This window comes from Lynx rufus, unplaced genomic scaffold (genome assembly GCF_022079265.1).
Source record: "Lynx rufus isolate CCGP_SWC_20201006 ecotype Redwood Valley unplaced genomic scaffold, mLynRuf1.p SCAF_4, whole genome shotgun sequence".
Taxonomy (NCBI): Eukaryota; Metazoa; Chordata; class Mammalia; order Carnivora; family Felidae; genus Lynx; species Lynx rufus.
Window position 1 is genome coordinate 6,384,873 of NW_025814856.1, and position 71,104 is coordinate 6,455,976.

General features: G+C 41.3%; 3 protein-coding genes and 1 pseudogene across 6 annotated transcripts; 3 read left to right on the plus strand and 1 right to left on the minus strand.

Annotated features, from left to right (window-relative positions):
* The first annotated feature begins 15,650 nt into the window (after positions 1-15,650).
* Positions 15,651-48,998, plus strand: LOC124523297 (zinc finger protein 426-like). 2 transcript variants are annotated; one of them, XM_047095159.1, is made up of 4 exons: positions 15,651-15,813; positions 16,438-16,526; positions 17,181-17,307; positions 48,948-48,998. In XM_047095159.1, the coding sequence occupies exons 1-4, from the start codon at positions 15,651-15,653 to the stop codon at positions 48,986-48,988; spliced, it is 420 nt and encodes a 139-aa protein (XP_046951115.1). In that variant the 3' UTR covers positions 48,989-48,998. The 2 variants fall into 2 exon arrangements, with proteins under 2 accessions (XP_046951115.1, XP_046951116.1); XM_047095160.1 differs by lacking the exon at positions 48,948-48,998 and adding an exon at positions 46,224-46,300.
* LOC124524976 (zinc finger protein 559-like) lies at positions 18,585-20,984 on the plus strand (annotated as a pseudogene).
* Positions 46,227-50,983, plus strand: LOC124523273 (zinc finger protein 177-like). Of its 3 annotated transcripts, none has more exons than XM_047095135.1 (5): positions 46,227-46,309; positions 46,940-47,066; positions 47,515-47,607; positions 48,312-48,394; positions 48,948-50,983. In XM_047095135.1, exons 1-5 carry the CDS (start codon positions 46,277-46,279, stop codon positions 50,049-50,051), a joined length of 1,440 nt encoding a protein of 479 aa, XP_046951091.1. In that variant the 5' UTR covers positions 46,227-46,276; the 3' UTR covers positions 50,052-50,983. The 3 variants fall into 3 exon arrangements, with proteins under 3 accessions (XP_046951091.1, XP_046951092.1, XP_046951093.1); XM_047095136.1 differs by having other exon boundaries at positions 48,951-50,983; XM_047095137.1 differs by lacking the exons at positions 46,227-46,309; positions 46,940-47,066 and adding an exon at positions 47,098-47,265.
* Positions 50,984-62,654: 11,671 nt separating this feature from the next.
* LOC124522860 (zinc finger protein 501-like) lies at positions 62,655-67,805 on the minus strand. Its single transcript, XM_047094532.1, has 5 exons — positions 67,781-67,805; positions 65,990-66,127; positions 65,107-65,187; positions 64,512-64,525; positions 62,655-63,894 (listed from the first exon to the last, which is right to left on the minus strand). The coding sequence occupies exons 1-5, from the start codon at positions 67,803-67,805 to the stop codon at positions 62,710-62,712; spliced, it is 1,443 nt and encodes a 480-aa protein (XP_046950488.1). The 3' UTR covers positions 62,655-62,709.
* Positions 67,806-71,104: the final 3,299 nt, after the last annotated feature.

The window sequence follows — 71,104 nt, forward strand, 5'->3', positions numbered from 1 at the left end:
AGGTGGAAGGGCGAGACTTGGTTGGCAGTTCTTGGGGAGCTGAGGTCTAGGGGGCGGGGATGCGGGGATAGGGTTAGGGGCTCCCATTCAGGCTCCGAAGCCAGACTTCTGGATGCTCAATTGCGTTTTTTTGAATTTATACCCTTCTCCACTTTGTTATGCACAGGACACGATAGTTATAACTTTAAGCCTATACCACTTCCTAAGATCTCTCTTCCATTAATTCAGTCCTTTCTTAGGTCTTTAGTTTTCCCTTTCATTGTTTTATTGATTACTGCTCTTGTAGAGAAAGGCTATTGATAATTGTTTATGCAAGTCCAGTTACCTGGAAACCTGGCTCTCCTCTAATAGTTGTCATTACGTTATTTGATTTTCCGTATAAATACAATTTTCTGTCCCTGTTTTTTTCTTGTTCTAATACTACCTCGTTTCTTTGTGCAGGACCTCTCAAACTGTTGTAAAGTCAGAAAGAAACCAAGCATTCTTGTCTTGGTCGGTAATGATTGTCAAGGATGCTAGGTAAGCTATTTGCTGTAGATTGTGTTTGGTTTTGTTTTTTTTTTTTTTACACACTTATACATCGAGATGTATTCATTCATCCATCATTCTATTTAAAATAGATTTTATAGGGGCGCCTGGGTGGCGCAGTCGGTTAAGCATCCGACTTCAGCCAGGTCACGATCTCGTGGTCTGTGAGTTCGAGCCCCGCGTCAGGCTCTGGGCTGATGGCTCAGAGCCTGGAGCCTGTTTCCGATTCTGTGTCTCCCTCTCTCTCTGCCCCTCCCCCGTTCATGCTCTGTCTCTCTCTGTCCCAAAAATAAATAAAAAACGTTGAAAAAAATTAAAAAATAAAATAGATTTTACATAAAATTGACAAATTTTGAAACTTACAACAAACTGAAGCTGTGAAAAGAAGTTGAAGAGCTACATAGTCCTGAATCTATTAAAGGAAGTATATTTACAGTTTCCCTTGACTTTACAATGGGGCTATGCCCTGACAAACCCATCCCAGGTAGAAAATACCATTAAGTCTAGAATGCATTTAATATACCTAACCTAGCTAACATCATAGCTTAGCCTAGCCTACTTGGAGTGTGCCTAGAATACCTACATTAGCCTACAGTTGGGCAAAATTATCTAACACAAAGCTTATTTTATCTTTTATAAAGTGTTAAGTATCTCATGCAACTTATTAAGCAGTGTACTGAACTTGAAAAACAGAAAGGGTATATGGACATAGAATGGTTTTAAGTGTACTGGTGGTTTATTCTCATGATCTCATGGCTAACTGGGGTTGCAGCTGGCTTCCCCCGCCCAGCATCAAAAGAGAGTATCATACCACCTATCAGTAGCCTGAGATGTGATCAAAATTAAAAATTCAAAGTATGGTTTCTACTGAATGCATATTACTTTCACACCATCATAAAGTCAAAAAATTTTAAGTCTAACATCTTAAGCCAGGAACCATCTGTATCCCTGCTGGATTCTGTGGTTCAGGTTGTGCAGATTGTTGTGTTAATCCTCAGATCAGTTTTCTAGGTGTGCAGGATGGTTTAGTATTGGTCTGGCTGTACTTCATGGACATGAGACACAAAAAACTCAGATTGTGTTCTTTATGAAGTTAATGAAGTACCTTTTAAAATCTGGTTTATGAAGATGTATTATCAGTTTTTGATCAATGTAATCAAATGTTCATGCATCTATTAACTGATAACTTTGCTTCTTTAACTTTATGATGTCATATCTGTATACAATATTTAATACTTTTTTTTTAATGTTTATTTATTTTTTGAGAGAGACAGAGTACAAGTGGGGAGGGGCAGGGAGAGAGGGAGACCCAGAATCTGAAGCAGGCTCCAGGCTCTGAGCCCTGACTTGGGGCTCAAACCCACAACCATGAGATCATGACCAGAGCCAAAGTCCGATGTTTAACTGACTGAGCCACTCAGGCGCCCCGAGTCTGTACGTTTTTTTTTTTTTAATGTTTATTTAATTTTGAGAGAGAGAGAGAGAATGAGCAGTAATGAGGGAGCATAAGGCAAGCTGACAGGCTGCAAACACTCCACGTAGGATATGTGTGATATTCCTCCGACACTCCTGGCTGCCCAAGAACAAAGGAAAAGGAAAAACAAATGGTTATCTGATAGAGATCATAGTCCTGCAGGACCTAAGTCTCCATCACTCCTCCATAGTAAAGTGGTAAACAAAGGCAGAAGGAAATGGCAGATAGAAATAAATTTCCCTATAACCTCCAGCCCATTGACAAATACTTGAGGCCGGCAGATTAAAATGTTTCTACAGGAACTCCTTATGGTCTTAATGCTAATGCTTTGCTAGAGGGAAAAACAACCCTAGCTTGACAATGGCTGGGCCTCCACTATTCTGTGAGTCTTCTTTAGCCTATGAAAATCTCACTGAAAACTTCCCCTGGACTTTACCTCTCCCAACCCCATAGTATATAACCAGTCTCTCCTCATGGTCCCTGGGCAGCTCTTCCTGCCCATGGGTCCTGTCCCCGTGCTTCAATAAAATCACCTTTTTGCACCAAAAACGTCTTCAAAATTTCTTTCTTGGTCGTCAAACCTGGACCCCACAAGCCCCACTATCACCCCCAAAAAACCTCATGAAGCGGGAGAGGGCAGAGAGAAAGTGAGAATCCCAAGCAGGCTCCACTCTGACAGTGCAGAGCCTGATGTAGGGCTCAAACTCATGAACTATGAGATCATGACCTGAGCCAAAATCAGGAATCTGGCGCTTAACCTACTGAGCCACTCAGGCGCCCAAGCGTATACTTTTTAAAGAATGTTTTCTGGGTTTCCTAGGTTGCTTTTTTTTTTTTTTTTTTTTTTTAAGCAGGGGGGCCTTGAACTCACAACCCTGAGATCAAGACCTGAGCTGAGATCAAGAGTCAGAGGCTTAACCAACTGGCCCGCCCAGGTGCCCCTCCTAGCTTGCTTTTAAATCTTCCTAAACTCTAGAGTATAAAAGTTATTTTCCTAATTTTCTTCCACATTTTATTATTTTTAAAACTTCTCAATGTTTACTCCTCAAGGAATTCATTTTAGTGTGTAGTGTGAGATAAAGGTCTGTTATGCTAATAAGCCACTCTGTGTATTGGCCTTTGGGTTGTTTATTTCTTCACTACAGGCTGTGACCCATTAACTCAAAAGCCCTCTGGGGCCAAACTCAAACTTTTGCATATCCAACTTTTAAAATAGCCCAACAAGCATATTTTAGCCATTCAGAGCCTCCCTGCTTTGGCTACTGTGAAAATGTCACCCAGCATCTACTGAACACTGATAAGACATAGAGCCTAGTAAAACACCAAGCTGCTGTGGCCTTTCAGAGCTCTCTGACTCCTCCATTGTGCTGAGCAAAGTCACCTAGACAGTAAGACCACTCCCAGATGCCCTTTTCCCCCAGGGGTTCCCTTGCCCTCCTCCCCTTCTGGATGGTGGCTTCTGTGCCATAAGCCTTTGGATGGTCTCATGTTGGGACTTCCCCTGTCACACAACCCTATCCAAGAGCCACCCTGTTGAAGGAAAAACAGTGGTGGACTTAAAGTGGTAAAACCAATTTTATTCAGCACTATCACAACAGGGGAAAAGAGACCTTAGTATAAAAGCAGGTTCAAATCCAAGTATCTTATGGGTAAATGAGAATTTATAGGCAAGAGGTACGGTGGAGGTCAATGGATGGTAAATCTTTGTCAACCCAGTAAAGGTCATTGGATTTTCTACCTCTTGTGGTCCTGTCTTCTCCCTAGATCAGTCCTCAGATCTCCCAAATTCCCTACAGGTGATCAGGATGCGACTGAGGTAATCAGGAAATAGATAATAGGGACCACCAGTCAACAGGACAATCGATTGACAAAACTATACTGGACAGTTTCAAGTGGTTGAAACTCTAAAATACCTGTGTAAAATACCTGGGGCGCTCAGTCAGTTAAGTGTCCAACTTAGCTCAGGTCATGATCTCATGATTCATGAGTTCCATCCCCGTGTCAGGCTCTGTGCTGACGGCTCAGTGCCTGGAGCCTACTTTGGATTCTGTGTCTCCCTCTCTCTCTGCCCCTCCCCCACTCGTGCTCTCCCTCTCAAAAATAAAAACATTTTTAAACATTTATAAATATAAATAAATAAAATGGAGTCCCTTCAGCTTCCCTACCTCATAGGTATTTGAGTGAACATCATTGGAACTGACTTTTGGGGTCAGAGGTGCAGCAGCTTGGGGAGAGAGGTAAGTAAGCCTGCCTGCTTGGTCCCCCACTAAGCAGCTCTGGACCCTGTAAGACTTCCGGGCCCAAGCAGGAAAAGGGGAGAAGTGCCTAAGTCTGGCCCAAGGGTGGGCTGCCTCTGACCCCATCATGGGCTGTAGCGAGAGGAGGTCCCCATGGCCAACTGGCGTTTTGGGATACCCTGAGACTAGACAAGTCCCTAGGAATTGCTACAACAGGTTCATAAGCCCATAAGGCAGGGATGGCAGGTCTCCTAAGCACAGTTGGGGGAGGTGCCTTTGTCCACAGCCAGCAGGCTTTAGCTGTAGTCCCACTCAGATCTACTGTCTAGGATGGCATTCCAGCCCCTCCCCAGAGGGCCATTGAGACCCCCAACTCTTGGGCCCAGCCAGCCAAAACATTAAAGTAACTAAAGTCAAAGAAGTTTATATCCTTGCCTTTCCCAGGAGCCCAAAGAAGGTGGCTGTTTTACTGAAAAAATGTTCTGAACCACGAGATGGGTGTTGCGTCCTGCTTACCACAACTTCATACCACCCAGAGGAGGAAAGAGCCCAAGCTCCTGGGGGAGATGAGACAGGACAGAGTGAAGGATCCTGGGGGGGGGGGGGGGGGGGAAATGACCGACATTCTCTGCTAGAAAAAAAATGCAGTGTCACCACTGTAAGAACGAAGACATTTTATCCTCCACTTTGCCAGTGACCATCCAAAAACTTGTAAAAGACCAAAAGGCAAAAGGGGAAGGCAAAAAAAAAAAAAAAAAAAAGGGTTGACTCTTGGAGGAAGTAATACACATCATTTCTCTCCTTAAGGGCCTAACCCTTTCCCCAGCCCCAGGAAATGAATACCTTGGGAGGAGGATTAACAAAAAGGGCAGGAACCAGCTTAACTGTTAAAATCGGGCACTTTGGCTACAAGATTCTGTCCTGGGTGTTCCGGACAATCACCTTTTCCCATGATTAGAATGGGACCTGCTGAGCCACCCTCATGAAATGAGCCTAAAGCTTTTTGCTGTTGGTGGGCACCAGCTGTTAAGAACCAGTTAACCAGTGGAGGTTGGTGGTCAATATGCTGCAGTAATTACTGGCCAAGCAAAGGCGCTGAAAGGGTACAGATTCCTGCCATTTCACCTTTTAATTCCCTGGTCAGCCTGTGCTTAGAGCCACTAAGCATCAATGAGGCTGACGGTAGACTATAGTTAAACATGATTATTCCCTTCATTAGAGCACCCCTCCCAGATATCACGGCCTAGATGGATGACATTTGATTTGAAGTTCTACATTTGGCCAAAATGTTCTGTTGTGTAAAAGTTTCACAGGAGAGACAGGCAAGTACCCGGGAAGTAGAACTCATGCCTTCAGACTACACAGATAACATCATTTTGGCATACTCCCCGGGGGCAGGGTGGGGAGGTTCCTCTACTGGCGGACACAAAGACCATCAACTTTAACCTGTACTCTTTGTGCCACTTCCCCATAGCTGAAGAGCCCAACCTAGACTGCGACCAAGCAGTTTTACGTTCTGCACTTCTGTTCTGAATGGGGCAGGGCAAAAAACTCCCTTACCTCCTCAGAACCTAAGAGGCAATGAGAAACTGTCCTCTGACAGTTTCCCAGGGGAGGTAAGTGGGAGGTGTCCTCATAGTAGCTCCTTACTTCCAGGCCTCCCATCCCTCATGTTCTGGGAAGATCGCAGGGCGTTCTGCCAACACTCACATTTGCCACAGTCAGGCCCTTTGCCTGCATGGCCTATGTGGATAGATACAAAGTCTCAAGGGCACTGTGGCAGAGCCATTTCTCTACAACTCTGGCCCCTGATTTTTCATGTATCTAGCCAAGAATTCTTTGCAGATGCTTTGTGCGGTAGGCAGAATAATGCCCCTGCCAAAGATGTCCATGCCCTAATCCCCAGAACCTGTGAATATATTCCTTTGTATGCCAAAGGGGACTATGCAGGTGTGGCTAAATTAAGGTTCTTGAGATGGGGGGGACACCCCAGGTTATTAAGGTGGGCTGAGTGTAATCACAGGGACCTTTCTAAGCAAGAGTGGGAGGCAGTAGGGTCAGAGTCAGAGGAAGAGATGTGAGAATGGAAGCAGTGATCAGAGTGATTTATGGCCACAAGCCAGGGAATGGAGACAGCCTCTGGATGCTGGAAAGGCAAGGAAATGAATTCTCCCCTACAGCCTCCAGAAAAAACACAGCCTGTGGATACCCTGAATGTAGCCCAGTGAGACCATTTCAGATGCCTGACCTTCACAATTACGAGACCGTACATTTGTTTTGTTTTCAGCTACTAAGTTTCTGGTAACTTGTTACAGCAGCAAGAGGAGACTAACACAGATACTGTAATTAACTGTAGCCATAGGGGCTTATACCAAATTGATTCTGTTCTTTTAGGGAACTTCAGACAAGACTGACCAGGACCATGACTCCCGGCAGGGTAATGAGGGGGACATGGCTTCAGCTAGGCTCCCCATGCAGACCCAAGCCAATTAAATCAGTAAGCCGGGTGCAGCAAGATGTGTCAGCAGCGAAACATACCCTGCTTCAGCTGGCCAGCAGCAGGTCCAGGGTAACACAGTTGTTCATTACCACTCACACTAGAGTGTTTAGAACATTGTCATCACCTGTGGGAAATGTACAAAATAAGCCAATAATAATAGGATGAGGCCAAAGGGAATCATATAGTGTCCAGAAAGTTAATTTTGTGCTGTTAATTCAAGTTCAATATCAAGGGAACTGCTTCTCCCTGGAGGTTCTTTGAAGTGTCTAAATGTCTTCATTTCAGAGGTTATCTTGAGGCACAGAGAGAAAGTTTATGGATTGACACCTTGTTAAAGTTCATTACAATTCAGCCTCATTTTGCTGCAGTTAAACTCACATTTTCCTGTTTCCAGAAATCCTGGAGACCAAAACATAGGCCGGATCTCATAAAGATTTGTTTTCCTACAGAGTTTCTGTTTGGGATGGTGAAAAATTTTTGGAGATGGACAGTGGGGATCATCGGACAACTTTCTAAATGTACTGAATGCCACTGAGTTGTACACTTAAAGATGGCTAAAGTGGTTAATTTTAGGTATATTTTACTGCATTTTATTTTTTTTTTAAATTTTTTTTTTTCAACGTTTATTTATTTTTGGGACAGAGAGAGACAGAGCATGAACGGGGGAGGGGCAGAGAGAGAGGGAGACACAGAATCGGAAACAGGCTCCAGGCTCTGAGCCATCAGCCCAGAGCCCGACGCGGGGCTCGAACTCACGGACCGCGAGATCGTGACCTGGCTGAAGTCGGACGCTTAACCGACTGCGCCACCCAGGCGCCCCTATTTTACTGCATTTTAAAAACGTTTGTTGTCCTTCACGGTCTTACCTCGTTGTGTGCATTTTTCTCTGACCAGTGTGTTGGCTACACACACTCTTTCTGATCTCCCAAGTAGGAGAAAAGGGAGGAACTGGGGACGGTGTACGAAGGTTTTTTTTGGGAATAGCAGAGAATTGTAATTTGGGACAAGCAACCTACAGCAAAAACCATAGGCTAGTCCAACAAAGAGGAGGAACATTATTTTATGGAGCAGGAGAAAGTTGGGAGGGGTTGTTTCCAAAGGGTCCATTGGAGAAAAGGAAGAGTTCAGGTTGATGATGGTTTCTCATTGGCTAAATTGCTGGGGTAGTCTATTTCTTGTAGGAGATGTACATCTGTTGGGGGCTGTAATTTCCTATTGCAGTTCTTCTTTTGGGGGGGCCTATAATTGATAATTCTTACTGTGATTAAGGAGTGGTACCCTGTGAGAGTTCCCCCTCTGGCCTCCTGACTGCATTTTAGTAAGGTTCCTTTTCCCACAAGACAAAGTTTCTGAGAATAAATTACAATTCTGTCAGACCAGCAGGTTCACTACCTAGTCCATGACATATCCCTGGGAAGCAAATCCCTGAAACCAAGACAAATTACAGCCATTCAAAATTCCCTCCCCTTTCACTAAAAGATACTGTAGAGGATTCGTAAGACTTATTGTAGACCGTCCATTGCCAACTTAATGACTTATCTGCCTCCTTCTAGGAAATGACTAAAGACACCCCTGAAGCTCTGCCATGGGAGGTCACTGTAGCGTTAGCCTTAAGGCCAACTCAAGGCTAATAATAGGGAGAACTCTCCCACTCTGGGTCTCCCAAATGATAAGCCGTTTCCTTTTAGTTGGTACCTGAAAGGGATGGCCAAGCTCTTAAAACTTTTTAACTCAAAAATCATAATGGAAATCAGAGGCTCATTAGGCATAACAGTTGCTCTCCTAACCCAGTAAAGAAGACATGTAGCTTCAGCCGCACATCTAGACAAGCCATTTCATTTAAACTTAGGTCACCTCTTCACCTCCAGTGTAGTGTCAGAGACTTCAGACTGAGATGCTGTCTGTAGCGTTTCTCCCTCTTGCCTCAAGTGTAGTTTGCATCTCCCTTCACAAACAGGAGGCTGAATGAACTACATTGAAAAAATGAATCACGCATAGTGCCATAGGAAAAGGTCAAGTGCAGCTATGTAGCGATTGTATTCATGATCTCCGCGGGGAACGTGCAGGCACAGTTGTGCAATGAAGAGGACGGTTCACGTATGCACCAAAATTTGAAAGCAACTGTCATCAGGTAAGACGGGTAAGAGCACCGCGCCGGTCCTGGACCACAACCCCACCTTACGCTCCAGCTCCTTCCGAGCGGCTCCCCGCCTCCCGGCAGGCGGAAAACTGCCTGTCTCAGCTAGCGGGCGCGAGAAGAGGCGTCGGCGCGGCCCGCCCAGCTTCCGAGGCCCCGCCCCTCGCGCCGTTTGCGGAGACCGGAAAAGCGCGTGCGCGGGGCGGCGGCCATCTTGGCCGCGCGCCACTCCCGCGTCGGAGGGAGAGTCTTTGCTTGTCGCCGCCCGGCCTCTGAGTGGATACGTAGAAAGGGGGGGAGCCCAAGAGAGAGGCGCGGAGTCAAAAGCCCCTTCCTCCGAGAGTCCGGGCCGGCTGGGCCCCCGAGGCGGGGAGCAGCCCCGGGGGAGGCGTGGGAGCCAGGCCTTTCCTGGTCGCGGCGACTCCGGCCCCGACGTCCCCGCCCCCCCAGCGTGGCGGTTGTGTCGCATCCTGGCGGGCACGCGGTGCTCTTGGCGTTGTCGGTTATCGACGTTAAACGCCTTGAGTGAGTGAATTCGCGTTATGTTAGAAAAAGCGCGGCAGAGCCTTGCAAATGCCCGAAGCTTCGACTGTGGCAGTTAGCAAAGACGCGGCGGGCCGGTTGCCGTTAGCTGGAATTGAATTCACCCTAAGTAAGGGTGAAGTTTTGACAGGTAGGTTTTTCTTTCGGGTGTCCGTGTAGAAATTCTTCCTTAAAATCTGCAGCGCCACTATAACGAACATCCGTGGAACCTTCATCCACGTTCGCTAATTGTTAAGATTTTTGTCTCTAGTCCTGTGTATTCTTAACGATGAGCCATTTAATGGTAAATTGCAGACATTCGCTTCACCTTTTAATCGTAAGCATGCATCCTCTGAGAATCAGGACAGTCTTCTAACATCAAAACTCTACTGTCCGTCCAAGAAAGTAGACTTTCTCCAGTTTTCCGAAAGTATCTATTACAGTTGTCGGGGTTTTTGGAGCTAGAACCCGAACAAGATTGCAAAATGCACATTGCATTTTGCTTTAGCTCTCGTCCCTAAAACAGTTGCCTGCATTTATTTTTTTTTATTTTTTTAAATATTTTTTTTCAACGTTTATTTTTATTTTTGGGACAGAGAGAGACAGAGCATGAACGGGGGAGGGGCAGAGAGAGAGGGAGACACAGAATCGGAAACAGGCTCCAGGCTCCGAGCCATCAGCCCAGAGCCTGACGCGGGGCTCGAACTCACGGAGTGCGAGATCGTGACCTGGCTGAAGTCGGACGCTTAACCGACTGCGCCACCCAGGTGCCCCTACAGTTGCCTGCATTTAAAACAAATCAATTTTGGTTCTTGAAGGCTCCAGGAAGGTTATATCGTAAAATGTTGGCATTCAGATACGATGTTGTTCTCTTATGGTTTTATTTAATTATCTAATTAACTTGACTGTTCCTTGTAAAGTGGTCGTTGGGTCTAGAGCCGTACTGTCTCCTAGAAATATAACGTGAGGTACAGATGTAATTTTTTATAATTCTTAATAGCCAAGTAAAAACTTTAAATGTACCTGGGAAATCATTTTTAATATGTTTTATTTAACCCAATTTATCCAGCTATCAGTTTCAAATTAGTGGAATTAATGACAAATGCAGCTAATAGGGAATTCTTAATGAGAAATTTTACGTTTCTTTTGTAATAAGTTGCTGGAATCTGGCGTGTATGCCGGATCTCCGTGTGGATGCTGAATTTTCATTGGGAATTCTTGATCTGTATTTAGCTTTTACTGTTCTACTGTTGAAAAAGGTCTCCAAACCGAGATTGTTGGAACATACTGAAAAGTGGTTTTTTTTTTTAAGTAACTGAATCAATTTTATTTCTAAAATCTAATTAATTAAAAATAAATAAAGTTGAGAATGTAGCTTCTCAGTCACACTAGCCACGTTACATGTTCCTGGTAGCCACAGAGAACCCCCCAGTGGCTCCTGGGTTAGACGGCAAGTTTAGACACTGGAACGTTTCTGTGTACTTTGTATTGTATTCCATTCAGGAAGCGTGTTGTCCCATTATGAGGGATGAGAAGCATTTAGTCAAGGTGCCCTTCTGTCTCATATAGGCACACTTTTTTTTTTTTTTTTTTTTTTTTTTTTTTTTTTTTTGGTAATCCTTGGGTAATGCTTGGCAACAGAGGGATATTCTGTTCCCCAACAGCCTTTCATCTAAGGGTTTCAACATCACTTGTCAATCTTTGCCTCAACCTATTTTTACATGGTGGGCGTGGGGGGGAGGTTACAAAGTGATGTTTTTGCTAATTGTGTCAATCCTTCTCCATTCTTTAGCTGAGCAGCTTTCCTTCCCCACTTCCCCTGCCCTCTATACTTTTTTTTCTTTTTGGAGTATCACAACATATTCTTGGGCTTTTCTTTCATTCACTATTTTATAATCAATTCCTGTCATTTATTTTGATGCTTCAGCTGTCCCACATTTGCCTTTTGAATCAGTGTCCCTTCAACATGAATCCTATTAGTCTTTAAACACAACCCTATTAGTCTTTAAGTGTAAAATAAAGCCCCAGTTCACTTTGTACATTCTTGTTACAAACCTGTAACCAATGATTTCTCCAGAAAGCCTGTTTCCTTTTAGACACCAAGGTTGGTGTGATACATGGGCTCGGTGCTACTTGGGTATAATCCTGTCTAGGCCGTTCAGTGGATATCTAAAGTACATGTTTCCTTACTCGTAAGTTTGTACTCATATTCCCAGTAAAAATTTAATATGGGATTTTTTTTGTTTGCTTTCTCTTATTTTATACTTGTACCTCTTTTCTGTTATAATAAACACTAGCATTAATATATTGTTTTATGCTACAGTATGTGTATAGTGGTTTCAAAAAGTGTAATACCAATGTTACTATCAACTGTAGACTTAGTAAACTATTAAATTTATTTGCATTTCTTTTTGTCCTTATAGTTTATATTAAGGATATAAAGTTCAGAGTACTCTGCTCAAATATTTGCATGTACTCTGAGTCTTTTCTCTGCACGGTTAGGTGATCAATTTGATACACTTCAGAGGTGAAGGCAAATTGCAGCTGAGAGGCTATTTAAATAGGCAGTGAACAGAAACATGTTAGCCCAGTCTGTAAGAGCAAAATATTTACTGGTTGTTGATTGGATGGAGCCAGGATTTTTAATAATATTGAATGTTGGTACGGGGGCCCTAATTGGATGGAACCACAGTGTTACAGTTTTCGTAATACATCATAAGGCACCTTTTATTTTCTCCAGGTTTAAGAAGAGGCAAAATTGGGCTGTCAAATGGAAAAGTTGTTGCAAATAATCACCCCTTTATTAATTAGGTTTTATATCATGAGTTTCCCCCCTTGAAGACCCTCTTTTAAATTACATTGGTCCTGTTAACTATTTTACCTGGGGGTCCATGGGATTACATTTTAATAAGCCAATCCATGACTGCTAAAGATTGAATTTTAATTTATCATTCATTATGTTAGAGCATCTGTCTAATATGGAATGTTTTAGGGCACTGGGTATTATGACTAGGGGAGATTTAGGCAAGGTGTTCAAGAAAAAAATATTCAGTGACATTTGTTAAAGATGGTAAGGCAAACTTTTCTTAGGAGCATTGAGATAGGTGTAGGAATCACTGCAATGGGAATTTACAGCGTAGGTGAGAGCTCGGGCTCTACTCCAACTGAGTACCGCATAAGTGGAAATCTATAGCCAGGGACCGGAATCTATAGCCAGGTTAATGAATAGAAAATTACTAAGAGGAAACATCTGAGGTAAGGGGGATTCTGGCTAAAATGACCTAACAGGGTTCTTACTGAAGACAGATCAGCGGGTGCCTGGGTGGCTCAGTCGGTTAAGTATCTTGACCCTTGATTTTGGCTCAGGTCAAACCTCACAGTTTCATGGGTTCAAGCCCTGCATTGGGCTCTGCGCTAGCAGCGTGGAACCTGCTTGAGATTCATTCTCTCCCCCCGCCCCCCTGCCAGTCCTCCACCCATGCTGTCTCTGTCTCAAAATAAATAAACTTAAAAACAAAAGACAGGGGGACCTGGGTGAATCAGTTGGTTAAGCATCTGACTTCAGCTCAGGTCATGATCTCACCCCGGTCAGGCTGTGTGCTGACAGCTGGGAGCCTGGAGCCTGCTTCAGATTTTAACTGCCTCTCCCTGCCCTTCCTCTTGCATGCGTGCGTTCGCACCTGCGCTGTCTGTGTGTCTGTCTGTCTGTCTCTCTGTCATATAAATAAACATTAAAAATAAATAATAAATAAAGGAGTGATCAGACATCACCTGGGAAATGGTAGAGGATTAGGAACTTGATCAGATATTGAGGGTGATCATGTAATTAAACTGACTTAATTAGGGTTCTTGCTAAAACTAGATTTTACAAGGAAGTGCACAGATAGTCTTAGGACACTGAATGGCAAATGCTAGACACTAATGCACACCATATGATTTGATATGAAGTTCAAAAACAGGCAGAATTACAGTTTTATAAGGCAGAATAGTGCTTCCATTTGGAGAGGAGAAAGGAGTAATTTAGATGAAGCATATGAGTGCTTCGGGTCAAGAAATTCATGATAGTGTACTGTACACTTATAATTCTGAACTTGTTTGAATGTATAATTCAAAATGTTTGAAAAAGGAACTCAACTATAATTTCTAAATGTTTGAAAGGACCAACAAAATGAACATAAAGCATAGGTAAGGGAGGAATAAAAGCAAAATTTAATGAAAAAAAAAGGTGAGGTTTTTTCAAAAAATAAATACATAAATAAATAAACTTTGGGCAGAGTCTGATTTAGCACTCCACCTACTCCATCCATCTTATACCTGTAAGACCTAGGGGAGAGGGTCACATCTTTTATGTGAGAGGTTTCTAAGCTGATTGATTCCCCATTGAAGTAGAGCAATATTTGAAATGTATTCTGAGTTTGTTTATTTTGTTTGTTTGAATTATGCTAGTGCTTTAGATCAAAAGTTGAATCTCACTTTTTAGGCAAGTCAGATGTTAGTTTTCAAGAGTTTTCTGAGAAATGATTGTTTTCCTGTTCTGTCTTTATCTTTCCCAGAGCTAGTCCTAAGTTTGATAAGAAAAATCCTTGGGTGTATGTGTATGTGTTGGGGGAGGCAGAGGATAATATTCCTGATCTGTTCATATTTTTTCCCTAGCACATATCACCAGCTGATAGAATACAAATTTATGTGTTTATTATCTGCTTGGCCCTTAGAAAGTGATAAAAAATCTAAGGTATGGGGCCTTTTCTGTTCACTGCTCTCTCCTCATTGCCTACTGTGTTATGTTGCAAAGAGAAGGACCTTCAAGATACTTGCATAATGAATGAAGGCATAGGCTGATGTAAGGATTTGAAGGCAACTGGGGCTAGGTGGTTTTGCCAGCTGGATGAGCTCAAAGATGTCTGAATTAAATAAACCATTTGTGCTGGGGATCCTCAAGAACACCCTTATGCTCTGCAATGCAGTAGGATGCACAAGACTCCTGCTGTTAAACCCGTTATGGTTTATTACAACCAAACGATACAGATTAGAATCAGCAAAGGGATAAGTAAGACACACAGGATTAATTCCAGGACAAACCAGGCACAGGCATCCAGGTGTCTTTTCCCAGTGCAGTCAAATGGGCATTGCTTAATATTCCTAGTAATAATAAATTACCAAGGAAGCTCACCTGATACAGTAGGCTGTTCAGTTGGGCTGTGGTAACAAAAATATAGATTGGGTGGCTTGTCAACAACAGAAGTTTCTCACAGTTCTGAAGGCTGGGAAAACTCAAGATCAAGATGCCAGCGGATTTGGTGTCAGGTTAGGACCCACTTACTGATTAATGAAGACAGTCTTCTCACTGTGTCATCACATGGCAGAAGGGGCAAGGTAGCTCTTTGGGGTCTCTCACAAAGGCACTAATCCCATAATTACCTCTCAGAGTCTTCACCTCCACAAACTGTCACACTGGGGATTAGGTTTCAATATATGAAGATGCAGGGAGGTGCAAACATTCAGTCTATAGCACCTGAGCTCTGGTGTCCTAAGGTTTTGTCGTGGGTCAGTCCTGTAGGCCTACACCACCTGCATGACTGACTTCAGCCACTTAGGCTCCAGCCTGAGTTCAGACTGTTAGAACATTGCCCAAAGCCTCAGGCGTATAAAAACATGTTTACCATAAATCACGTTGTTAGCCTAAACTGTCTGGAATTCACCCAGACTGGTATTGTGTGACCCGAGGCCTCAGGCATACAAAAACATTCTTACCAGGCAGGACAGTCCATGGACGTCTCCCACAAGCCCAGCCTAGAGTAGGTCTGAAGACAGGCCTTTCTCAGGAAAGTGCAGGATTTGAGCAACCCAGACCTGGGTTAATCATTTCTTGCACATCACCTTGTCACGGTCGTCCAGGTATGTTAGAGAGTAACAGTAACCTCAGGAGTTCAGGCTTTTGAGGTAGAGTAACCTGTATTCAGACTCTGGTTCTTCCTAATTGGTGATCTTGGGTCAGTGACTACGCCTGTCTCAATGTAGGTTGCCTCAACTGTTAAATGGCAGTAATAGTAACTATGTTGGTAATCCTTTGGGCTACCACTGCTGTGGCACATATTAGGTACTCCGTAAGTGGCGATTGTTATGTATATTTCTGTAGTATACTACTCTACAGTTTCTAACGGCTTTTATGTAATACAGCTTTATCTTTTGCAGAGAGCTGACTAATGAATAATGCTTCACGATAGCTGAGTGATGCCTGTTGCTTAAAGATTGATGGTACGTGGCGAGAATCCACTGGTACTTAATCAAGAGGAATTGAGATTGACCTCTCCGCTAAATTCAGACACCATCTTGAGGGACTTTGGGAACGAGAAGGGTTCAGTCAGATTCTACTGTCACACCCACAGGATGCCAGCCATTGATCTTTTCTCCTGTGGTAAGTCCTTTTTGATGCTCCTGTCAGAGACTGGTTTAAACTGGCCTGTGAACAGCCTGTCTTGTCAAGGTCTAAGCAGTCCTGTTTCTGTGCTAAGAGAGGGCTTAAGTAGATAAGAACATCCTGATGTCTGAATCCTTAGATTTGGGAAGGAGGGATAAGGATGTGGGAGATGTTCTGCTTAATCGACATGAGATTCTTTTTTTACATGAGATTCATTATTGTTGGCCAAAGAAAACAACAACTTTGGGGCACCTGGGTGGTCCAACTTCAGCTCAGGTCATAATCTCACAGTTCATGAGTTCAAGCCCCACGTTGGGATTCTCTCTCTCTCCCTCTCTGCCCCTGCCCCACTTCTGCTCTCTGTCTCTGTCTCTCTCTCTCTCTCTCAAAATAAGTAAGTAAACTTAGAAAAGAAAACAACGTCTTTACCTGTCTAAACTTTAAATTTCATTGTCTATAAAATGGGAATATTAAACTCTTCCTCCCAAAGCCCAAACCCTCCTTCTGGTTTCAGATGAGGCAGGCTGCTTAGCATGTGTGTCAACTCTGGAGTGGCTTCTAGGCTTGTGAGTAGAAACTTTGGGTAGCCTGGGTTCTCAGGTTTTATTTCTTCTTCCTAAGGTCATCTTTTTCAAGATTTTTTCTGTCTTCATGAGGAGAAATCAGAGGGAGAAAGGACAGTGACTAGGTGTCTGACAAATTATTCTCACGTAAGTACGAAGTTTATTCTTTTATAAAAGTACATGTTCTTCCTGCCAGATAGACCTGTTTTTTTCTAATAGAACACAGAGTTTCTTTGTGCATATAGGGCCTGCATAGGGACTGAATACCCAGCTAAATTTCCTCAGGTTTCAGGATATTTTATGTGGTTGACAGATGACATAAGGAGATGATACTATTATCGCAGTATCTACTAATTCAGTCCAACTCTCATTCATGTTGATTGTGTGCTCTTGTCTTGCTTTGATACTCTATGAGGGAGTGGACATGTATTTTTCAGAATTTGTGCTGTCCCTGGAGGAATGATTCATTCATTGCCAGCATTTATTGTGTCTGTAATGTACTCAGACCATGGTAAATCCTGTCATTAGAGAAAAATAAGATTAGAAAAGAGTACAATGTAGCTGTGGTGAGATACCTGCAGTCAGGTGAATGAGGTGCTCTTAAAGCTACATGACTGGATGAGCTCACCAGTGAATATGTCCAGGTAGAGAGGAGAATGGGCATGAGGACCATCAAGCCCTGGAAGAGATGATGGGAGAACATGGAAACCTGTCTAAGCTTTGGGTCTCCCATTCTCTTTCTCCAGTGAACATTGGTTTAGATGGCAATTGCTTGATGCCAGAATGTTTGTGATGGTTTAGGATCTGGTGATCCTTGAGGATGTGGCTGTGGAATTCACCCAGGAGGAGTGGACTTTGCTGGATCCAACTCAGAGAAACCTGTACAGAGATGTGATGCTGGAGAACCACAAGAATCTGGTTGCAGTAGGTAAGGCTGGTACCATTTCTTCATTTAGCTTTTTCTGGAAGAAATCTTTCCTTTTTTTTTTTTTTTTTAAAGGTAGGCTCCATGCCCATTGTGGGGCTTAAACTCAAGACCCTGAGATCAAGAGTCGCATGCTCTACCGACTGAGCCAGCCAGGCGCCCCTTGCTTAACTGTGTCCTAGTGTCTGTGCTGACTACTGGCAATGCAGTGGTAAAAAGAGCAGATGTTGTTTCTGCTCTCACTGACCTTACCTTGAAGTGACTTCCTCTTGAAAACGAAGATCTGTTCATTGTACTGGCCTTATTGTCTGTATGGATTGAAAGGCTTAGGACTTAAAAAACTTGTATACAAGTTTGAGCCTGGGTTTTAGGGGAAAGATCGGCACCTCTTTTGGTGAGCAATGAGGAAGTGTGTGCTTGTATTTTAGTTTCATTTGAAAGTTTATTGGTTTGAGAAAAAAAAAAAGAAAGTTTATTGGTTTGATAAAGTTGGCACAAACATTTTGTTTCTCAAGTTCTACCTGACTGTATCTGGTGTCCCTGCAGACAGAATCTTGATCCTGGTTTGTGGAACTATTTGTCATCCCTTGCATGTTCTTCTTACATCAAGTGTCTTCTTCTGAGAGCCAGGTGCTAGCTATGCAGACCTGTTCTGATCTTTCAGGTGGAACAAGAAGGAAAGCTGAGGATAGTGGGAGAAGTTCTGCAAAGTAAGGGAAAAGGGAGATGTGATTCTTTATGAAAAACAGCAGGAATCCATGAGAGCTGCAGTCCATTTGGAAATGTTAAACAGGAAGCTTTTGAAGATGGATTTTTCCTGAGAATGCTGGTACCTTTGGTTTCTGAGGTTCCTTGGGTCCTTCAAACTTCTCTTTAACTTTTCATCTACTTTCTGAAACTTCCTTTTGACCTGACAGTAAGATCTGTTTCTTCTTTAAATTCTGCATTTAGTTCTTCATTCATTTTCTTTCAACTTTGTTTTCCCGGTTATGTTGCTCTCTGTTCACCATCAGTCTCGACGTGTATAGAATCATTTCTTAGAGAATCACCTACCAGTTTGACCAGCACCCTTTTTCATTGCCAAACTCTTAAGATAGTCAGACTTTTCAATCTCTATATGTTCATGTCTTTTTTATTTTGTAATCTATATTAAGTCAGTCTTTGAAAATAAATAGGCATTGGTCTTTATTTTTAACAACTTCTTTCCATCATTTATTCCTCCAAGACCTTAATTTTTTTTTTAATCTTATTTCAGATTGGGAGATCTGTCTTAATACCAAATGGTCAGCACCTCAGCAGAATATTTTGCAGGGGAAAACACCCAATGGGTAGAAATGGTAAAATTCACAGTGTGTAATTCCTTGCCTTCCACAACAGTGGAAGTTTGGAAATTCCATAAGATAGAAAAGCAGCACAAAACCATAACAGACACTTGGGGCTAGTGTTATTCATCCTAAATGAAACTGTTTCTCATAGAGTCTCTGAGCATTATGAATTTGACAAGTACTTTAAACACTCCCCAAAATACATTCACACATTGTTAGCTCAATATTTCATATATAGAATTCAGATAAAGTTTTTGAAAAGTAATTTCATCTTGATCAGTTATCAGCTAAATGCTATAAGAATCCCTGTGAAAGTAAAGACTACAAAAGGAAAAAAAAAAAAAAAAGACTACAAAAGGAAAAAAAAAAAGACCTCAAAAGAACTTTTTAGCAGAATGGTCTCTTCATTCTGCTTGAAAGCACTCAGGTCTGGAACCATGCGTTGCATACAGTGAAAATGGAAGAGAAAACAAAAAACTTTAGTCATACTGATTGGTTTCCTCTATAGTGTAACAATTCAAGACAGAGGGGAGGATCTCTGAATGTAATAAAGCTGGAAAACTTTTATAAGACCTCACCAATCTGTTCATCAACAGGAGAGAAACACATTGGAGAGGAATTGTTTAACCGTTGGGAAGAAACCTTGAGTGAACACTGCTGCTTTAAGACTTACAAGAGAGCTCACAATAGAAAGAAAACTTGTGTGATCAGTGTGTAAAAGCCTTTACAAAGAACTCTGCCTTTAATCCATACAACAAAACTGATAATGGAGAGAACCCTCCTAACTGTAATCAGTGTGAAACACCTTAAGCCAAAATGCACATCTGGTTCACAAGAAACCTTGTACTCCAAAGAAACCTTATAAATGCACTGTCAGAAAGGAATTCTTTCTTCCTCACACCTTAGAGAATATTTAAGAATTCGTAGTGGAGAGAGGCCATATGCCTTTAAGAAATGTGGGAAAGCTATTTATCATTCTACAAGCCCTTTTGTACATGTGCAGATTCACAATAGAAAAAAGGTCCTATAAATCTAAAGAATGTGGGAAAACCTTTAGTTGATCTTCATATCTTATTCAACATTTAAGAACTCAAAGTGAATTAATGCCTGTGGAATGTAAGAAATTTGAGAAAGCTTTTTCTTGTTCCCTAGATCTTGCTAAACATGTACAATTTTATACTAGAGAGTAACATTATGTTTGCAAAGAGTGTAGTAAAGAGTTTACTTGTTTATCAAAACTGAATACTCACATGCAAAATCACACTGGAGAAAAACCACAAGTGTAGTAAATGTGAGAAAACCTTCACTGATTCTTCAGGTCTTGAAAAACACAGAGGAACTTACACTGGAGAGAAGCCTTATCAATGTGAGGAATGTGGAGAAGCGTTTGTTAGGTCATCACACTTTACTGTACATATAAGAACTCACACTGGTGAGAAGCCTTATCAATGTAAGGAATGTGGGAAAGAAAGCCTTTAGTAACTCATCTTGCTTTGAAAATCCCACGCAAACTCACCCTGAAATGAAACCCTATGATTGTAAGCAGTGTGGGAAAGCCTTTATTTGATTCTCCTTTCTTATTCAGCATTTAAAAATTCACAGTGTAGAAAGACATTTTGAATGTGAGGAATGTGGGAAATCACTTAGATATTCCTCATACGTTAGTCAACATGAAAGAACACATACTGGAGAGAAGCCATATGAATGTAAAAAATGTGGGAGAGCCTTCACTATTTCATCAGGCCTTACAGTACATGTGAGAACTCACACTGGTGAACGACCTTTTGAATGTAAGGCATGTGGGAAAGCCTTTACTCAACCCACATATCTTATTTGACATTTAAGAACTCACAGTGGGGAAAAGCCATATATAGATGAGGAATGTGGGGAAACGTTTAGTACTTCATGCCTTACTAAACGCATAAGAATTCACACTTGAGAGAAGCTTATGCTTGCAGAGCATGTGGGAAAGCCTTAAATACTTTTTCTTTTTAACTTGTACTAATTCATTATAAAGGTAACCTTATTATGAGGAATGTAGGAAGCCTTTAGCTCTGTCTTGTATTTTACTGTTCAGCTATGATTTCACAGTTGTGAAAAATCTTATAAATGTAAGAAGTGTAGGGTTTTTTTTGTTTTTTTTTGTTTGTTTGTTTTTAGTTTTATCCTTCATTTGGGGGAAATATGAAAGCACACATTTGGTTTGAAAATGTGTGCACACATTTGAAAGCACACTTAGGATTTGAAGAGATCCTATGACTGAAAGAGATATAGGAATGTCTTTGATCTTTGTTATTAGGAAACACAACTCACACTGGACAGGAATGGTAAATTATAAATGTAGGGAATGTGGAAAAAGGCTTTGTTAATTTTATTTTACGTGTAGTAAGTCATGTTAGATTATGAATGTAAAAGCAATACTTTCAGTAAATAACTTACATATATTTTTATAAAAATTGAAATCCTAAAAGGGTTTTTAAAATGAAAAGCCTTTGCTACAAAGGGTTTTTAAACAAAATCTAAAAGTATAAAAATTTTGGTATAGAGTACAAATTTTCACTTACTGCATATAAGAAAATTGATACTTGAAAACCAAGAAAAGCATTTTTATTTAAATGAGTTGCCTTTCTGTGTGTATGTCTTTTTTTCAAAGTAGACCCACAGTTTTAAAGACTAATGATGTTGAACATCTTTTCATGTACTTATCATCCATTTATTGTTGATGAAGTGTATGTTCAATATCTTTTTTCTTGTTAGAGTCTTTGGTTATTATTAAGTTTGGTTTTCTTAACAGGTTTATTGAGGTATAATTGCCGTGCAACAGATTGCACATATTTTAAGTGTACAGTTTAAGTTTTAATGCATGCACATATCCATGAAACCATCAGTTGTTTTCCTGTACACTAACAATGAACAAATAGAATTTGAAATTGCAAACACAATACTGTTCACACAACAAAATATGTACTAGATCTCTCTAGATCTAGAGGAATACTGCAAAATTCTGATGAGCAAAATCAAAGAACTGAATGAATGGAGAGATATTTAATGTTCATGGATATACTCAGTAATTGTCAAGGTGTTAGTTCTTCCCAATCTCACTAATGGGTTCAATCCAGACAAAATTCCAGCAACTTATTTTGTGGGGATTGACAAGCTGATTCTGATGTTTATATGAAGAAGCAAAAGACCCAGAATAGCTAACACAGCATTGAAAGAGAAGAACAAAGTTGGAGGACTGAAACTGCCTGCCTTCAAGACTTACTATAAACCTTGGGGCAGCTGGCTGCCTCACTAAGAAGAATGTGATCTTGGGGTCGTGAGTTTGAGCCCCACGTTGGGTGTAGAGATTACTTAAGATTAAAAAACTAGATTTACTATAAAGCTACATTAGTTAAAACAGTGTGGTATTGATAAAAGAATAGATCAATGGAACAGAACAGAGAGCTCAAATAGGCCACATAAATAGTCAACTGATCTCTGACAGAGGAGCAAAGGCAGTGGAATGGAGTAAAGATAATTCTTTCCAACATATGGTGCTGGAACAACCAGAAATCCACATGCAAAACCATGAATCTTTACAGTCTATATTTATAAAGATTAATTCAAGATGCATTATAGACCTAAGTAGAAAACACAAAACTATGAACTCCTAGGGGCGCCTGGGTGGCGCAGTCGGTTGAGCGTCCGACTTCGGCCAGGTCACGATCTCGCGGTCCGTGAGTTCGAGCCCCGCGTCAGGCTCTGGGCTGATGGCTCAGAGCCTGGAGCCTGTTTCCGATTCTGTGTCTCCCTCTCTCTCTGCCCCTCCCCCGTTCATGCTCTGTCTCTCTCTGTCCCAAAAATAAATAAACGTTGAAAAAAAAAATTAAAAAAAAAAAAACTATGAACTCCTAGAAGATAACATAGGAGAAAACCTGGATGTCCTTGGGTGTGGCAATCCTTTTAAAATATAACACCAAAATAAATAAATAAATAAATAAATAAATAAATAAACAAACAAACAAATAAAACACCAAAGGCATGATCCATAAAAAGAAATAATTGATAAACTGGACTTTATTAAAATTTAATATGCTCTGTGAAAGACCTTGTCAAGCAAGTGAGAAGACGCACAGGTTGGGAGAAAATATTTGCAAAAGACGTATTTGGGTAAAGGACTGTTATCCAAAGTATACAAAGAATATTAAAACAACAGTGAGAAAATAGCCTATTAATAATTGGTCAAAGACCTTAACAGACACTTCTCCACAGAAGATGTACAGATGGCAAATAAGCATTTATGAAAAGAGGCTCCACACCATATGTTACCAGAAAAATACAAGTTAAAAGGAGATCCCACTACACGTCTATGAGAATAGCCAAAATCTGGAACACTAACAGCGCCAAATGCTTTGCTGGTGGGAATACAAAATCGTACAGCCAGTTTGGAATAGTTTGGTGGTTTCTTATAAAACTAAACATACTCTTACCAAATGATCCAGTATCTAGGGTCCTTGGTATTTCCCCAGAGAAGTTGAAAACTTCTGTCCGTTCAGAAACCAGCACATGCATGGTGTTGGGTTTTTTTTGTTTTGTTTGGTCATGGATGTTTATAGCAGTTCTGTTCCTGATTGCCAAAACTTCAGTAGGCAAATGAATGTCTTCAGTAGGTAAATAAACAAACTGGTGCATCCAGACAATGGAATATCCAGCATTTGAAAGGAATGAACTATCAGGATTTGTAAAGACCTGGACACACCTTTCATACACATTACTAAATGAAAGAAGCCAATCTGGAAAGGTTATATCCTTTATGATTCCAACTCTATGACATCCTGGAAAAGGCAAACTTGGAGATCAGTGGTTGTCAAGAGTGGAGGGAGGTGGCTGGGGGTATGAATGGGCAAAGCACCTGGGATTTTGAAGGCAGTGAAAATACCTTGTATGATGCTATAGTGGTGAATATGACATTCTATATTTGTCGAAACCATAGAATGCACACCAAAAGTGAACCCCAGGGGACTGTGCCTGATTATGACATGTCAATGTTGGCTCATCAGTTGTAACAAATTAACCACTCAGGTATGAGATGTTAGTAATGGTAGAGGTTATGCATGTGTGGGGGCAGGGGTATATGGGAAATCTGTGTACCTTGCCCAGTTTCACTGAACCTAAAACTTGTTTAAAAAAAAAAGTCTTGGGGCGCCTGGGTGGCGCAGTCGGTTAAGCGTCCGACTTCAGCCAGGTCACGATCTCGCGGTCCGGGAGTTCGAGCCCCGCGTCGGGCTCTGGGCTGATGGCTCAGAGCCTGGAGCCTGTTTCCGATTCTGTGTCTCCCTCTCTCTCTGCCCCTCCCCCGTTCATGCTCTGTCTCTCCCTGTCCCAAAAATAAATAAATGTTGAAAAAAAAAATTTTTTTTAAAAAAAAGTCTTAAAGTGAATAGAGCTCTTGAACCCCCAAACTGTGGGCAGGGAGCAAGATGAAATAGGTCTCTAAAACTACTCAGTTAAAAATACGGTCCTACAGGAAAGCAAGTATGATTCAGGTAGCAGAACTCCGCAAAGAATCAATCATTCCTGTGGCTCAGTAGTGCTCCTTAAGGAATAGGCAAGATGTTCCTGTTTGACTTTCAGAATTGCTATGGACCATTGGCTGCAGTGGGTCTTCCATTCTTCCCACCGACCCACCCCCTTTCTTTCTATGATAAGCAGCCAGCATTTTATTATTTTTTTTAAGTTTATTTTTTTTTTCAGTCTTCTCTTCACCTAGTGGGGCTCAAACTCCCGACCCCAAGATCTAGAGTCATGTGCTCTTCCAACTGAGTTAGCCAGGTGCCTCCCACCCATTTCTTAATATGAATATCTCTTCTGATTATCCTTTCCTTCTCTCACAATTATATGTTGAGTGTGTGGGGAGTAAATAGCTTGTCTCTTTACTTCACAAATCTTCAAACTGAGAATAACATACTCAAGCCAAACCTTTTAAAATAGCCTTTTCCAGATTGGCCCTGACTTGGATGTTAAGATTCTGGACATAGAACTTGAGTCTGATACTATAGGCACAAGATTTTGGCATGGTTTTAATAGGCAATGACTATTGTATCTGTGGAGGTACATAAAAAATTTGTGGCAGATTGATGGTTTTAAAACATGGCCCACAAATTCTTTGACATTGTTGCCTTCCCTTGACTTTTACCTAGAGGAGTACAATATAAATGATGCCATATAATTTCCCAGTCTAGGCCATAAGGGGCCATGCAATTCCCTCCTGGTTATCTTTGCATGTTCTCTTTTGGGATACTCCCAGTTAGTATTCTTCCCTTGGAAACAAGGAGTTATGCTGTAACATGGAGGGGCTACATGGAGATGCTTCTCTCAGCAGTCCAGCTGCTCTCAGCCTTCTAGCCATTTCAAGGAAGGCACCAGATGCATGTATGAGTCCCCAGATGACTCCAGCCCTTGGCTTGAGCTGTGTGAGTCTTCCCAGGTAAGGAAGGCCCTGGTCATTGTAGGGCAGAGACAAGCCATTCATTCATTCCCACTGCATCTTGTCCAAATTCCTGACCTATGATCTGTGAAAATAACAGAATGGTGGTGGTTCCACACCAGCACTTTTCAAACTTTTTGACTTTAGGACTCCTTTATACTCTTAAAATTGAGCATCTTGGGGCACCTGGGTGGCGCAGTCGGTTAAGCGTCTGACTTCAGCTCAGGTCACGATCTCGCGGTCCGTGAGTTCGAGCCCCGCATCGGGCTCTGGGCTGATGGCTCAGAGCCTGGAGCCTGTTTCCGATTCTGTGTCTCCCTCTCTCTCTGCCCCTCCCCCGTTCGTGCTCTGTCTCTCTCTGTCTCAAAAATAAATAAACGTTAAAAAAAAATAAAATAAAATAAAATTGAGCATCTTTATTTTATGGGCATTGTATCTATGAGTATTTGACATATTAGAAAATAAGACATGTTTTAAATTTTTATAACTGATTTCATAGTGTACCTTTTATGAATAACTTTTTCAAAATGATAATAAATGTGAGAAGTGAGAGTCTCTTCTTGTCCAAACTTCAGTGAGGGTCCTGAACCTTCTCCTGGGTCCATCTGTGCACTTCCTTGTAAAATCCAATTATAGCAAGAACCATGCTAACTCAGCAAGAGTTTCCCATTCTCCATTAATGAGCATTCTTGATACCTAGTTGGGTTCCTCATCCTCCACCGTCCTTCCGGTGGTTTCTAATCACCCTGGCCTGTCTTCAGCAAAGATTCTGTTAGGTCAGTTCAGCCAGAATCCCCCTTACCCCTGATCTTTTCTCAATAATTTTCCGCCCACTGACCTGTGTATCCTGTTCCTTGGCTGTAAGTTCCAACTTACCCATGCTGTATTCAGACTTAAGCCCAATCACTCCCCTTCCCCCTCACTGCAAAGTCTTGTTGCAGTGGTCCCTATACCTGTCTCAATGGCTGAAAAAAGTCCACTTTACCATCTTTAACAGGTGTCTTTAAGTATTTTCTCTTCCTTACCAGATGAGTGACAAGTTTTACAAAAAAATTTTATAAATCATTTTGCCTAGCTTAATGACAACTGGAGTCTCGTACCTGCTTCTGAATTCAGTTTTTTCCCATAAGTTGTTTCGGATGAAGTACGTATAGAAAATTCGGTTTCAGTGAGATATATAATTGGAAAAAAGAAGTATTTTCAGATAATTTTGGATATTTGATACTTCACCAGAACTCAACTAATGTAGTTTCTTAAAGATCAGTTGCACTGTGAAGTATGAAGTTCTGTCAGTGAATTCTTCCTATTCTGTTACATTAAAGTCCATTGATTTTTCTTGTATTTTGAAACGATATTTTACCCATGCGCGACCTTGTGCCATCACATGTTAGTCATATGGGAAGTAGTTCACTACGTTATGCATATTTTTCAAATGTTGGCCTATTTTATTATCCAGCATCAAGCATCATACACTAATACAATTATTGATCATAGCAGAAAGGTTTGTAAATGTTAAGAAACAGCCAACATCATGGTCCCAGGTATATATTTTCTAAATTTTCTGTTGCCTCAAGGACATTTTTAAGGAAAACTGGATTTTTTATTTCTCATGAATATGTGGCAATAAGGAATACAATGTGGCACTTGCCGCCACTGCCTTGATTTCTGCTAAGGTGCCAGCACTTTTACCCACCATTGCTTTTATATCATCAATACAAATGTCAACACGATGAAAAGGTAAATAATAGAACTATTTTAACAATAGTCTTGGCCTCACAGACTGAAAGTGTCTGGGGTCCCTCAGCAGGCTGGCAGCCACATTTTGAGAACCGCTGTTATGTATGACCATGTTTGGAGTGGTTTGTTATACTGCAGAAATAACTATAACAGCCTTAACTCTCTTCTTCATTATTAGTCTCTTCAGTGGTCTGAACTATTAACTGGGAAAATCCCAGGGTTCCAGTGTGCTTCAGAAATTGGATTTCTTTTTGCCCAAGTAGAGTATGTGTGTTAAGGGCTCAGACTGGAGCCTGACTAGAGCTGGAGTGTGGGTCCTTTCCCTTGTTGCTTTTGAGCTGTGTGTTTGGGGTACTTCCTTAGCCTCTCCTAAGCCCCATTTCCGTTTGTTAAATGAGACCATTAATACGTCAGATGCTTTTGTTACTAAATACCTCAGAAACAGATTTCTAACAGTCTTGACTTAAAAGGGCTGGTGATAGCTCACAGTTATTTTGCACTTACGGTGTGCCCTGAAAGCTTTCCATGGATTGAGTCACTTCATCACAGCTCTCTGAGGGAGCCTCTGTTCTTATTCTGTTTTATGTGATTTATATGACATGAAGTATCCTCTATCATTTCTGTTGGATTCTAGTTCAGTGTTTCACTTTAAACCATGCAGTTTTTAGAGCTAACAGGAACCCTAGTCACTGACTCCAGGCTTTGTGGCCTCATCCAGAATTAACAATAGCCAAATTGTGTTCCTCCAGGTTCTGTATTACAAGTGGACAGATTTTCAGAATTATTGTGTTCCTCTGGGCAGAGAACTCACAATTAGAACACAGGTATCTCCACACAGAAACCCATTGTTGATGTTGCAGCTGACCCAGAACTGCCAGCAGAACTGAATCTGCCCTTGCTTTCAAGATGTGGCCAACAACTGATTGTAAAGAATGTGAAACACGCATTTTTTTTTTTAATTTTTTTTTTCAACATTTATTCATCTTTGGGACAGAGAGAGACAGAGCATGAACGGGGGAGGGGCAGAGAGAGAGGGAGACACAGAATCGGAAACAGGCTCCAGGCTCTGAGCCATCAGCCCAGAGCCTGACGCGGGGCTCGAACTCCCGGACCGCGAGATCGTGACCTGGCTGAAGTCGGACGCTTAACCGACTGCGCCACCCAGGCGCCCCGAAACACGCATTTTGACGAAAGTGAATAGTTAGGACAGTAGACAGTCGTAGGCTGGGTCTTGACAGGAATGAAGACAAGCCCGTGGTTTTGCAGCTGTGAATGAATAATTTTTATGAGTTTTTTTTAATAGTTTTAATAATTTTTATCTCCCTATTTTTACTCCTCCCATTTATTTCCCCTCTCTTATTGTGGAAATTACACAGCAAATTTCATCCATTTGATTTCACATCATGTACAGTCTTTTTGTTGTTTTTCTAAGTTTATTTATTTTGAGAGAGAGAGACAATGTGAGTGGGGGAGAGGCAGAGAGCAAGGAGGAGAGAATCCCAAGCAGGCTCCCCTCTGTCAGCACAGAGCCCGATGTGGGTCTCCATCTCTATGAAACTGTGAGATCATGACCTGAGCCTAAACCAAGAGTCGGACCCTCAACCAACTGAGCCACCCACACGTCCCTATACAGTCTTGTTAGACATCAAATATTTCAGAATATGAGTATGACAATAATTAAGGACATGATTTTATTATTATTAAATAAGGACATTATTATTATTATTATTATTAAGCCACTTACTCACTAGATCCCAAGATAAACCTGAAAACTCCCCCCAGTGGTTGGTCGCAGAGACCTATTAAGTCAGAGTAAAATCATATCAGAACAAGACTGACCTTTTTGCTTCTTAGTAGTTGTTCAGATTTAGAGCCACAAAAACTCCAGGAGAAATAAAAGGGATGTATATTTTCTCCTTTGTTTTGGCACTAGTAACAGTACAAATAAATGATTTAATTTCAGGTTATCCCAGTTATATGTGTTGATTTTCAGGAATCTCAAGAAAATGAAAAATTTGTTACTGTCATCAAGAGTATATCTGTCTATTATAAAAAAAAACTTAGCATTTGACAAGGGAAGGTAGATAATTTTAAAGTATACATGAGAGGGACGCCTGGGTGGCTCAGTCGGTTGAGCGGCCGACTTCGGCTCAGGTCACGATCTCACAGTCCATGAGTTCGAGCCCCGCGTCGGGCTCTGTGCTGACAGCTTGGAGCCTGGAGCCTGTTTCGGATTCTGTGTCTCCCTCTCTCTGACCCTCCCCCATTCATGTCTCTCTCTGTCTCAAAAATAAATAAGCATTAAAAAAAAAATTTTTTTTTAATAAAAAAAAATAAAGTATACATGAGCATTTAATGAAGCCAGAAGTTTTAGTTTTGGAATCCTGAAATCCCTCAGGTTTAGTTTTTGGAAATTTGTATTGAAATACGTCTCCGTTCTTACCCCATATGTGGTACAATGATCTTGGTATTAGTGGTGAGGGGGACTTTTTTTTTTTTTTTTTAATGTTTGTTTATTTGAGAGAGAGTGAGCAGGGGAGGGGCAGCACTGACAGCAGAGAGCCCAGTGCAGGGCTCGAACCCAGGAACCGCAAGATCATGACCTGAGCCAAAGTTGGATGCTTAACTGACTGAGCCACTGAGGTATTTTTGTTTTTTAAACAAAAATTCTGGGGCACCTGGGTGGCTCAGTTGAGCGTCCAACTTCAGTTCAGGACATGATCTCACAACTCGTGAGTTCGAGCCCCATGTCAGGCTCTGTGCTGACAGCTCAGAGCCTGGAGTCTGCTTCAGATTCTGTGTCTCCCTCTCTCTCTGCCTCTAACCCACTCGCATTCTGTCTCTCTCAAAAATAAATAAACGTTGAAAAAAAAATTTTTTTAAGAAAATTCTAAAGTAGAAATTTTTTTTTTTTGATCTGAAAATTTGGTCAGTAATAATGCACAGATTGGAAATACAGAGGTTTCTAATCAAAGAAGAGTTACCCATTGAGATTGAAGGCTTGTTTTCAGTTTGAGGTCTTTTTTTTTTTTTTTTTTTTTTTTTAAGAGCTCAAAGATTCTAGGCAAATGCATGGCAAAGTGTTCCTGGATTTGTAGGAGCCTATGGTGGGTTGGTATAAATGTAGTTATTCTAACATGACTTTTACAAATGCTTGTGAGGAAATCTCCAGCATTTCTACACTGCTTACCCCAAACCTAACTGGACTGTCAAAGCCCATAAGGTTCCCAGTAAGAGAAGCCTATGTCATTAGTTCTCAAATGAGATTCATACAAATGGGAAATTCACATCTGGTGCAGTAGTTTTATGCCAACCCCATTCATGTCCCCAGGTTCTGCTTGGCACTTTGAAGGCATCTTGTGTGGGTTCCCTCCACTTACCTTTGACATAAAAATCGGTGCAACACCCCACACCCACTCCCCTGCCCCAAATGTTTGCATCCATGGGAGGTGGGGTCAGCCCTTGGTAGTCTTTTGAGTAGAAGAACATTGAGGTGAGGGTCCAGGATTGTTCACTGTAGCAGAAGGGAGCAGAGCAGGCAGTGAGAAGAGACATTCCACTCTCTGAATTTCTGGACCATTTGGTTCTCTGGAATTTCCTTCCTCCCTGCCCCTCCTCAGAAAAAGTTAAATCAAGGAATCCGATTTCATTAGTGAACTCTTATCTAGCTGTATTTTTATGAATAAACAGCCTGACCTCTGCATCTGCAGGTGCACCTTTGTCACGACCTCTAGAAATGAGAGGTCCTGGGTTTCCAGTGCAGTGCATAAGCAGATGGTCAGGATAGAGTTATTGGCCAAAGCTGTGTGTTGGCGGGGAGCTCATGAGGGCTAGGGCATTTTACTTCTGTCACAAAATATTCTTTGTCCACAGAACAAAGCCAAGAATCAGTGATCAGTAAATGTGTGTAAGCATCCTCATAGTTCACCTAACAGTACCGTGTCTCGCTATGCTCATTATGTAGTGAAGAAAAGAACCTAGAACCTAGAACCTTAAATAATCTCTATACCCAGCGAGGTGCTTGACTTTACAACTTCGAGATTGAGTCACATGCTCCACTGACTGAGCCTGCCAGGCTCCAGAAAACTTGCCATTTTAAAAACATGGTTCTGATCTGTAAACTTAATATTAGTAATAGAGTCCCTGGCACTTAAAGGGCCTTCAGTTTACTGGCAGGTATTTTCTGGAGCTGGTCTGCCTGAGAAGCACAGCCCACCAGGAGGTATTGAGATTTCTTTTAACCACAGATCTCCACTTCTAGGTACCACCATTAAATAATATTAACAATAGTCCTCTTAATTATTCTTAAATCCTTCTGTGTCCAGGCAGATGTTTTATTCATGGGGGTGTCAAGAAAAGGCTCAACAAGGGGCTATGGAGGTTTTTATAAATCCTGAGTTTGGAGTGTCTAAATGTAGTAATAACCCCAAAGCACCTTAAAAATGTATCCTTTTCTCTACTACCAGATTGGGATTCTTTTACATTTTTAAGCTTTTCATATGGGAATTTTGAAGCACACACAAAAATAGTATAGTGCATCCTCCAGTCATCAACACTCAGCTGTGACAATTACCAATATTTTACCAATCTCGGATCATCTTGACCTGACTGTATAATACACTCTACACATGTGGCTATTTAATTTTTTTGAGATTTTATTTTTGAGTAATCTCTACACCTAATGTGGGGCTCAAACTTGCAATCCCAAGATCAAGAGTCACACGCTCCACCGACAGACCCAGCAGGGCACCCCTTTGGCTATTTAAGTTAAAATATCAATTACTTAAATCGCACTAGCCTCATTTCAAGGGCTCAAAGCCGTATGTGACTGGTGGCTACTGTATTAGGGCAGGTAATCATGTTGGACAGTGCTGGTAACCTGTCCACCTGCTTTTTCTTATTTCTGGAGATTTTTAAAATTTTTTTTAAAGCAAATTTCAGAAATCATGTCCTTTCATCAGTACTATGCATCTGTTTTCTCATCTGGCAAACTCCAAAGTTCTCTGATTGTATCCAGAATATCTTTTTACAGTCGGTTTATTCAAATCAGGATGGTATCAGGGCCACCACATTTTTTCATTTAAATTCAAGTTACTTGGGGCGCCTGGGTGGCGCAGTCGGTTAAGCGTCCGACTTCAGCCAGGTCACGATCTCGCGGTCCGGGAGTTCGAGCCCCCCGTCGGGCTCTGGGCTGATGGCTCAGAGCCTGGAGCCTGTTTCCGATTCTGTGTCTCCCTCTCTCTCTGCCCCTCCCCCGCTCATGCTCTGTCTCTCTCTGTCTCAAAAATAAATAAACGTTGAAAAAAAAAAAATCAAAGTACTTCTTCCTCTTTAAAAAAAAAAAAAAAAAAAAAATTCAAGTTACTTAACATATAGTGTAGTATTTGTTTCAGGGGTAGATTCATCACTTACACTTACATAAGTGCCCTCCTTAATGCCCGTCACCCATTTAGCCCATCCCCCAAACCATCTCCCCTCCAGAAACCCTCAGTTTGTGCTCTGTAGTTAAGAGTCTCTTATGGTTTGCTTCCCTCTCTCTTTTTATCTTCTTTTTCCTTCCTTTCCCCTATGTTCATGTGTTGTGTTTCTTAAATTCCATATATGAGGGAAATTATATATTTGTCTTTCTCTGACTGATTTCATTTAGCATTATACTCTAGTTCTATCTATGTTGTTGTAAATGGAAAGATTTCAAATTTTTTGACTGCTAAGTAATATTCCACTGTATACACATACCACATCTTCTTTATCCATTCACCCATCGATGGACATTTGACTCTTTCCATCCTTTCGCTATTGTTGATAGTGCTGGTATAAACACTGGGGTGCATGTGCCCCTTCGAAACAGCATAGCTGTATCCCTTGGATAAATACCTAGTAGCGCAATTGCTGGGTCAATTCAATAGGGTAGTTCTATTTTTAATTTTTTGAGGAACCTCCATACTGTTCTCCAGAGTGACTGCACCAGTTTGCATTCCCACCAACAGTGCAAAAGGATTCCACTTTCTCCGAATCCTTTCCAACATCTGTTGCTCCTTGAGTTGTTAATTTTAGCCATTCTGACAGGTATGAGATGATATCTCATTGTGGTTTTGATTTGTATTTCCCTGATTATGACTGATGTTGAACATCTCTTCATGTGTCTGTTGTAGCATCTGGATTCTTCATTGGAAAAGTGTCTGTTTATGTCTTCTGCCCATTTCTTCACTGGATTATTTGTTTTCTGGGTGTTGAATTTCTTAAATTCTTTATACACTTTGGATACTAACCCTTTATCCAGTTTGTCATTTGCAAATATTTTCTTCTATTCCATCGGTTGCCTTTTAGTTTTGTTGATTGTTTCTTTCCCTGTGCAAAAGTTTTTTGTCTTGATGAGATCCCAATAGTTCATTTTTACTTTTGTTTCCCTTGCCTCCTGAGACGTGTCTAGTGAGAAGTTGCTGTGGCTGAAGTCAAAGAGGTTGCTGCCTATGTTCTCCCCTAGGATTTTGATGGTTTCCTGTCTCATATTTAGGTCTTTCATCCATTTTGAATTTATTTTTGTGTATGATGTAAGAGCGTGGTCCAGTTTCATTCTTCTGCATGTCTCAGTCCAGTTTTCCCAGCACCATTTGCTGAAGAGACTGTCTTTTTTCCATTAGATATTTCTTTCTGCTTTGTCAAAGATTAGTTGGGCATACATTTCTGGGTCCATTTCTGGGTTCTCTATTCTGTTCTTGATCTCTGTGTCTCATTTTGTGCTACTGCTATACTGTCTTGATAATTATAGCTTTATAATACAGCTTGAAGACCAGAATTATGATGCCTCCAGCTTTGGTTTTCTTTTTCATCATTACTTGGCTATTTGGGGTCTTTTGTGGTTCCATACAAATTTTAGAATTGTTTGTTCTAGCTCTGTGAAGAATCCTGGTGTTATTTTGATAGGGATTGCATTGAGTGTGTAGATTGCTTTGGGTAGTATTGGGATTTTAACAATATTTGTTATTCTAATCCATGAGCATGGAATGTTTTTTTTCCATTTCTTTGTGTCTCCTTCAGTTTCTTTCATAAGCTTTCTATAGTTTTCAGCATACAGCTTTTGTACCTCTTTGGTTAGGTTTATTCCCAAGTATCTTTCGGTTTTTGATGTAATTGTAAATGGGATCAATTCCTTGATTTCTCTTTCTGCTGCTCTATTATTGGTGTATAGAAATGCAGGTGATTTCTGTAGACTGATTTTATAGTCTGCGACTTTAGTGAATTAATGTATCAGCTCTTGCAGTCTTTTGGTGGAGTCTTTCGAGCTTCCCATGTAGAGTATCATATCATCTGCAGAGTGAAAGTTTGACTTCTTGGCTGCCAATTAGATGCCTTTTATTTCTTTTTGTTGTCTGATTGCTGAGGCTAGGACTTCCAGTACTATATTGAACAACAGTGGTGAAAGTGGATATCCCTGTCATGTTCCTGACCTTAGAGGGAAAGCTCTCAGTTTTTCCCCATTCAGGATGATATTAACTGTGGGTCTTTCATATATTGCCTTTATGATCTTAAGGTATGTTCCTTCTATCCCTACTCTCTTGAGGGTTTTTATCAAGAAAGGATGTTGTATTTTGTCAAATGCTTTTTCTGCATCTATTGAGAATCATATGTTTCTTATCCTTTCTTTTATTAATGTGGTGTGTCACTTTGATTGACTTGCAAATACTGAATCAGTCCTGCAGCCCAGGAATAAACCCCACTTGATCATGGTGTGGATAATTAATTTAATGTACTGTTGAATTTATTTTGCTAGTATCTTGTCAAGAATTATTGCACCCAGCATCATCAGGGATATTGGCCTGTAATTCTCCTTTTCAGTGGGGTCTAAGTCTGGTTTTGGAATCAAGATAATGCTGGTTTCATAGAATGAATTTGGAAGCTTTCTTTCCATTTCTGTTTTTGGAACCGTTTAAGAATAGGTATTAACTCTGCTTTAAATGTCTGATAGAATTCCCCTGGGAAGCCATCTGGCCCAGGACTCTTGTTTGTTGGGAGATTTTAGATAACTAATTCATTTATTTTCTGGTTATGGGCCTGTTCAAATTTTCTATTTCTTCCTGTTTCAGTTTTGATAGTTTGTATGTTTCTAGGAATTTGTCCATTTCTTCCAGATTGCCCAGTTTGTTGGCATATAATTTTTCATAGTGTTCTCTTATAATTGTTTGTATTTCTGTGGAGTTGTTTGTGATCTCTCCTCTTTCACTTTTGATTTTGTCAATTTGGGTCCTTTCTCATTTTGAGAAGTCTGGCTAGGAGTTTATCAATTTTGTTAATTCTTTCTTTTTTTTTTAATTTTTAAATTAAAAAAATTTTTTAAATTTATTTTTGAAGGAGAGAGAGACAGAGCATGAGCGAGGGAAGGGCAGAGAGAGAGAGAGGGAGACAGAATTCGAAGCAGGCTCCAGGCTCTGAGCTGTCAGCACAGAGCCCAATATGGGACTTGAACTCACGAAATTTGAGATCATGACCTGAGCAGAAGTTGGACATTTAACCAGCTGAGCCACCTAGGTGCCCCTAAATTTTTTTTAATGTTTATTTATTTTTGAGAGAGAGACAGAGAGAGAGTACGAGCAGGGGAGAGGCAGAGAGAGAGAGAGAGAGACACAGAATCTGAAGCAGGCTCCAGGCTCTGAGCTGTCAGCACAGAGCCGGACCCGGGGCTTGAACTCACAAACCATGAGATCATGACCTGAGCCCAGGTCCGCCACTTAACTGACTGAGTACCCCGATTTTGTCAGTTCTTTGAAAGAACCAACCAACAACCAGTTTTGTTGATCTGGTTTTCCTATTTCTATATTATTTATTTCTGCTCTAATCCTTATAATTTCCCTCCTGCTGGCTTTAGGCTTTATTTGCTGTTCTTTTTCTAGCTCCTTCAGGTGTAAGGTTAGATTGTGTATTTGGGACCTTTCTCACTTCTTGAGATAGGCCTGAATTGCAATATACTTTCTTCTTAGGATTGTATTTGCTGCATTCCAAAGGGTTTGGATTGTCGTGTTTTCATTTTCATTGGTTTCCATGTACTTTTATTCTTGAATTTCCTGGTTAACCCATTCACTCTTTAGTAAGATGTTATTGAACCTCCATGTATTTGAGGGCTTTCAAAATTTTTTCTTGTGGTTGACTTCAAGTTCATAGTATTGTGATCTAATAATATGAATGGTATGATCTCAGTCTTTTTGTACCTGTTTAGGACTGGCTTGTGATCCAGTATGTGATCTATTCTGGAGAATGTTTCATGTGCACTCGAGAAGAATGTGTATTCTGCTGTTTTAGGATGAAATGTTATGAATATATCTATGAAGTCTCTCCAGCCCTGTGTGTCATCCAAAGCCAGTTTCCTTGTTGATTTTCTGCTTAGATGATCTGTCCATTGTTGTAAGTGGGGTGTTGAAGTCCCCTACTATTATTGTATTATTATCAACTAGTTTCTTCATGTTTGTGATCAATTGATTTATATATGTGGTTTCTCCCACTTTGGGGGCATAAATATTTACAGTTGTTAGATCTTCTTGATGAATAGACCCCTTAGTTATGATATAATGCCCTTCTTCATCTCCTGTTATAGTCTTTGTTTTAGAATCTAGTTTGTCTGATATAAGTATGGCTACTCTGGCTTTCCTTTGACATCCATTAGCATGATAGATGGTTCTCCATCCCCTCACTTTCAATCTGCAGGTGTCTTTAGGTCTAAACTGAGTCTCTTGTAGGCAGCAAATAGATGGATTTTTTTTTTTAATTTTTTTTTCAACCTTTATTTATTTTTGGGACAGAGAGAGACAGAGCATGAACGGGGGAGGGGCAGAGAGAGAGGGAGACACAGAATCGGAAACAGGCTCCAGGCTCTGAGCCATCAGCCCAGAGCCTGACGCGGGGCTCGAACTCACGGACCGCAAGATCGTGACCTGGCTGAAGTCGGATGCTTAACCGACTGCGCCACCCAGGCGCCCCTAGATGGATTTTTTTTAATCCATTCTGATACACGTGTCTTTTGAAAAAAAATTTTTTTTTTAACATTTATTTATTTTTGAGACAGAGAGAGAGCATGAACAGGGGAGGGGCAGAGAGAGAGGGAGACACAGAATCTGAAACGGGCTCCAGGCTCTGAGCTGTCAGCACAGAGCCCGACGCGGGGCTCGAACTCACGGACCGCGAGATCGTGACCTGAGCTGAAGTCGGATGCCCAACTGACTGAGCCACCCAGGCGCCCCCACGTGTCTTTTGATTGGAGCATTTAGTCCATTACATTCAAGGTGATTATTGAAAGATATGAATTTAGTGCCATTGTGTTGCTTGCAGAGTTGGTGGTTTTGGTGATGTTCTCTGGTCCTTTGTAGCTTTTTCGCTTTGGTCTTTTTTTTTTTTTTTTCCTTCCACTCAGAGAGTCCCCCTTAAAATTTCTTACTGATTTAGTGGTCTCAAACTCCTTTAGCCTTTGTTTGGGAAAATTCTTTATCTCTCCTTCTATTCTGAATGACAGCCTTACTGGATAAAGGATTCTCGGTTGCATATTTTTCCTATCAGCACATTGAATATTCCCTGCCACTCCCTTCTGGCCTGCCAAGTTTCTGTGGACAAGTCTTCTGCTAACCTTATGTGTCTACCCTTCTAGGTTAAGGACTTTTTGTCCCTAGCTGCTTTCAGAATTCTCATTTTATCTTTGTATTTTGTAAGTTTCACTATGATAATGTCATGGTGTTGACTTGTTTTTGATTTTGAGGGGAGTTCTCTGTGCCTCTTGGACTTGAATGCCTGTGTCCTTCCCCAGATTAGGGAAGTTCTCAGTTATAATTTGTTCAGATTAAACTTCTACCCCCTCTTCCTGCTGTTCTGGGACTTCTGTGATATGGATATTGTTTCATTTTATAGAATCACTAAGTTCCCTAAGCCTACCTTCACGATCTAACAGCTTTCTTTCCCTCTTTAGCTTTATTATTTTCCATTTTTATCTCCTATATCATATATTCTCTCCTCTGCTTTTTCAGTCCTTGTTATGAGTGTATCCAGTTGGTTTTGCATCTCAGTTATAGCATTTTTTTTATTTCAACCTGACTTTAGTTTGTAGGTCTTTGATCCTTGAAGCAAGGAATTCTCTGGTGTCTTTGGTGCTTTTTTCAGGCCCAGCTAGTTGTCTCCATGACTGTTGTTCTAAATTTCTGTTCAGATAGCAAGTCCCTTGCTGGGGTTTCTTTTGACCTTTCTTTTGGGGAAAATTCCTCCTTCTTGTCATTTTTGCTAAGTTTCTGTCTTTTGTGTGTTTTGAAAGCTTGTTATGTATCCTGCACCTGAGAATAATGCTGTATTAGAAAGGGGTCATACACTGCCCAGGGCCTGACACTTCAGGAAGTGTTTCTGGTATATGCTGTGTGCACTCTGTTGTTGCATTTTGGGTGCTCTTTCCCATTGGTCTTCCTCTGCAGAGCTCCTCCTTGCTTGGAGTGGGGAGTGTTTGGACCTTTACTTAGGTATGCTTTGATTCTTTGTTAGAATAAGCGGGGAGGGGGGGGGGGAGGGGAGGAAAGCCTGATCCCAACAAGAGAAAAGGAAAGGGAATAAAGAAAAACAAATAGAGAATCAAAAACAAGTAAGACTGATTCCAAAGAAAAAGGGGAGGGGAGGAGGGGAGAAAGAAAATCAAAATTCAAGCCTGATCCAAAAAAGAAAGAAAAGGAAATGAAACAAACAAACAAGAAACCCTGAGCCTGATTCCAAAAGAAAAAAAAGAAGAAAGAAAAAAAGTAAGCCCAGGGGCTCCTGGGTGGCTCAGTAGGTTGAGCGTCTGACTTTGGCTCAGGTCATGATCTCATACTCCGTGAGTTCGAGCCCCGCATCGGGCTCTGTGCTGACAGCTCAGCCTGGAGCCTGTTTCAGATTCTGTGTCTCCCTCTCTCTCTCTGACCCTCCCCCCTTCAAGCTCTGTCTCTCTCTGTCTCAAAAATAAATAAATAAATAAATAAATAAACAAACAAACAAACATTGAAAAGAATTCTGTGTGTGTGTCTCTCTGCCCCTCCCCCACTCACACACTCGGCCTCTCTCTCTCTCTCTCAAAAATAAACATTAAAAAAAAGGAAAAAAGTAAGCCTGGTCCTATTTCCACCAGAACTGCAGGTGTCATTTTGAAGCACTTGATTTTCAGTACACTTGGTGCATGCAGGGTGCTGGCCATGCTGGTCTGATGTAGGAGAGTCCCACTGCGTTGGCTCAGCGTCAGTCTTGGCCCAGTAAATAAGCAGTTGCCGGGCCCAGGGGGATGGAGTTTGGTGTAAGCAGGGCCCACCTCCACTGGGGGCCGCTTTGCTGCCCTCCGAAGTCCCACCCTGCTGGTGTTGGGGGTAAATGGCGCCACCCCAATCTCATCCCTGGACAGAGGATCTCACAGCCTCCGCTGTTTAGGCAGCCCTCACAGAATAGCAAGGGCAGTCAGCTTGCCCTGCACCACAGCTCTCCTGCTTTTTTTCTTTGGCGTGACTGGCATTCAGAACTCAAAGTCTTAAAGGACCCAGCACAACACGGATCCACTCCCCTCTTCTGGTGTAGAACCTCTCCACGCTCTGCCTGAAGTCCTTTGTCCCTGAATAATAGTACCATGTCTGCTGCCTGCACAGTGCATAGAATCTATGATGTAGCACCACTAAAATCAGCAAAGGTTAGGGGCATCTGGGTGGCTGAGTTGGTTGAGTGACTGACTTCGGCCTAGGTCATGATCTTGCCGTTCCTGAGTTCAAGCCCCGCATCAGGCTCTGTGCTGACAGCTCAGAGCCTGGAGCCTGCTTTGGATTCTGTCTCCCTCCCTCTCTCCATCCCTCTCTCTCTCTCTCAAAAATAAATAAACATTTTAAAAATAATAAATAATAATTAATTAAAATCAGCAAAGGTTAAATTTCCTCAGGGTGTGCCCCTGTCCCCTGCAATGAAAGGCCTTTTGCTGCCGCCTGCAGGGTCTTTTGTCCTTGAGGATAAGTATGCTACAAGTATGCCAGGAAAGGAAATGTTCTTTCCCAGTGTGCCCCAAAATCACTACCCCATGCTGTGCACACTGGGGGCCAGCTCCCTCTCCCTAGGAGCACGCACCACAGCTCCACTCTGAAGAAAGGTGCACACTTCCAAAACCTGAGAATGTGAGCTCCAAACACTGTTTGCAAAAAAAAACAACAAACCTGTGACTGTCAGTACTTCTTGCTCCCCAGTCTGTGGTCCACAGAGGTTTTCCTGCACTCTCTTAGCCCCTCTCTCTTTCTCCATTTTGTCTCTCCAGGGAAAGGGTTTCCTCCCTCTCCACCACACCAATTTTTCCTCTCCCCCATTTCACTTCCATGCACCTCACACCTGCCATACTGTCTCCCTCCAGCTGTGGAGATCCTTCTGCCAAGTCTGCAGATTGATTTCCTGGGTGTTCCAATTGATCTGACCTGAATACAACTGTGATTGAGGGACAAGGAAAGCCCCGGATTCCCCTACTTCTCCACCATCTTAACTCTTCCCCCCATATTGTTTTTGAAGTATATATCACTTTGGTTTTTGTTCATCCCCCTCTCCTTTCTCCTTTTTATTTTCTTTTTAATTCCATTGACTTAGTGGAGATAGTAAGTCATTTGTCCTTAAAATGTTCTCCATTATATATTTGGCTGATATCGTGTCTTTGTGTTTAACTTGTTGATCCCTGTATTTCCTGTTAAAAGTAGCTAGTCTAGAAGCTTGACTAGATTCAGGCTTGATGTCATAAATTCGCTCTTAAACTAACAGAGATGTTTTAACTGGATTTAGGATTCTAAGTTGATGGTTATTTTTTCTTGGCACAGTGAGGGTACTGTTCTGCTCTTGTGTGACATCCATTATTGCTGTCAGAACTGGGTCGTCGCTTGTTTTTCCTTTTTGGATGATTTTTGTTTTCCCCTGGCTGCTCTTAAGATGGTGGGCAAAAAATTGAACACCGAAGAAGAAAAAAATTACAATGAATCTAGGTGTGGATTTCTTTTTATTCATCCAGCTTGGGATTTATTGTGCTTTCAGAATCTAAAGGTTAGTGTCATTTACTAATACTAGGAAATTTGTAGCTAGTTTCTCATCAAACGGTGCTAACAAAGTTCTAATCTGGTTAGAACTTTGCATTGAGTTTCTTTCTGACTTCATGAGTATATTTTTCCTTTCCAGAAGTTATATTAGCTTTCTTAAATTGCTTGACCATCTTTATAGCATCTTACTCCATATTCATCTGAGTTTCTCTTAATTTAACAGTTTTTTATATTCCCTGTCTAAAAAGTTGAATATCTGAAGTAGTATTTTTTGCCTTTACTTCCTGCTGTGTTTTTGGCTGCTTTTCTTTCATGGTACATTGTGTATTTGCATTTATAACATTTTAAAGTGTGGCTTTCTCAATTTACTTAGAACTTTATGTGAGGGAACTTTTTGAGGCTTGGCTTGAAGTTGAGTTTTCCAGAGATAAGTCCATTTGCTCATACTAATTGCAATTAGTGTGGCAATGCCACCTAGGACCCTCTTGAATTGAAATTAATGCTTTTTAAAAAAATTGTTTAATGTTTATTTATTTTTGAGAGAGAGAGAGAGAGAGAATACGAGCAGAGAGGGGCAGAGAGAGAGAGAGAGAGGGAAACACAGAACTCAAAGCAAGCTCTGGGCTCCAGGCTCCACCCTGTCAGCACAGAGCCCGACACAGGGCTCAAACTCACAAACTGTGAGATCATGACCTGAGCTGAAGTCGGATACTTAACTGACTGAGCCACCCAGGCGCCCTCGAAATGAAATCATTCTTGATGTTTTCTGGACTACACGAAGAATGTGAATTTGGACTAAAGCCTAAGATTTGCTTTTGCTACTGAATCTGATGCCAGGGTCTAGACAGGTGCACATCCTCAATGTCCCTTTCTGCATGGAAGTTTTTTTTTTCTTTTCCTTAAAAGTTTTAATTATGGACTTTCAAACATACTCAGGAGTCAAGAGTGCTATGATAAAATCTCCCTGTACTCATCACCCAGCTTCAGTGATTACCACTGCTTGCCATTCTTATAATGTCTGTTCCTCCCTTTGTATATTATTACTGAGTTTTATTTTCCTGTTAGAACAAATATCAGACATCATATCATTTTACCCATAATTTGAGTTGTCTCTCTAATAAGAGAAAAGGACGTGTAGGGCGCCTGGGTGGCTTAGTTGGTTAAGCATCCAGCTCTTCTTTTCAGCTCAGGTCATGATCTCACGGTTGGTGGGATCAATCCCTGCATCGGGCCCTGTCCCGACAGCACTGATCCTGCTTGGGATTTTCTCTCTCCCTCTCTCTGACCCTCCCCTGCTCATGTTCCCTTGCTCGCTCTCTCTGTCTCTCAAAATAAATAAACATTAAAGAAATAATAATAATAATGGGGCACCTGGGTGGCGTAGTTGGTTAAGCATCCAACTCTTGGTTTCAGTTTAGGTCATGACCTCACAGTTGATGACTTCAAGCCCTGCATCAGGCTCTGTGCTGACAGTGCAGGGAGTGCTGATTCCCTCTCTCTCTGCTTCTTTCTGCCTCTCTCTCTCTCCAAATAAATAAATGAACTTTAAAAATTTTAAATAATAATAATAAAGTAAAAGGAAAGGACAGCATGAGGATATAACTACCTAACCCGGTTTGGGGCTAAACGAGGAAGGGAGAGCTGTTACAGATCAAGAGACTAAGGAGGCAATCCATTAATAAAAATAAATGTTTAACAGAAGTTTTTAGCATTGTCACAATACCGTTATCACACTCCCTAAATGAACATTTCTTGATATTTTCAGTGGTCTTTGGCTACAAGTAGTTGCACAGGTTGGGTCTATCACTCCTTGCAGCAAGGCAGAATGCACAGCATTGTGCACCGGGGGACCTCTCAGTCCAAGGGTGTTAGACCTCCAGGATGTGAGCTCGTGGCAGGTGCTCTTGGTGGAGGGTTCCGGATTAGATGTTGTCAGGAAGTGAGGGCAATTCTGCCATCGAATTTATTAGTAAAGCTTACCAAGAAGGAGGGAAAATAAACCAGGGTGAAGCTGTAATTGATAAGGAAGCAGCGTTGTTCATTTTGGCCAGAAAGGGGGGACGCTGAGTCATTTCTGAGGCCTAGATAATGTTCTGTGTTCAGACATGACTACAGAATAGCCCTGCTGTGTCTTCGTATGCCGTGGTCAGAGTGGCCGTGTCTGCTGTTGCTGTTCTGTGACGTCGTTCATGTTCAATAGGAGAACACACAGGCCTCGCTGATGGTCCCAGGGCTGCTCCTGGATGTCAGGGGCTGCTTTTCTCTTTGCCAGTATCATCTAATACCCAGTCTGTGTTCCGTTCCCTCGGAATGTCTCAAAGTGTGTTTCTGCAGTTGGTGTTATTGGAATCGAGATGGAAGGTCCACATGCTTCTGTGAGCTGTTACAAGTCCTTCCTGTCTGTCCCCCAGACTGGGTTTGGCTGCTTGTATCTTCGTGATATCATCTTATATCTTCATGATGTTAACATGTCCCCTCAGACTCTTTCTTCTGTAAACTGCTAATTAGATGAAAGGATTTGTCAGGGTTTTTGTTTTTTGTTTTTGTTTTTTTTTTGGCAAAAGCACTTTATAGATGGTGCTGTTTCTTTTTACATCATATCAGAACTTAACCTGCTATCCAGACATCGTCTTTGTGATGTTAAGATTTATCACTTGGTTCCAGTGTCAGGTTGATCCTTCCTTGATAAAGGTTCCCAGCTTATCTATATAGTCTCCAATTATCCCCCTAGTTAATAAGACTCCTCATTAATTACAAAAGGAGAAAATGGTAACTTCATAGAAAAACCTGTGGCATGCCACCTTAACCAACTGACCATAGTTCTCACCTATAATGAGACAGACTGGCACCTAAGGCCTCCTAAGGTGGCACGCTGAGGAGGACACTCATCAGTCAGGTAGTCCTTCATCCAAAACTGAACTTCCTGGGGCACCTGGGTGGCTCAGTTGGTTGAGCGTCCGACTTCAGCTCAGGTCATGATCTCACAGCTCATGAGTTCGAGACCCGCGTCAGGCTCTGTGCTGACAGCTCAGAGCCTGGAGCCTGTTTCAGATTCTGTGTCTCCCTCTCTCTCTGCCCCAACCCACTCGCATTCTGTTTCTGTCTCTCTCAAAAATAAATAAACATCAAAAATTAAAAAAAAAAAAAAACTGAACTTCCTGAATCTAATCATGAGAAAACATCAGAAAAGCCAAAACTGAGGTGGAATCCGTCAAACATCGGACCTGGACTCTTTGTATCTTAAAAGATGAAGAAAGGCTGAGGGATGGGTCCCGATTAAAGAAGCATAAAGAACCATGGTTTGAGGGCATGATGCCGGATGGGAAATTTAAAAAGTGATTGCTGGACGGGCACCTAGCTGGCTCAGTCAGTTGAGCGGCCAACTCTTGATTTCAGCCCAGCTCATGATCTCACAGTTCATGAGATCAAGCCCCACTGCGCTGTGCCTGCTTTGGATTCTCTGTCGCCCTCTCTCTCTCTGTGCCCCTCCCCCCAGTAAATAAATACACTTTAAAAAAGGTGATTGCTGGAGCACCTGGGTGGCTATCAATTAAGCGTCCGGCCTAGGCTCCGGTCATGAGCTCACGGTTCGTGAGTTCAAGCCCCACGTTGGGCTTTGTGCTGACAGCTCAGAGCCTGAAGCCGGCTTTGGATTCTGTGTCTCCTTCTCTGTCTCTGCCCTACCCCTGCTTGCACTCTGTCTCTCTCTGTCTCTCAAAAATGAATAAACGTTAAAAAAACTGAACAACAAAAAAAAATGATTGCTATAAAGGATATTACTGGACCAGTTAGTGATATTCTGCATAGAGAGTGTATAATATTAAATCCATGCTTAAATGTTCCTGATTTTGATCACTGCGGTTATGTTAGAGAATGTCCAAGTTCCTGGGCCACTCTGAAGTATGTAGGAGAAAAGGGTCATGGAATCTGATATTTCTTCTCAAATAGATTCTTCTCAATAACATTCTTGCTGAAGCACAGAGGAAATCGGGGCGGGGGGGGGAGAGAAGACAAATTTTAATGGCAAAGAATCTGTGGAAGTCTATCATATTCACACAGATCTTTCTTCCTTTTAGTTTTAACATATTTTCAAAATTGAAAACTATAAGTAAACATCCCCATTCTCTTTTCCCCTAATAATTGAGTAACCACTGATTGTTATTGCTTAGATTCATTAATTTACTATTGGTTGCAAAAGGTGACTTTCTGACTCTAGCATTTTCTTTATAATAAACAAAGCTTATAAAGTGTGTACAATTCTTGTATAAAGAAGAACTCTTCCCCATCACAACAACTTAGCAGTCGTAAACTATTGTTCATAAAGGAGAGAGAGACACATGCTTGATTCTTGCCTCTCATGAATTTTCAGAATTATGACTTGATATCCTGGCCTTCTCCAATACTGACCATTAAGGTTTTTTTTAAATATCATTATGAACTCATGATTTTGTTTTACATTTGATGATTTCAATTGACTGCAGTCATTATTTATTAAATTGTTCTTTTCTTTTTTAAGATTTTATTTTTTTGAGTAATCTGTACACCCAGCATGGGGCTCAAACTCACAACCCTCAGATCAAGAGTCACACGCTCTTCTGACTGAGCCAGCCGGGGGCCCCTAAATTATTCCATCTTAAGCCAAGGAGAGCTCCTTTAAGTTTTCTCCTGTGTATTTTTGACACAACTCCATTAGCCTTTGCTGGGATTCTTACTTTCTGCTATAAGATATTCCAGACTTGGGGCACCTGGGTGGCTCAGTCGGTTAAGTGTCCGACTTCAGCTCAGGTCATGATCTCGCAGTTTGTGAGTTCGAGCCCTGCATCAGGCTCCATGCTGACAGCTCAGAGCCTGGAGCCTGCTTCAGATTCTTTGTCTCTCTCTCTCTCTCTCTCTCTCTCTGCCCCTTCCCCATTCACACTCTGTCTCTCCCTCTCTATCTCAAATAGATAAATAAACATTAAAAAAAATAACTTATTAAAAAAGATGTTCCAGAGTCACCTTGAACACTTCACGTTCTGCACTGGACTCAGCTATTTCTCAAATGAGCCTTGGTTTCTTTCATGGGCAAGTGACATTTAGAGGCATTCTGGAACTAGTGGGGACTCATTGCTCCTTGCAATGCCTATTGGCCCTAGACATTTTTAGGAGTTTGGCCCAGAAAAAAGTTTAAAAAGAAAAAGAACATATTAGATTTCTAATTCCTAGTTGTTCTTGGATAGGGAGATAAAATCTTAAGGTGAACTGTACTGTGTGTGTGGGTGTGTGGTCCCTCTGAAGCTAGTATGAGGAAGCTTCTAGGTTATAAACGTTGAATATCTGTCAAGCCTAGACTTTCATGGCTTCTGTCTTCTCTAGTTCGGCTTGCTCAGAACCCTGTCTGGTGACGAGGGAGACACACAAGAGGAAGAATGGCTGCAGGACTGCTGACCACCTGGTCACAGGTATATAGGAAATTATTCTGTTTCAAAGAAAAAAATGCTGTTTCCAAAGGATACGTGTCTTGCCCACAACCCACAGCTTCTAGCGGGCTGGCCTCAGGCTTTCCCAGTTCTTTGGGCGTCTCAGAACGAGAGAAAGAATGACTTTGGAAAGGCTTCTATTTCTACAAGATTTGTAAATTTTTTGTTTTTTTCCAGATATTCCTCCAGGTTGAGTATTCGTTCCATATTCTGCAGGGTGCTTATGAAGGAAAAGAGATTTTTCACTAGGAAAATCATTCATTCATTTTCCAAGTATTTTTCTCCTCCTGCAGTATGGTCAGTCTGTACTGGATCTTTACTAAGACTGGAAGGGTCCTCACAACTACTGGGTGGAAATATCAGGTCAACTATGTGTTAGAAAAGCTGCTAAAAGCTTGAGTCTGGATGAGGTGGTCCAGGCAAGGAGAGCAAAAGAGGAGAGTTCCAAGAACCGAGCCTTGGGGTCGATAACAAGAGACCTTCAGAGCACAACTGCACTTCCCAAGCAGTGCGCTGGTCTCCTTTCCCGGTCCTGGCAGCCTCCCCCACCATTCTTTTGCTACATAATTAGAAATGGGCCTTGGCTGAGCCCGAATGCGTGCGATGTTTCAGGATTCAGTGACCTTTGAGGAAGTGGCGGTGGATTTCTCCCAGGAGGAGTGGGCACTTCTGGACCCTACTCAGAAAATCCTATACAGAGACGTGATGCTGGAGAACTACAGGAACCTGGCCTCTGTGGGTGAGACTGGCCTCCTTCCTTCATTTTTCCATTTCTTCATGCAGCAGGTAGTCCTTCATCACACACCGTGTTCTGGGTTTTGTGAAAAGAATGGCAATACACAGTCAACGCGAAATGAGTGGTCCCTGCTCTTGTGGGAATCTCGTGGCTTCCAGTAAAAATGCATTGATTTCATTTTCAGTATTATTACAACATTTAGGTAATTGCAGTGTGTATTTGTTCTTGGGTTTGGGTGTCAAGGGTCTGTTCCATGTGGACAGGGCATTATGTAGGTGTTTGTTTGGGGGAGCTTGTGGAAAAGTTTGGATCTGATTCCTTTGTCACTCCTGAAGTGGTACTTGCCTGGCTTCAGAATCCTTTAGTATCAAAGTATTGGAACCACTTTTGTGGACAGACTTCTTGTCTCCTTCACAGTCCTCCCACCTCACGTGTCTTTCTCTACGAGCAGGGTACCCTCTCTGCAAGCACAGTCTGATCACTGAGGTGGGGCAGGAAGCGCTGAGCACAGAGGAGAGAGGAATGCTCCAAGGTGCCTGTATAGGTGAGTCCCAGGCAGAAGGGAGTCATTGTGTGGAGCAGCCTTAGCTGATGTGGGATGGTCCTTTTAGGAATGTCGATTTGTGTTGACAACACTGAGGCCATTATTTGAACTTTCCCTCCTTGACCATCTCTCCCCTCATTCATATCTTCGTGTGGTCTCAGAGAAAAAAAAAAAACTGGGTTTTTTTTCTTCTTTTTTTTAATACTTCTTTTTGAGAGAGCATAAGCAGGGGAGGGCCAGAGAGAGAAGGAGAGAGAGGATCCAAAGCGGGGCTTCGGGGCTCAAACTCATGAACCGTGAGATCATGACCTGTATCAGAGTCAGACAGTCAACCAACTAAGCCACCCAGGCGCCCTGAGAAAAATACTGTTTTAATTCCTCTGTAAATTTTACTTTTCTTTGCATACTTTTTGTGCCATTCTCCCTACTTTGCTTTCCAGATAATACACTCTCCTATTGTCTCAAACCTCCAGAATCCTTTCTAAGTAAAACACTTCCCATTCCATTGCTCATTCCTTATCAATGGCATCTTCTCAAAGAGCCACGTTCCTAGAATAATTTCTCTGGTCATGGGTTACATCTTCTGTTTCACATTTCCTCTCTATATTTAGTGTTATTGAAAACACATCCATGGGGCGCCTGTGTCCTTTCTTCTGTTATCCCTATTTTTTTATCCCAATAGTTATAAAAATTTTCAATTTCAGGCTTGGATATTCAACTGAAATCAAAAGATGCATTTCCTGTACAGAATGTTCCTAGAGAAAAAACTTGCAATGACATAAAGACGGTAAGATTCACTAGGAATGATTCCTGGTCTTTTACAGGAGGAGAAGTCTGTGAATGTCATGGAGTTAAAGCACTAGCTTCCAAATGAGGAGAGACAGTGAGGCAGGTGGCATTCACTCACCATAAAGCTGTCTTGGGAAAGTATTCCTGAATCTCGTAAAATTAGAGGAATCTCTAAACTTGGCTCAACATTTGCTGTTTCACAGAGAATGCCAAAAAGTAAACATTTATTTAAATATGATTCCATTGTGAAGTATTTAATACATAATTAATTCAGTCTTTACTCATTATTGGCAAAACTCCGTATTTAGGATGTCCTTTGTTAGGGATGATGGAGTCCTGGGTTGGAGCTGATACAACTTGAAAGAATAGAGCAAAAAAAATTCACATACATGCACTGAAAAATAGTAAAAATGTCAGTCGTAATCGTGTGTTTCCTGTGTATGGCCAAATCCACTTGGAAGAGAATTCCCATGAATGTAAAGAAAGTGAGGAAATCTTTACTTACTTACTCCTTGTTCAGCGGGTACCAACTCCACTTACTCCTTGTTCAGCAGGTACCAACTCAACCCAGCAAGAAACCCTTGGAATTTGATCGTTGTGGAAAATTCTTCAGAAAGAACTGTCACTTGATGTGTACAAGACATTGCAAGGGAGAGAAATGCCACAAATATAAGGATAATGGGAAAGACCTTGGCCACCCCTCAGTTCCTAGGAGTCATGTAAGTACTCACAGTGGAGAGAAGACCTTTAAGGATTGTGGCAAAGTTTTCAATCAAGAGTCCTCCCTTAGGAAACACTTAAGGACTGTCACAGGAGAGAAACCTCACGAGTGTAACCAGTGTCTTTTGTCCCTCAGCATACACTCTTCCTTTCCAGTATATGACCAGATACCTACTGGAGAGAAGCTCTGTGAATGCAGTGATTATAGAGAAAGAGCTTTGCTTAGCACCCACCAAAAACTGTGTACTGTGGAGGAAAGCTCAGAACGTAATGAGCGTGGGAAAGTGTTCGCTGGCCCCTTGTCCCTTCAGAAATGTGTGAGACCTCACACTGGAGAGAAGCCTTATGAATGCAGTGACTGTGGGAAAGCCTTCATTTTTCAGTCTTCCCTTAAAAAACATGTGAGATCTCACACTGGAGAGAAACCTTATGAGTGTAATCACTGCGGAAAGTCCTTCAGCCAGAGCTCCCATCTTAACGTGCACAGAAGGACTCACACTGGAGAGAAACCCTATGACTGTAAGGAATGTGGCAAGGCTTTCACTGTTCCTTCATCCCTTCAGAAGCACATGAGAACCCACACCGGAGAGAAACCCTACGAATGCAGTGACTGTGGGAAGGCCTTCATTGATCAGTCATCCCTTAAGAAACATACACGATCTCACACTGGAGAGAAACCTTATGAGTGTAGTCAGTGTGGAAAATCCTTCAGCACGGGCTCTTACCTCATTGTGCACAAGAGAACTCACACTGGAGAGAAGACCTATGAGTGTAAAGAATGTGGGAAGGCCTTTAGGAATTCCTCTTGCCTGAGGGTGCATGTGAGAACTCACACAGGAGAGAAGCCCTATAAATGTACTCAGTGTGGAAAAGCATTCAGCACCAGCACTAACCTTATAATGCACAAGCGAATACACACTGGGCCGAAAGTATGAATGAAATAATTACAGGAAAGCCTTTACTGATCCTTGACACTTCATTCCTCATTGTAGAAGTCACACTGGAGAGCAGCCCTGTTGTGACCAATGTAGAAAGCCTCCAGGCACAATTCCTGACTTCCTGGGACCAATCTTACAAATGTTATGGGTCTGTGATTGTCTTTATCAGCGAGTGTTTCATCCTGAAAGAGCAACACCATGTTAACTGTTAAGTATCAAAGGTTATAGGGTGCTCTATAGTCCCCTTAATCTACGTCACAAAAGTGTTGATAATGTTTTCACCGTAATTTACTACTAAATGTTTTCCAGTCCTCATCAAGATGTCTTGGACCTACAGTTTATTTAGAAATGTATTTTTTAATGTGAAGACTCCATGCATATGTTATTTTTGATAGATTTCTAACTTAATTGCATTATACACAAAATGCATGGTCTTCATGATTACAGATTCTGTATGACATAGATTCAAACAGAAAATTGTTGGAGACTTTCTGTGTGGGCTAATGTGTCAGATACAATGAGTTGCTATCCCCAGATCTATCCCACCCTTCTTTTCCTAAAGTAACAAACTATATAATTGTATTCAAGTTGGCAGTGTGGACAGTTTTTTAAGGACTCATCTCCCAACTTCTTTGCCACTTTGCCCATAAGCCCATAGTTCTGGCCTGTGAGAAATAGAGGTCACTGCTTGTGGGTTCTAGAAAAGCTCATGGAAATGGGAATGTCTCATCTGGAATTTTCTCTCTACCATTTGCCCTCTATTCTATCTCTTCTTCTTTCCTAGAAGATAGACCAAGAGGATGACAGTCAGAGGCTACTGATGATGTCAGGGATATATACAGTATTATTTGTCTGTACTAACCCTGGAATGCCTATTTCTGGACTTCCTGTAACACAAGAAAAAATAAATTCCTAACTGGTTTAAACCACTCTGGAGGGAAGATTCTGTTAAAACGGATTTCAGTTAACTAATAAATTTCAATTTTTCTTAAGGTGTATTTCATTTTGAGAGAGAGAGACAGAGACAGAGTGCAAGCAGGGAAGGGAAGAGAGAGAGGGAGACACATCATCTGAAGCAGGTTCCAGGCTATGAGCTGTCAGCACAGAGCCCAATGTGGGGCTTGAACCCACGAGATCATAACTACGAGATCATGACCTGAGCCAAAGTTGGACACTTAACCAACTGAGCCACCCAGGTGCCCCTAACTAATACATTTCATGTGTAGTCAAGTTTTATGAATCCTTTAAGTGTGGTTGGAAACACCACCTCTTCTGTAATTATTTGGTATAATTGACTGTCAGTGCATCTGTTGGATGAATCTTACTGTGTTTTTAAAATTTGTGTCATTACAAACCTTTGTCCTTTATTGAGAGAGGTATGTTAAAATGCGTCACTATCACTGTGGATAGTAAGGTGGTTGTTGTTTTTTTTAACTCTTTTATTTTGAGGCACTATAACTAGATGCATACAAATGTTGTCATCCTATTTTTCTGGTAAATTGCCCTTTTGTTCTTCTATAAGGCCCATCTGTCTTCCCTAATAATAAATGTTATGATTCGCTGGTATAAATGCAAACTGTAGACCTAGTCGGTAACATTTTCTCCCTACCAACTTGTAAGGACAACCAGAAACAACTTCCCTCTCCTCCATACTATGTGGTGGTGTTCCTTGCAACCCCAAGGTGGGGGGTGGGGGAGTCTCCTCATCCACTACATCCCCCGTGGGGGACAAAGAGATCAGGAGGTCCTCAGCAGCCTTCTCTGCCAAAGACAGCAGTGGCCCTCACATGTCTCTGTTGTTCTTGCTTCACTTCTGTCATGATGTGTTCCCCTGCCTACCTGGTGGACTATGAGGGATCTTACCGATTTTATCCATGAGGTTTCCTAAGAAACCTCAGGAGGTTTCTCAGCTCAAACCGGTTTGTAAATCTCCTGGTCGGTGTGCGTGGGCTCCCTTGAGTGCCACTGCCTATCAATATGTAAGAGCATCTTCTTGAAAGTCAAACTATTATAAAATTGGGAATTCCCTGTGTTGCTGTCTTGGAGATAGACTCCAGTCCCTCTGAGGTTGAAAGGGACCATCTAGAAAAGGAGACCACCACTCATAGCAAAGGGCCACTCAGGACCATCGAGAGTTTATAGGTAAATACCTAAAGAAAAAAAAAAAAGGAGGGGCACCTGGGTGGCTTAGTCGGTTAAGCGCCGACTCAGCTCAGGTCATGATCTTGCGGTTCATTAGTTCAAGTCCCACATCAGGCTCTGTGCTGACAGCTCAGAGCCTGGAGCCTGCTTCAGATTCTGGGTGTCCCTCCCCCACTCACACACTCTGTCTCTCAAAAATAAATAAACATTAAAAATAAAAAAAAAAAATGGGGAAAAATAAAGAGTCCAAAAGGAAAAAAAAAAACTAGGCAGGGGTTTTATGTGGCTACGAGCAATCCCTCCCTTCCCAAGAAAGGCAACTTTAAATCTTATGTACTAAATAACTGTCAGGTCTAGCAAACATAATGTTAGTCTTCAACTGCTTACGGATTTAAAAACAGTAAAGGGCACCTGGGTGGCCCATTTGGTTAAGTGTCCAACTTCAGCTCAGGTCATGGTCTCAAGGTACGTGGGTTCAAGCCACATCAGGCTCAGCCTGATTCAGACCTCTTATCTCCTGTGGGTGGTTGTATAGGTCTGTTTTAAAATTTATTGTATCCTGACCTTTTCTTGGCGGGCATGATGTATCCTTGCCCTGATGGCTAGACCAGTCTAGTTGCTGCGCCTTCCAGGTTGCATCCTGCCCCAAAGCGGGCCTACACAATTCATACTTTGTCTTCTACCACCTGAATGCTCTTACTTGACTGGCATGATCGGACATTGCTAACACAGGGACTACATCACCATTGAAAGTGCTCATGGAGTCCATCTACACTGTTCACACTGGCCAGGGTAGGGGATGTAAACCGTGTCTGTCAGTTTTGGAAGGATGACCTTGTGTCCCTCTCTCACCTGATCCTATCCCATGAAATCTCAGGATGAAGCATAGGACGAGTGGCGAAAAGTGAGATTACACCTAGTGATGTGAGACACCATGAACACATGCCCTGGGAACACCGCCCTACCAACTGGGGAGGCCCACTCTTCTATTCAAGCTGTGCAGCAGGAGGGGGAGAATAATGAATGTGCTCTTCCGCCCCTTTATCCAGTACCACAATCTGGCAAAGCAACCATATCATCTATGTAGCTCAAGCAACAGGTGTCACAGCGGGGGTCTGACTCTGTGCTTGTCATTCTATCCGTGTGCTGTGAAAACAGAAAAATGGTGTGAATATAGCTGGTCTTGACAATCTCCTGTGCTTGATGCCATCCCTGACAGTTCCTAAGTGTGAACGTTGGGTGTGGAAAGGGACAGACACAAATTCGTTTCAGCCTTAGTGATACAAATTCATACAACTCTGATCCCCAGCAACACTGGGTTACATCATGGGTGGCCATCAGGGCTGCAGCTGCTTGGTGACACTTTTCTTGAGGCTTAATCAGACCATTGTAATGATCATCCAAATCAAGCTTCAGTCAATCCTGAATGGGAATTACCTGTGTACCTTTCTCTCTTGCCCTCCATCACTTTTATACCTGGGAAGAAGGCAAGTGCCTCAACACTCTCCCTTGGCAATTTGTTAAATGTACCTTTGCAGTGAAGAAACTTGAACGATGAGATCTCTCCCATTGAGACAAAGAGCAGGCTTGCTTACTGCTTCAAATAAGCTAGATTCTACAAGCTCAGTATTCCTTTCCTTTAGCAACCAGGGTGTACGGAAACATCCATGTAGGCCCTCTGTAACCCTAGACAGACATGGGGACAAAGAGAGCCAATTCAGACATGCTGATGCTTGTGCTGCTGGCTAGACCATGATTGAGTTACGGCCTTTGTCTCTGACGTCAATGTCTCAGCTTCTCTGCCAACATCAATGAGATAGTGACAGGCTAACTTAAGGCCTTGGAAGAAAGGAATAATCATATCACACGTTCAAGAATTTTGGGAATGGGAATGACATGTTAATATAGTCATGGCTTTTCAGGGAGGGAGAACAATGGTGGCCAGGCTGTGCGTGAAGACATGAGTGTCTGCAATGCAGTCATGAAATTTCTGCCTCGAGAGGTTTCCTCATGATATGGGTGAGAAGAGGGACTTGGAGCCATACGCTCCTACCTATTCACGGAAGTTGTTTAAGTGCTATAGTGCAGTTACATCAGCTTGCTTCTCCTCAACTTGTTAATCTTCCTCTAGCCTTTTATTAGTCTCCTTTTATGCATACTATGTGTAGAGTTCTGTTTTAAATCACACTTTAAATCCTTTTCTTTCATTTGGAACATTAGTCCATAATATCATGTAGTTACTAGTAAATAAAGGACTTAGGTCTAGCATCTCATTTTTTTCAGTATTTATCTCCCCCTAATTTTAAAACCAGATGGGGCGCCTGGGTGGCTCGGTCGGTTAGGCGTCCGACTTCGGCTCAGGTCATGATCTCGCGGTCCGTGAGTTCGAGCCCCGTGTCTCTGTGCTGACAGCTCGGAGCCTGGAGCCTGTTTGAGATTCTGTGTCTCCCTCTCTCTGACCCTCCCCCGTTCATGCTCTGTCTCTGTCTCAAAAATAAATAAACGTTAAAAAAAAATTAAAAATAAAAATAAAACCAGTGTATTGCCCCTATTCCATCAACCTTGTATTTAGGCCTTTATTTCCCCTTCTTTTAACATTGGACACAATGGTCAACTCGAATCATGGATTCCTTGTGCTTTCAATGTAATGACATTTTATAAATCTTTCATATTTTTGTTCACATACCTATTTTTGTACTTGTTTTGTGAAAAAGTACTGACACTGGGCATTCTTCCCTTATTCAGGAATGGTTCTAAAGTTACTCCATTAATCATGTTTGCATTGATTTTGAGTAGATTGTCTTTGTAGAGTTAATAAAAATCTTCTAAAATACTGATTTAGTTACACATGTCCATTTTTAAACATAACTGCATCAACTGAATTATCAATTTTGTTATGTTAGAGATTCACATTTAACGGCACAAAACATTGAATTTTTATGTGGGCAGAGAGCGTTTTTGAGAATATCTGGCTTTACTATCTTGCCTTTAAAAGTCTATTCAAACTTGGTTATATACAGATTTTATGATTTTCATCTTAAATGTATTGTTTAAAACCATTGAACTCTATTTTTAAAAAATTTATTTGAGAGAGTGCAAGTGGGGCAGCGGCAGAAAGAGGGGGAGAGAATCAAGCAGGCTCTGTGTTGTCGGTGCTGAGCCCTGTGTGGGGTCTCAGTTTCATGAACTGTGAGATCATGATCTGAGATGAAATCAAGAGATGCTTAACTAAGTCACCCAGGTGCCCGAAAAACATTGAACTCTTTAATCCTAACTCTTTAGGAATATAGTTTAACATGTGGGGTGTGGGACTGGATCCAGTCACTTCTCCCCCAGAAACAATGGACAATGATACAGTACCACTTATAAACTGTTCTTGACCTGCTTCAAATTCAAATTTTTTGAATTTGAAATACCAACTTTATTAAACAAGAAATTCCTATTTTAGGCTCTAGATACTTCTGTGCTAATAATGTATTTGCTTATGCTAATATACTGTTTTGACTGGCATATACAATATAGTTTTGACAGTATGTATGTGTTTTGATGCAGTTCTATTATAAATGTGTTAATATTTAGTGGCAAATATATAAAGGTTGGTAAAATTTGCTGCATTTACTGTTATGATGCTCAGCTTGGGGTACTTCCTGTGGTGGTATTACCTAATTCCTGTCATCATTGCCTTTTTGCATTTTATCTGCACATTTGAGTAATCACTCTTCCATTCTTTACAGGGTCACATCAGGACAGATAGTCCTTCACCTGTCAGCTCAGCTTAGGCTATTTAATGGTCTGCTGGTCTTGCCTACAGGCAACTGTATAGTTCAGAGCATATAGACTGCTTTCATAGATAAAACTGTCTTGTGATAGGTCCCCGGACGGATGGTTTTGCCTGTAGAATCATAGTCAGGTGGGTTTGAGACCAGGTCACATGGCTGCTGTTGGGTCTGTACTGGAGTCTGTGGTACACAATCCTGTTACCAGGTGAATCGACCCTGTCTGGTCCCTGGCCAGGAAAGGACATCACTTCAAGACCTTGGCCAGTACGGCTGACACTAAGACAAGGGATCTCTTCAGGGTTCACATATGGCAGGGCTATTTTTCCAGGTGGAAATGTATGGCTCTCTCGCTAAACATGCATTAATGGCCCCACAACGCAGCTGAGAGAGGCTGTAGCCATGTCACAGAGCTGCCTTAGGGTCCATATCCATGACCAAGTTCTGCAGGCCTCCCTCAGTGGGCACTGATGGATGAAGTCTCCACCCGGGTCCCTAGGTGAGGATGTTTCCTTCTAGATCACGGCCAGAGTGTCTGGAGCTGGGTTATGGGCTGCTTCAATATCTGCAGTCAGACCAAGGTTAGTAGGCCTGCCTCTAGGAACACAGATGGACACAAGTCTTTCTTGATTACTACATGGGAAAGACAACAGCTGAGTCACAGGCTGGCTGTTCAAGGGCTGCATCTCAGAGTGAAGTCAGCAGGCCTGTTACTGGAGGCATGGGTGGACGTGACTCTTACTGGAGCCTGAGGGATAATGCTGCTGTCAAGGCCATATGGGCCGGTAGCTAAATCCACATAGGAACATGGCTTTTTCTGGGTCTAATTGGGACCACAGTCAACAATCCTGCCACCAAGGCATAGGTTGCCTTCTCAAAATGGCCCTCCTTGTTCTTGGGCTCTACTGAGGTTTTACAGTCTCTTACATGGATCCCAAAATCCAACAAAGGCACTTTTGTTCATGGAAGCCTGCCGAATTATTGTTCCTATCAGAGAATACAAGTGGAGAACTACCTCATATTCTGCTGTCTGGCTGATGTCACTGTAATTACAACGTACTCAACTTAAGGAAATCTACTTACATTAATTTAGCACGTAAATATATCAAAGCAAAAGCTGGCAAGTCCAGTAGTATTCAAAATGTGATTACTGAAGTTTCATAGCCCTTGCTGAATATAGTGTTGTATGTATGTCTGTGTTTTAGGGGGTGGGAGGGAAGTAGGCTCTTAACCTACAGAAGTATGTACTTGATTATACTGCCACCAGTGTAGACTGACGAACACCAGACCAATACAACTGAACTCTTGAGGTACTGTCAGCAGTGAGGTGTTACATAGGCACCTCAACTCACCATTTCCAAAATTACTCATGTTTTATCCTCCAACAACATGTCGTTCTTCCTGTTATTCTCATCAGTCTGAAAGCTAACACCATGGAATTGATTTCCTCCAGTGGTTCTCAGGCTGATTTTGACCCCTACGTGACAACTGGCAATTCTTTGAGACATTTCTAGTTACAACTCCATGCTGGCACCTAGTGGGTGGATGAGAGGGAGCACTTAAAAAACTACAACACACAGGAAAACCCCTTAAAAACAAATTATTAAATAGACCACAATATTGTGATTTCAGTATCCCAGTACAAACTGCTGACTAAAACACTCAACAATTCAGTATTCTCTTACAAGGGAATTAAAGATATTATCTGAAAGGAGTCTCATGGTCTTTCTCCATTACTTTGTGCCATTTCACTTTCTTTGTTATTGTGGTTAAATAGGCATAACATAAAATTTAACATTTAACTACTTTCTGGGGTACAGTTCTATTGATTTGGCATGAAGCATATTGATTTTGTGCAACCATTATCACTCTCCATTCCCAAACATTTTCATATTCCCAAATTGAAACTCTACCCACTAAATGCTCATTTTTCATTCCTCTCTCCCTCCACCCATTGCCAGTCATACACTGATAAAAGTAGTTTGTATCTGAGGTCTTCAGGTGTATCTTAAGACCACAGTGATGGAAAATGAAGGTGTGGGGCGCCGGGGTGGTTCGGTTGTTAAGCATCCAACTCTTCATTTCGACTCAGGTCATGATCTCACAACTCATGAGTTTGAGCACCCCACATTGAGCTCTGCACTAACAGTGAAGATCCTGCTTGGAATTCTCAATCTCTCCCTCTCTCTCTCTCTCTGCCCCTCCCCCCTCACACATGCACAAGCTCTCGCTCTCAAAGATAAACTTAAAAAAAAAGTATAGGTGTGATAAAACAAGGACAATAAAAGGGAATGAAAAAAGGAAGCTAGAAGGGAAAGAGTGAGGCAATATCTCAGACTTACCCTATGCAACATATACTACATAGAAACACCTCAGCAAACTACCATTTATATCTAGATTCCTACACTGAAAGTTTCAAATCATGTCACTGTTTCCAGGAAAAGTATGATAATCAATTAGGAGAGTGTCACATTTCCAGGATAAAGGCCATTCCAATTAGGATCTTTAAAAAACAGGGTAAATCAGAAAATACCTCTAAGAAATGTCAGGATTACATAAAATTATACGTGTAAAACAACAGTCTTGATATGAAAAGCATGTTATTTGACTGTAATAAACTTTCCCTTGCATTATTTTAAGGGGAAAAGGTGAAGGAAGGATCAACGGCTGACAGAATTTTTTTAAGATTTATTTTTTATGTGATCTCCACACCCAACTGGGGCTTGAACTTAAAACCCTCAGATCAAGAGTCACATGCACCACTGACTGAACCAGTCATTTGCCCCAAGAGAGGATGATTTTTGAGGAAACCATGCTAGTGCTTGATGTATGTGCTTCACATCTAATGTTAGAGATCTAAGGAATGGCTATACAAAATTGGACCAAGCACAGAATTTTAGTGCTACAAATAGGGACGAAAAGGAACAAAGGAATTACTGAAAAGGTTATTGAGGAAAAACAAATGCAGTGACAACTATAAGCAAATCATAGCTGCTTTGGGAACAGAGGAAATGTATCTTTTCAGAGGAAAAAATAACCAGAAGATTTAAATTCTTAACAATTGCATTTGCGTCCCTTGGTGTCCTCTTGGTTCAAAGGCCAGTGGCCCATCACAGACAGGGGCTCCTTGGCTGAGAAACCTACCAAGCACCCCAATCACATCACTCTTCCTCAGGCTGTACATGAAGAGGGTTCAGCATGGAGGTGAACACACTACATTACTGAGGCAATTCAGCTTCTATAGGAAGAATGGATCGACCAGAACTGAGGTCGAACACAAGCCTTCTCCCACAGGAAAAGGAGAAAACATAGGTAGCATTAGGAAGTCAATAAAAACTAGAGAAGAATAGACGGGAGGAAAAAATACAAACTATCAATGGAACAAAAAATCTTTTGAAAAGATCAATGTAATCAACATTTACATAGTAATAGAAAAAGAAAAAAAGACTTAAATTACTAAAACCAGAAATGAAAGTGGGGGCATTACTAGGATTCTACAGGGGGGAAAAGGGATTGGGAGAGACTGTATGCCAATAAATTTGATAATCTAGATGAAATGGAAAAATTCCTAAAATCACAAAACCTACCAATACTAAATGACAAAATAGAAAAAGAATAAAGGGAAAAAAGAATTCTGTTACAAACCTATAATGAGCAAGGAGACTGAACCTGTAATAAAGAATCTCACAACAAAGAAAATCCCTAGATGACTACACCCAAATGAAAGCTATTGATCAGCAAAGGAAACAAACAAAAAAAACACAACATAGTGAATGGGAGAAGATAATTGCAAAGGACATATCTGTTAATAGACTAATACCCAAATACACAAAGAAAATACACAATTAGGGGCCCCTGGCTGACTCACTCAGTGGAAATTACAACTCTTGATCTCAGGGTCGTGAGTTCAAGTCCGATGTAGGGTGTAGAGATTACTTAAAAATAAAATCCTTAAACAAAAGAAAAAAGAAAAGAAATCACAATTAAACATCAAAAAAATCCAATTAAAGAATAAGCAGAGGACCCCAACTGTACATTTTTCCAAAAAAGGCAGATGGCCAACACAGGAAAAGATGATCAACACCACTGATTTTCAGAGAAATGTAGACCAAAAAAATACAAAAATTTTTTTTTGAAGATTAGAATACACTAAATGTCTTTGCATGCAAATATAGGGGGAGACATTGCTTATGGGTTGAAAGTCCAGTGCACAAAATATTCTAATTCTAATGTGCAAAAATGATTTAGAGATTCATAAAGTAAGTATATGCACTTACTAAAGAATAGGCCAATTTTCATTAAAAATTTCAGGGTTGACTGGCTTGCTCAGTGGGTAGAGCATTCAACTCACTCTCAGGGTCTTGAGTTTGAGCCCTAGTTTGGCACAGAGATTACTTAAGGAAAACAAAAAAAAGTTTCGAGCAATGACAGACAAAGACTACTACACCCCATTATTACCCAAAAATAAATACCAAAAGACGTCTCAAATTGCCAGTAAATAAAATAATTCAGGCTAAACACAGAATTCATTATATCCAAATTGAGTTTTTTCTATAATTACAACATTGGTTCAACATTGGAAAATCAATTAATCATACTTAGAAACACACAAATATATGGAAATCTAAGCAATGACAGAAGTGGCACTATAGAGACAAAAAGAAAGATTATCTTTTCAGTAAATGGTCCAGGTAATTTTGATATCTAAGCAAGAGAGACAATCAGACATAGAGTCATACCATACACTAAAGTACTTCAGATGGGTTACATAAATACAAAAATATGAGATCACAGAATATATATAAACAAGGTACAACAAAATATCTGGATACATGAGAAAATTATAAATCTGACTCACAAAACTAAGAACTTTTCATTAAGAAAACATGAAAAATAAACAGACTTCTGGCACTTTTTCCACTTCATATACAACTTTGTTATCCACTAATACCAGAGATTCGGAGCTCACCTGTTTGACTTATCTCATGCAGCACTTAATAACGCTGTTACTACTAGTCCAAGTAGTTAGATAAGGCCAACCTGCAGTACTGACCTCAACCGTGAAGTCAAGGACTTAGTCTCATTTGATTGTGAACAAGTTCCGTTAGGTAAGACATGTAGGCTTTGAGATGACTAATGATGTCACCTAAGGAAGGCCAATGTATTATATGCTACAACCCACTCAAAGCAGTGAAGACCACACCCATACCCAAGAGAATCACACTGTAACCCAATCTCATCCAAACACAAACATACCACAAATGTGCCCAGGTCACTTCTGATCAGGATTTATCATTAAGCTTGATCCGGAATGTTCTACACTGGTTTCATTAAGCCCCACAGGAAGTGACATTAAGCAGCTGCAGCCTCCACGGCCACCCACAACATAACCAAAGGCTACTCAAGTGTCACAGGTATAATGAATGTGTTCACACAAAATTGAAACTAGGTTGTGATGGTCTGTGTCTCTATCCAAAGACCACTTTCAAGAACTGCCAGTGATGCATCAAGTACATCAGGATACCAGGACCTGCCATAATCACATGGTTTTGTGTTTTATAGCATACAAAAGGATGAGAAACTAACCAAGTCACATGCCAGATGCAGTTGTTCCTGAACACACACACAAATGACATAATTGTTCTTCCAGGATGTGGTGATGTAAGAACAAAGAGAACATTCTCCATTCCCAGCCTCTCACTGGGAAGCTACCAAAAATTAACACGATATTTCCTTCCCTACTACTGGGAGTCTTGCTCTCCTTCTAGGACCATGAAATTAGGATGTATACCCACACCATTCCTAAAGTCTTTCCTGACCCAAAGGGATCAAGTGTGAGAGGGACAAGAGCATTTCCAGAAAATTTAGAGACATATGTCACCCACCTTGGCCAGCAGGAGGGAATACAGATGGATTCCATGAACAGTGAACTAATTCAAGTGGTCACCATCTTCACAGTATTAGACAAGGTCCATACAACTAGAGAACCCAGGTGGTTTGAATAGCATTAAGTCTAAAACTGCTAGTCTCACATGGGTCTAGACTGCAACCTGGTGTAGAAACTCGACTAGCATAGCACAGACAGCTGAATAAAGAAAGCCAAAATATTCCCAAAAATAGTGGGGGTAGAGCGGCACATGTTCACAGGTCTACAAAACCACCCTATTAGCGGAGTTCCACACGTCTCTTACACATTGAACAACTTCACTGTTGTTCCAGCGTGGGTTGTAGGGTGTCCTGATTGCTTTCCAACATTGCTAACTTCATACAAGATCTAGTTAGGGAGTTCTTCCATGTATTCAATGGGACACCTGTAGACTTTCCCACATTTCTCATATTCAGTCGGTATCCCTCCAATGTGGCTTCTTTCGTGTTTTTGAAATGAACTGGAAAAACTGAGGCTTTCCCACGTTTATCATGTATGTAAGTCTTCTATCCATTGTGCATTTTTAGGCGTTTTAGTAAGTCATGACGACAATGTGAAGGCTTTATCACATTCTTTACATTCACAGTTTCTCTCTAGGGTCAATTTTTACATGTTGAGTTAGGCTTGAGGAAACAGTGAAGGCCTTCAGTCAGTGTGTACATTCAAAGGACTTGTCTCCAATGGGACTTCAAATGTGTATTTACAGATGTGGAAGTGGTGTAGGCTTTCCCACATTCCATACGCTCACAGGGCTTCGCTCTAGTGTGAGTTCTCAAATGGAATTTCCCACGTTCACCACTTCCTAGGTCTTCTATCCATTGTGAGTTCGTAAATGTTTTTTAAGGAATGAGGGCCAAGCAAAAGCTTTTCCACATTCCTTACATTGATAGGGTTTTGCTCCAGTGTGAACTGTTAAATGTCCAACTAAGCTTGAAGAAAGATGGAAGGATTTCCCACATTCCTTGCATTCATAGGGTTTCTCTCCAGTGTGGATTCTCAAATGTTCATTAAGTCGTGAGGAGTTAATGAAGGCTTTCCCACATTCCTTGCATTTATATGGCTTCTCTCCAGTGTGAATTCTCAAATGTGCTTTAAGAATTGAGGAACTACTGAGGGCTTTCCCGCATTCCTTACATTTATAGGGCTTCTCACCACTGTGAGTTTGAACATGTCTACGAAAGCCTGAAATCCAAGCAAAGCATTTCCCACATTCCTGACATTCAAAGGGCTTCTCTCCAGTATGAATTCTCAAATGATGATTAAGATATGAGGAACTACTGAGGGCTTTCCCACATATCATACATTTATAAGGCTTCTCACCAGTGTGAGTTTGAACATGATTACGAAGCATTGAGGGCCACTGGAAGTGTTTCCCGCATTCTTTACATTCATAGGGCTTCTCTCCAGTGTGAATCATAAAATGTATATAAAGGTGTGAGGAAGTGTAGAAAGATTTTCCACATTCGCTACATACAAATGGTTTTATTCCAGCGTGAAATCGACTGATGTGTTTATTGAGACGTTTCACATTTGCGTAACACTTCCCACACTCCCTACATTCATAGGGGTCTCTAACCGTGTGCATTTGCATATACACAGGGTGACCTGCTGAGGGAACTGAGATCCCTGGAAATGGAAGCATCCATTCATCGAGGTCTCCTCCACTGTGACTTCTCCCCTGTGTCTGAAAGTGGGAATGACTAATGAACGTCATCCCACAGCCACTATTTTCAGAAGGCTTCTCTGCCAGACTGGTTCTCTCATACATGCTGTATGGAGTCAGGTGGAAGACTTTACCACCCTGACTCAATTCAGAAAGCTTCTCTCTCGTAGAGCTTTCCTTTTGCAGAGGACGGAAGCTGTTGGCATACTGAGTATGCTCAAAAGTGTTCTCTCTATTTTCCGTTCTCATGTGTGTCTTAAGGAGTAAGTGTTGGCTTAAGATTTTCCCACTTTGCTCATACTCAGAGAGCTCTGCTCCCTGGTGGGTCCTTTCCTGTTGATAAACAGATGAAAGTTGATGATCGGATTTTCAGATTCATTACAGATTTCACACTTATAAAGCTAAAAACATGATGATTCTTACCATTTTCATTACATAAACACAGCTCCTGCTGACTGCCTTCAAGTTAAATGAGGGAACTCCTCTGACAAAAACCGATGCCATCTACTCTGCTCTTAGAAACATCCATTAAAATTGCAGGAAAATGTTTAGACTCAATCCCTCTTATATATGCGGAAACTTGTACTCGTGGTATCTAGGAAGCAACAACTTCCAAGACAGGTTTGGATTATCTTCCCAAATCATAATCGAGTATCTCTGAATTGCTTTCTCTTGGATGAATGCCACTTGTCTCAAATACCTCCTACTTGCACTGATTTTAAAACAAAACTACCAATCTTTTTTTTAATGTGGAAAAATAGGAGATATCACAACTCAACCTTACTTTTTGAATTTCTCTGGCTGTTTTTCCTTCCCCCAAATCCTGGAGAGATGGTGACTCTTTGCTTTGATGTTGAGTTTGCCATTCTAAAGTAAAACAAATGTAAGCATTTGCAGAAACAAATGATAGGTTAAACAATTAAAAAAAGATAAGACTCAGTTTTCTTTACTTTCATATTAAAAACTGTGGAAAAAGGGGGCACATGGGTAGATCAGTCAGTTTAGCATCTGATTCTTGATTTTGGCTCAGGTCATGATCTCACGGTTTTGAGATTGAGCCCCATGTCAGGCTCCATGCCAACAGGTGGAGCCTACTTGGGATTCTCTCTCTCAAAATAAATAAACATTTAAAAAAAGTGTTGATAAAACAATAAAGAAAAAAGATTTCAGCAGTTTGTCTATGGGAAAATTTGGCACTAAGTGCAGATGGTCAAACTTTGGTGGTCTGCTAAAAAATAATTTTTGGAAAATTAAACATAGTGAGCAAAAACAGACTATCATCAAGGTAGAAAAGTAGGAAACCTCTGGACAACTAAGTTTACCAAAATGATATTTTAAAGAAGAAACAGGTCACTTTGTGACATCATAGAAAGCTTAAGTAAAAGAGGGAAGGAAGTTAAAGATACGCAAAAACATCAGAGACAAACGGTTTCAGCACTATGAGACAAAATGAATCTTAAATTTTACACATTGCGAGTATGCCATATTTCAGACTGACTAGTGACATTCTTCTCATTCACCAGCGATATCTGTCACAACACTCACCTGGGAAAACTCCTTTCTCCACTGTCCTCAACTCTTCTTGTTCCAACCTAGCTACTAGGCTGGGTTTTGACTGTTGATATCCTGTCCAGGGGGAAAGGTACATTAATAGAAGAGGACTGTGTAAGAAATGACAAAGCTTCTGATGAAAACAGTAAAATCATTTCAAAAGGGCTAGAAAAAGATTACTTATCTCTGACTCTGAAAGCCTAACCCAAAGGTATGTACACATTTACAGAGCACATAGACATTTATCCAAACAGCAAATAAAGGAGGTGAGGAAAGGAGACCTTCCTTTTGATGGGGAAAGCACTAAAGCTATAGTACTCAAATGCTGGAGTGTGTCGCAATCATCAGGATGGCTTATTGAACATAGAAGACAGGGCAACAGCACCAGCTTTATAATTCAGAATGTCAAAAGTAGGGTCTGATTTGGGGCGTCTGGGTGGCTCAGTCAGTTAAGCGTCCAACTTCAGCTCAGGTCATGATCTTGTGGTCTATGAGTTCAAGCCCCACGTCAGGTTCTGTGCTAACAGCTCGGAGTCTGGAGCCTGCTTCCGATTCTGTGTGTCCCTCTCTCTGCCCCTCCCCAGCTTGTGCTGTGTGTCTCTCTCTCAAAAATAAATAAACATTAAAAAAATACATGTTAAAAACAAAACCCGGGGTCTGACAATGTAAATTCCTAACAATGATAGTGTTAGTTACTGTTGGCCCTAATGCCACATTTATGGAAAACCCATTAAAGATTACAACCCATTAGTGCAGGGACTATGCATCTCTTATTTCCAATTATGTTTCAGATTAGGCATCACCAAGGCTGGAACACCAAAAATACATAGTCCAAATTTGTTCCTAAAGATGTTACAAGGAATGTTGGCAGCCTTACCTACTGTGACCAGGTTCTGGTAGTTCTCCAGCATCACGTTTCTGTATAGGTTTCTCTGAGCAAGGTCCAGTAATATCCACTCCTCCTGGGTGAAGTCCAATGCCACGTCATCAAAGGTCACTGCGTCGTCAAAGGTCACTGCAATCTAAACCATCACACCGGGATTGGCTTGAGACAAGAAACATCTCCGCCAACATTCATGGGAGAATGAGGACAGGAGACTCAATACCGATGCAGGGTTATGAGGTTTCTCATTATCCTCCCATGGTTCTGTGGTCCTAGGTACTCTTCTCTCAATCTAGACTCACTCACTGCTCCACTCCACTCATATGGTTTTAATGTCACCTTTTATTTATTTTTTTTATTTTTTTATTATTTTTAGTTTTTTTTTTTATTTTCTTTTAACGTTTATTTTTGAGACAGGGAGAGACAGAGCATGAACAGGGGAGGGTCAGAGAGAGGGAGACACAGAATCTGAAACAGGCTCCAGGCTCTGAGCCGTCACCACAGAACCCAACGCGGGGCTCGAACTCACGGACCGCGAGATCATGACCTGAGCCCAAGTCAGCCGCTTAACCCACTGAGCCACCCAGGCGCCCCTTAATGTCACCTTTTAAACAAGACCTTATGGGGCGCCTGGGTGGCTCAGTGGGTTAAGCGGCTGACTTGGGCTCAGGTCATGATCTCGCGGTCCGTGAGTTCGAGCCCCGCGTCGGGCTCTGTGGTGACGGTTCAGAGCCTGGAGCCTGTTTCAGATTCTGTGTCTCCCTCTCTCTGACCCTCCCCTGTTCATGCTCTGTCTCTCCCTGTCTCAAAAATAAATAAAACGTTAAAAAAAATTTTTTTTAAATAAAAAATAAAAAAATAAACAAGACCTCATGTCAGCTTAACCACAGTAATAGGTCTTCACAGTTTCCTCTACTATAACACACTCCTGAGCGTGCTACAGATCCTTCATAAACAGCACAGAATTACTGAATTCTTTGAGAAAAGGACACTTAAACTGTCATGTCAGAGCTCACAGCAAGGCGGAAGCCTGCATTTGGAATCCATGAGCTTCTTTCTACTTCCAGAGGAAATTCATCTGGGGACTCAGTCCTTGTCTGGAGTTTATTTGCTTTAGGAAGCTCAGGACACAGGTGTGCCTAGAAACAACGTGTTCACCTGGTGGATGTAAATATGGCTTTCTGTTGACTGATATGCTTTTTTATTACCTGATTATAATTTTTCAGCCTGACAGCCACCATCCCTTCTACCTCTGTGTTTTCCTCAGGATGGGAGAAAGGATTCCTAGAAAGAAGATCTTGGGGAAAGGAAAGGATACTTCAGAATACAGAATTGACCCTAGTTCCCAGAATCACCCACCTGAAAATCATTCCATCCTAATTTAAGATCCCCATATATCCCTGCATGAGAAATCTCACAGAAACACACACTACTGCCATAAAATACAATAGCCCTGCCTCACCTGGAGCCAGAAAAGGGACTTGCTAGACATGCTACCCATGAAGAAAGAGGTCATGGTCTTATTTTACAGGTATGGAAACTTAACCCCTAAAACATTTGGTTCTTTATTTGCCCAAAATAATAAAACTCATCAATGAGATTATGCACCACCAATTCCCAACACACACACGAGGAAGCTGACTTAGATAATAGCATTCTCTGGCATATTTCAGCTCTTTCTAAAAGAACAGCAGTATGACTAATTTAGGACCAGGTTGTTGGACTCCAGGTTGTGTGGGGATGACCTTTAGAATTCTCTGGAAATGAGAATCAATAATGACTTACCATGGGTCAAGTCAATGGTTGCCATCCTGGGAGAGTGACGGTGAAGTCTACCTACTGGGAAATTTGATCACTTCAGTACAACTTATGAATCTAGGTGAATATGACAATCTTCATTATTCTTGACATTGGGATACCCACAGTCCTTTTCATACCAATCATTAATCAGCAAGCATTGCCAATCCATCATCAAACATCACACATTAGCTGTCTCTCTGAAGGTGGTATGTGGGAAATTACTGAAAATGTTATAATCTATGGCATGAAAGTCACTAATATCAATTACCATTCACTGCAAATCAGTATGTGACAGATATCTGTCTCACTAACTTTATTATACCAGCTCACTTAATGAGCATAACAACCCATTTCAATAGATATCACTAGCCCTACTTAATAGCTGATAAAGCTAGATTCATAGAACACTAATCATTGGTCCACCACCCTCCAATTAGGAAAAAGAAATCCAGAATTGAATGCAGATAGGCTTGTCTCAAATGTGTGATCTGAGGTTCTTATTCGCAAATATGATCAGTTGTCAATCTAGACCTGCACTGTCCAGTTTAGTAGCCACCAGTCGCATACGCTATTGAGTACCTGATATGCAGTTAGTAAAACAGGATTTTAAATTTTGTTTAGGTAAACTTAAACACATCTACATTCTCAACTGTATTTATTACATGCACGTACGAAGTACATGTCATGAAAATTTTATGTCCAGTGAATTTTGAAATCTTACTATGACTTAAAGAATTTAAGACACTTCCATTTTAGCGGTGCCTGAGTGACTCGGTCAGTTAAGTGTCCAACTTCAGCTCAGGTCATGATCTCACTACTTGTGGGTTCGAGCCCTGCAGCAGGCTCTGTGCCAACAGCTCAGAGCCTGGAGTCTGCTTCAGATTCTGTGTCTCCCTCTCTGCCCCTCCCCTGCTGGTGCTGTCTCTCAAAAATGAATAAACATTAAAAAAAAAAAATTGAAGAAAATTTAAAAAATAAAAAAAATACTTCAATTCTTATATGGGTTACATGCTGAAATATTTGGAATAGATGGGATAAAGTGCATTATTACGTATGATCTCTTTTTGTTTATTTCATGTACAGAAAAGCTTTCATCATATACATGGCCTGCAGGTCATATGTCCATTGGCTAGCATTAGCCTAGAATACTGCTGGACATTATATAGAAGAGAAAAATGAAGTGTTTTATTTAGTTAATACCTTGAGCTTTGGTTGATGGAGCTTACAGTGGCTTGGAGCCCTGAACCTCCTTTTTTAAGTTATCATAATAGGTTTATTCTTTCATTCTTTCCACAAACAATTAAGATAATTGTGGTCCTGTGCTAGGCACTAAGTAGAAAACAGTGAAATATACAAAAAATGTCCCAGGATTTAATGACCCAACATTCCTAAGGGACAAGATACTCAATTATTAATGGATACATCCATTCATCAGTGCTTATGGAGGAAAAACTCAAATAGGTGAGAAAATAAAGACTATCCTATATACAAGCACAAAGGTATACATGAATATTTTGGATTGCTTCTTGGGCAAGGTAAAGACAGAAAAAGAAAAAAACCATAGGCTGTTCCAAACAGGACCCAAAAATATATGAAAAATAATGATGGAAGGATTTTAAAGACTCAGAAGACATTTCAAGTATTCAGCAGCTTCAACGGGTCTTGACTGAGGCTCAGTTCAGTTAAGGTTTGCCCACTTCCCCTTACCCTGGCAAAGGAGCAATGCCAAACCAGTCTGTGTTTCACACTGGTCTATTTTATGAGTCTTCCCAGAAAACCTTCTTTTTGTATTATCACTTGTTTTTCACCAGGTTTTTATATTTACTCCATTGTTAATAAGGCTTCCTTCTTGCCTGGGTGGCTCAGTCGGCTAAGTATCCGACTTCAGCTCAGATCATGATCTCACAGCTCTTGAGTTCGAGCCCTGCGTCAGGCTCTGAGCTATTAGCTGGAGCCTGCTTCAGATTCTATGTCTCCCTCTCTCTCTGCCCCTCCCCTACTTGTGTTCTCTCTCTCTGTCTCTCTCAAAAATAAAACATTAAAAAAAATCATAAGGCTTCCTTCTCACTTTAATATCTTTTAACCTGATACAGTTCAAACGATAACTCCTATGTTAAAGACTAATGACTCGGGGCACCAGGGCAGCTCAGTCAGTTAAGGATCCTACTCTTGATTTCAGCTCAGGTCATGATCTCACAGTTCATTGGCTCGAGACGGCATCAGGCTCCACGCTGACAGTGTGGAGGCTCCTTGGGATGGTCTCTCCCCCACTTTCTCTCTCTACCCCTCCCACACGTGTGCAGACACACTCTCTGATAAATGAACTTACAAAAATTAATGACTTTTCAATAAATTAAACACAGAACAGCAGCCCAAATGCTGATCTACAAAACTGAATCCAAATGATGGTAAACACTAGAAGTTCCAGATTCTTTACCATAAATGAAATTAACCCTCATGACCCAAAAATCTTTTTTTCCAAGAATTCTTATTCTACAGGTGAAAAGACCAGAACCCTGAAAATAACAAGCTGTCACAAACACTGCATCTCAAATGCTGTATAGATTGCACTTACTCCTAGAGGTCTCAAAATGGGGCCTTTGGGCTGAATAAGCCCACGAATGTGTTTACTTTTGTGGCACGTGCACAAACATTTTTCCATTTGGTTTTGTTTCCTTTTCTGATGGAGATGTAAGTGCTATGCAATCAAAAGTGTAGATCTTAAGTATTTTCTGGATGAGCTCTAACAACTGTAGTTACTCACCTTATCACAGTCTTAAAAAAAAAAAGAGAATGGACAGCATATTGAACTTCTAAAAACACAGACAACATACTCGTCTCCCTGAAAAGCCCTCTTCAGCCTTCTAGTTCACTTCCTCACCCTAATTCCAGACAATCTTTCTGATTTCTTTCAGTTTCTATCAGTTCCTAGATAGGTTACTCAGTTTGTAAAACGTTTACAAATATATATGCTGACTTTTTTCTATTTAAAGAAACAATAAGGGAAAAACATTCTTAAATCTCCCAGTGAATTTTGGACTTGTCCATTTTTTCTTATGTTTCTGTCAAGCATTGGTTTATACTTTGTGCAACAATATTATTGGGTACATACAAATTTTGAAATTGAATCATATTAGAGATATTGAATCATCTACCGTAAAGAACTCTGTGTGTAGTAATGATTTATGACAATGCTGTCTGACATGGAGATCCATTTTCTTTTGGAGAGCTCTTTGGGTATCAAAGATGCCCTTTATTTTCCAATACGTGACATAGGCCCTGGCTCAGTGAGGGCACCAAGTGATTGCT

Excerpts from the sequence above, each read along its gene's own strand:
- LOC124523297 (XM_047095159.1), top strand. The coding sequence starts at position 15,651 with ATGGTACGTGGCGAGAATCCACTGGTACTTAATCAAGAGGAATTGAGA. Across the intron at positions 16,527-17,180 it reads GTCTGACAAATTATTCTCAC|GATCTGGTGATCCTTGAGGA; the intron begins GTAAGTACGAAG and ends GTGATGGTTTAG. Across the intron at positions 17,308-48,947 it reads CAAGAATCTGGTTGCAGTAG|CAGGTACCAACTCAACCCAG; the intron begins GTAAGGCTGGTA and ends CTCCTTGTTCAG.
- LOC124523273 (XM_047095135.1), top strand. The coding sequence starts at position 46,277 with ATGGCTGCAGGACTGCTGACCACCTGGTCACAG. Across the intron at positions 47,608-48,311 it reads GCTCCAAGGTGCCTGTATAG|GCTTGGATATTCAACTGAAA; the intron begins GTGAGTCCCAGG and ends TTTCAATTTCAG. Across the intron at positions 48,395-48,947 it reads CTTGCAATGACATAAAGACG|CAGGTACCAACTCAACCCAG; the intron begins GTAAGATTCACT and ends CTCCTTGTTCAG.
- LOC124522860 (XM_047094532.1), bottom strand. The coding sequence starts at position 67,805 with ATGGCAACCATTGACTTGACCCATG. Across the intron at positions 66,128-67,780 it reads AACCATTGACTTGACCCATG|TGACCTTTGACGACGCAGTG; the intron begins GTAAGTCATTAT and ends TTTAGATTGCAG. Across the intron at positions 65,188-65,989 it reads CCAGAACCTGGTCACAGTAG|GATATCAACAGTCAAAACCC; the intron begins GTAAGGCTGCCA and ends CCCCCTGGACAG.